The sequence below is a fragment of the Lytechinus pictus genome, chromosome 5 (genome assembly GCF_037042905.1).
Source record: "Lytechinus pictus isolate F3 Inbred chromosome 5, Lp3.0, whole genome shotgun sequence".
Taxonomy (NCBI): Eukaryota; Metazoa; Echinodermata; class Echinoidea; order Temnopleuroida; family Toxopneustidae; genus Lytechinus; species Lytechinus pictus.
This window is the reverse complement of record NC_087249.1, coordinates 30,487,643-30,546,449: the sequence shown is the minus strand read 5'-3', so window position 1 is coordinate 30,546,449 and position 58,807 is coordinate 30,487,643. Positions and strand designations below refer to the sequence as shown.

Genomic DNA, 58,807 nt, shown 5'->3' with positions numbered 1-58,807 from the left:
AGTTGGTAAAATCTTTCTCTTTTTAATTTAAAAAGTAAAACTGCCACAAACAATAAAAAATCCCAAATAATTTGTACATGTTTCAATGGAAGTGATTTAAAGGAAAAGTCATGCACCCCAACAAAAAGCTGCTTTGAATAGTAAGAGAAAATCAGACAAGCATAACGCTGAAAATTTCATCAAAATCCGATCTAAAAGAAGAAAGTAATGACGTTTAAAATTTTTGCTTAATTTCACAAAACCGTGGTTATATGCAAATCCTTGTCGGTATGCAAATTAGGGCGATGACATCACTAATTTTTTTTTTTTTTTTTATTATGTGAAATATGAAATATTTTTTTGAAAAAAAATCATTCCTCCCTGACCATGTGGGATTACATTGTTTTAACATTTTGTAGTTCAAACAAGAGGGTCCTACCGGTATTTGTTAAATTCGTAAAAATTGAAATGTTGTATAATTCAAACAGTAAAAATGCAAAAGCAATAGTGAGTGCCATCATCGACTCTCTAATTTTCATATCACTGAATTGTCATTATAACTGGGGGCCGTTTCATAAAGCTGTTCACAAGTTAAGAGCGACTTAAAGAACGACTGGTGAACACTTCTTACGCGATAAACCATCGCCAATGTATATACAATTTACCACAAGAAAGGATCTCAAATCGTTCTTAAAGTCGCTCTTAACTTACGAACAGCTTTATAAAACACCCATCTGTTTTGTGAAAAATAAGCGAAACTTTAAAATGTTATCATAAACTATTTTACATCCGATTTTGATGTAGTTTCCAGCGTTATTCTTGTTTGATTTTTCTCTATGTTTATTCAATTAAACTCTTTTTTTCTGGGGTGGATATGACCTTTAAATCAATGATTTGAAAAAAATGATCACAGTGATTTAAATCGCGATTAAAATCAACGTGATTTAAATCAGCCAATCCTGCTGAATGAACTGAATATGAAAATAATTAGCTTTGTCAACACATGCAATGTCGATGCCAAAGATGTGAAAGTTGCATATTGGTATGCCCGGGAGCTATATGCCTTGATGCTTTACTCATTAGTGCAAACTGCTTACATGTACTATGCCCCATTGCTTTGAAGGATACTTATTTTGTTTCAAAATATTAATTTGTTGGATTTGAATTGTGGAAAGTAGGTAATTTTTTTTTGTTGTCTGTTAAATATGTGCTTACCAGTTATATTGGCTGTAGTGCACTAGCGTACCTACGGGGGGGGGGGGGGGCAATCTGCCCCCCCCCCCTGACGAGCCACAACCCATACAAAAGACATATCCCTGCCCCCCCCTGACGAGCTTGAAAGACCTTTATTGCCCCCCCCCCCTGACAAACTTGAAGGCCTTTTTCTTTTTTTTTTGCATGTCAATATTTTTTCTGGTACGAAAACCTTTATTTTCGATTGAGGACCTTTTCTTTCTTTTTTTTTTTTGCTTGTCAAATTTTTTGGCGGGCAAATTTTCCCCTCCTGTGGAAAATCCTAGGTACGCCACTGCTGTAGTGTATGCTACTTCTTCTAAAAAAAAATGCATTTCATAGGCGGATCCAGGGTGGGCCCGAGGTGTCCGGTGTGATGATGAACAGTGTATATTTCAGGGGCCGTGGAAATGGTTTTCAAAGTAGGGGGGGGGGGGCTGATGACGCAAAAAATCACAATCATATGGTCATTTTTACGATTATGTACACGGCTTTGAAAGTGGGGTCACCCCCCCCCCCCCCCCCCCGCTTCCGCGGCCCCTGTATTTCATGTGCAATGGGGATGTCTGAATCTCATCTGTAAATGAAATATATATAATTTATCTTTATTTGATATTAGCCATAAAACAAAACATCAAAACATTCACAATAGGCTTAATGAAGAAGGAAACATTGAAGTCGAAAGAATAGAATTATAAAGAAAATGTGAAACTAAATGCTAATGGCAGGGCAAACAAAACTTAATTTATTAAGATGTAAGAAGAAGGAACGGAAAAGAAGAAAAGAGACAAAGAGAAAGAGAAAGAAAAGATAACAAGAAGGAAAGGAAGGGGAAGAAATAAAGAGGGTATAAGAAAGGAGAACAAGTCATATCTTATCTGAGTACTCAGAAAAATGTTGATTTGAATCAATAGGGAAAGATCAGACAAGCACAATGCTGAAAATTTCATCAAAATCGGATGTAAAATAAGAAAGTTATGACATTTCCAAGTTTCGCTTATTTTTAACAAAATAGTTATATGAACGAGCCAGTTACATCCAAATGAGAGAGTCGATGATTTCACTTACTCAATATTTCTTTCGTTTTTTATTGTTTGAATTACACAATATTTCAATTTTTACGAATTTGATGATTAGGACCTCTTTGCCTGAAGCATAACATGTTAAACGTGTTCAGGGAGGAATGAAACTTCATTTCACCATGACAATGACAAGAAAATAAAAATATTTCACATTTCATATAATAAAATACAAAAGAAATAGTGAGTGAGTGATGTCATCAGTTCCCTCATTTGCATACCGACCGAGATGTGCATATCAAACTGTTTTGTGAAATGAAGCGAAACTTTTAAATGTCATAACTTTCTTATTTTACATCCGATTTTGATGAAATTTTCAGTGTTATGCTTGTTGAATTTTTCTCTTTTTATTCAAATCAAGTTTTGTTGGGGTGGACTTGTCCTTTAATCAATCAGTTCCATTATATTGTAGAAATGATAAAGATACACGTAGGATGATAAATAACATTAAAAAAAACAGGACATTGGAGGAAAGGAAGAAGAATGAGAGAGCAAATGAAATAAAAATGAAAATAAAATTAGAAAAAATAAGAAAGGAGGAGGAAGGGAAAGAATGAAAGAAAGAAAGAGAGAGAGAGAGAGAAAGAGATAAAAATGAAAAAAAAGGAAGGAAAAAATGAATGAATGAAAGAAAGAAAAAGGAAGAAAGGAAAGGAAAGAAAGGAAGATATAAAGAGAAAAAGAAGAGAGAAAAAAGAAAGAAAACAAAAGAGAAGAAAAGAGGAAAAGAAAAAAAAATCAAGAAGAATGAAAAGAGGAAAAAAGAAAAAAAGGAAAGAAAGGAAGAGAAAGAAAGAAAAAGACAAGGTTTATTCCATGTCACTTATAAAAGACCTGGGGGGGGGTGATCAGGGCATCTTCTACTCATTCATATACTGTATTAGTTCCATACACGTTCCTTGCTGTAACAAAAAATGTTTCAAAATATGCCCTATATGCTATTATAACCATGAGCTATTACAGACTTTGGTATCATCATGGACCTATCATCCAAACCATTCCATCTCCTGACTACTCAAGTACATTCATATATGTATCTATGCATGTATATGGATCCTATGTGTATGTAGCAAGCCCCAAAAGTGAAAGAGGAGTATACCCTATTTGTTTACATTCCACAAGATAAGAAATGGCAAAAAGAAGCTGCTGAAAACTGCTTATCTAATAAAAGAGAGCCAATGGAGTAAATTATAAAGTCAAAAAGGGGCCTAAGCTTTCGATCCTAGCAGAATCTTCGTCGAAGATTCTGCTAGGATCGAAAGCTTAGGCCCCTTTTTGACTTTATAAGATAAGAAATGGTCAGAACAGCTGGATCCTAATCCCTCTCTTGCCCCTACTTCCACAAATCTGCTGTCAATCATGGTATCTACTGGCAACGGAGGGTTTCAGCAAGCTCCGCCTTGTGTACACGTTTCGTGTACATTGGTCAAACAAGTTGTAGACCCAGATCTGCAGGCTCTAGTAGACCTAGTCTGCTATGCAGACTCCTTGAATCAGCTGTGATACACACACTGCAGATGTGGGTCTACAGTTGTAGACTAGTATACCTTAGTCTGCTATGCAGACTCTGAATGGCTCGTGAAGTGGGATCTGCAGCTGGTTTGCGAAACCAGCCTGAAAGGGCGAGCGAAGCGAGCCATTTCAGAGTCTGCTTCTTCTTTGGAAATCTTGTTCCCACGGTCAAAATAAGTCCCACCCACCCAAAATTTCAGAGAGCTTTCATTGGATAACTTCATCTGTCTGTAAACCAAATTTTATGACCACTGAGGAGTATAGATAATCCCCTACTTTAACAACAGAGCCATGAGCAGGGTTATTATGTAATACCCTCGCTCAGGCCATCAGACAGTGTTTACATTATGACATTCCACTGAGCAGCTGCATGTATGGCCAAAACCTTGCTCCATGGCCCAAAATAGTGGATGGTTTTATCATAGCTCTATATATATATTCAATTCAATTCAATCTTTATTTCGCAAATAGGATAAAAATACAAGGAAACATCAAATAATGTGATTAGATAATAAAAATAAATTGCGTGGCTTCCCATGAAGGTAATAAGAAACATGTGAGGCTCGCCAAAACATAGTAAAAACAAAACAACATTAATACAAAACAGAATATCATATCATTATAGTTAATAGTGTATATAAAAAGGAGAAAAAAAACACGAGTTGAGGGGGGTAGATACGTTACAAGTATGCATTGATATCATGTGTGAGAATTAATAATAATTTACTAGAAAATTTGAATACTGTTTTCTAAAAGAATATATAAATTGTGAATTAGTTATTATTTGGGGAATCTCATTCCATTGTTTGGGACCTACATAACTCAGCTTCGTGACTATAGACCTAATAGATCATAAATGAAATTTATTGGAAGAACGGGTATTATGGTTATGAACTTGATTATTGCATTGAAAAAGATCTGAAAACTACATGGGTAACAACTACCTCTTCTTGAACTTATAGATACATATTGTGAGATCTCGCTTATTAAATAAAGGTGCGGATGGTGCTATTAGAATAGGTAATTATTCTTAAACATTTCTTTTGAATATTGAGTCCAATTCATATGAGGTTACATTGGTATTGCAATATTTTAAATAAGAGAAAATCATGGAATGGTATAAAGTTATCAGATTTTTATGAAGCAAACTAAGCTTAAGTTTGTAAATTAAACCAGTATTCCTTAAAACATTTATCATATGGTACTTAAAACCCAAAATATCAAACTCAAAAACACCATTCTCATAAAATTCAGAACTTAAATATTAAATATGATAGTTTACAAAATGAAAATCTTAAATTTCACGATTGTAAGTTTGTAAACTATCATACTTTTAATCAAACAGGATAGCTATGTTTTATTTTGTTCCTGTTTGGAATTAACTTCTAACCATAGTTTCTTGATTGGACCTTGTATTTGTAGTCACTTCTCCATGCTACTGTATTCAACCTGTTTTACTGTTATGTTAGCTCAGTTTGATATTAATTAGCCTTAATTAGCCTTGTGTAAGTTGTCATGCCCAGCAACATTTGTTCACCTTTGTATTAAAAGTGTTTTTATGCCAGCCATAATGTATGTGATAATCAGGTACTTTCAAACTCAAAAGTATGCTGAATGAAAATGTTGGCAATTTTTTTATATAAACCTCGGATCTATTTGATTTAAATCAGATTTTTAAAAATTTCAATCTGATTTTTTCTAACAAATTTTTTTTAACAAAGTGCAAACACCCAAAATATAACCCTTCACACTGACATCAATTTTAAAATTATGCATTTCACCACCAAAATTATTCTTAACTATTTCATAATCAAATCCAGTCAAAATATAATTTATAGAAAATATTAAAGCCATAAAGAAGCTGACATTTTCTGCTGTGTCTAAAGTACATGTAGAGAGCTTCTACTTATTGGTTCAAAGGAACTGTCTTGGTACAGCTAATGCTGCAAACATGCAAAGTTGGTGCTCATTTTCAAAGCTCTTGGTATTTAATGAGGATCAGTTTATTTGGAAGAATTCCATGACTCAGAGATTGAAGTTCTCCAAAGAGATATATTTTTTAAATTTTATTTTCAGGTCAAGGATTGAAGATCATACATGTTAAAGAAAACTGCATTTATCTTTTGTTTGTTTTAACCCCAAGTTGCATGTTCTTTGAGCCACAGTTGGAACGACTGTTTCAAAGCATTGGCTTTCAAAGCTTTGACCGACTGCATTTATTTTTGTTTGTATCAACCTTAAAGGAATGGACCGGGCTGAAAATATTCAGATCTAAATAAATAGAGTAAAATGATGAAAATTTCACCAAAATTGGATGACAAATAACAAAGTTATTGTATTTTAAAGTTTATCAGTATTTTGTGAAAACAGTTATATTTACATCGTCATGAATGTTCATTTGGTGGGTTAATGATGTCACATCCCCTCTTTCCTTTTTCTTATAACATGAAATCATAATTGTTTCATTTTTTTTTATACATGTGTAAATAATGTGTCTCGATTATGATGAAATAAGTTGCGGCAATAAATAACTAATGTACTTAATTAGTTGCCAATTCAATTGTTTTTAGTTCTTGGTAAATTCCTTTTTAATAAACCTAATTTCACATAATCATAATCAAAAGAACAAGTGGAGATATGCCATCATAAGCCCAACTAACGGATATTCATGAAGACATGCCTAGAAATGTTTTACCGGAATAATCGAAAAGAAATCTTTAAAATTCAATAACTTTGTTATTTGTTATCCGATTTTGATCAAATTTCAGTATTTTACTCTGTGAATTTTACTTTATTTATTGATACATGTATCATAATTTCTCCAGCCTGGACAATTCCTTTAAGTTCTTCTTTGAGCCATAGTTGGAACTATTTGACTGTTTCAAAGCATTGGCTTGCAAAGTTTTGACAAACTTGCAAGTTGATTTAAATGATTTCGTTTACAATAAACTGGAAAACTAGTATTTTAGCAGCAGTTTTGCTAAAATAAGAAAACGGGTTCCCTTATACTACTGTGTCGGCCTATTTATTTGAATACAGGAACATGTAAAGGAATAGAAATGTTAAAATATCGGTGTATTGGGTAAGCAGGGACGTTGCCGATTTTTACTTTTATTGTACTCAATTCAAAATATTCACTTAAAAATGTACAAACATAAATCATTTTGGCAAAGGGCACTAAAATGTATAGTTGTTATGATTTAGTCATGTTAGTGCCCTTTGCCAAGAACATTCATACATATTTTAAAATAAATGTACATGTACTTAATTACTGAACCTTTTTCAGTGAACTGGCTGAATGAAGCACAATCCTACTCAGAATGTCTGAACAGGCTTTTTCTAGTATAGGATCCATGGTTATAACCCATCCTGGCAAAAATCTATCATGTTGAGATTCAGCCTAATAAGTTCAGAGTTCCTTTACTTTCTTGAAAACTGCCCTCTAAAACACTTTTGAATTTTGACATAAAGAAACAAGAAATTTGTTTTACTATTAACAAAGTCTACTCATACATACAAGTTGAGTAGGGGTCGCATATAATGTAGGCTACATGTTCATCTTTGGTTTTGCAAGATTGACTTGATTTCATTGATTTGGTTTCAATTGTTCTGAGTAGATATGAAGGATTTATTCCTGTTCTCATGATATAAAGTTGGTAAAATCTTTCTCTTTTTAATTTAAAAAGTAAAACTGCCACAAACAATAAAAAATCCCAAATAATTTGTACATGTTTCAATGGAAGTGATTTAAAGGAAAAGTCATGCACCCCAACAAAAAGCTGCTTTGAATAGTAAGAGAAAATCAGACAAGCATAACGCTGAAAATTTCATCAAAATCCGATCTAAAAGAAGAAAGTAATGACGTTTAAAATTTTTGCTTAATTTCACAAAACCGTGGTTATATGCAAATCCTTGTCGGTATGCAAATTAGGGCGATGACATCACTAATTTTTTTTTTTTTTTTATTATGTGAAATATGAAATATTTTTTTGAAAAAAAATCATTCCTCCCTGACCATGTGGGATTACATTGTTTTAACATTTTGTAGTTCAAACAAGAGGGTCCTACCGGTATTTGTTAAATTCGTAAAAATTGAAATGTTGTATAATTCAAACAGTAAAAATGCAAAAGCAATAGTGAGTGCCATCATCGACTCTCTAATTTTCATATCACTGAATTGTCATTATAACTGGGGGCCGTTTCATAAAGCTGTTCACAAGTTAAGAGCGACTTAAAGAACGACTGGTGAACACTTCTTACGCGATAAACCATCGCCAATGTATATACAATTTACCACAAGAAAGGATCTCAAATCGTTCTTAAAGTCGCTCTTAACTTACGAACAGCTTTATAAAACACCCATCTGTTTTGTGAAAAATAAGCGAAACTTTAAAATGTTATCATAAACTATTTTACATCCGATTTTGATGTAGTTTCCAGCGTTATTCTTGTTTGATTTTTCTCTATGTTTATTCAATTAAACTCTTTTTTTCTGGGGTGGATATGACCTTTAAATCAATGATTTGAAAAAAATGATCACAGTGATTTAAATCGCGATTAAAATCAACGTGATTTAAATCAGCCAATCCTGCTGAATGAACTGAATATGAAAATAATTAGCTTTGTCAACACATGCAATGTCGATGCCAAAGATGTGAAAGTTGCATATTGGTATGCCCGGGAGCTATATGCCTTGATGCTTTACTCATTAGTGCAAACTGCTTACATGTACTATGCCCCATTGCTTTGAAGGATACTTATTTTGTTTCAAAATATTAATTTGTTGGATTTGAATTGTGGAAAGTAGGTAATTTTTTTTTGTTGTCTGTTAAATATGTGCTTACCAGTTATATTGGCTGTAGTGCACTAGCGTACCTACGGGGGGGGGGGCAATCTGCCCCCCCCCCCTGACGAGCCACAACCCATACAAAAGACATATCCCTGCCCCCCCCCTGACGAGCTTGAAAGACCTTTATTGCCCCCCCCCTGACAAACTTGAAGGCCTTTTTCTTTTTTTTTGCATGTCAATATTTTTTCTGGTACGAAAACCTTTATTTTCGATTGAGGACCTTTTCTTTCTTTTTTTTTTTTGCTTGTCAAATTTTTTGGCGGGCAAATTTTCCCCTCCTGTGGAAAATCCTAGGTACGCCACTGCTGTAGTGTATGCTACTTCTTCTAAAAAAAAAATGCATTTCATAGGCGGATCCAGGGTGGGCCCGAGGTGTCCGGTGTGATGATGAACAGTGTATATTTCAGGGGCCGTGGAAATGGTTTTCAAAGTAGGGGGGGAGGGGGCTGATGACGCAAAAAATCACAATCATATGGTCATTTTTACGATTATGTACACGGCTTTGAAAGTGGGGTCACCCCCCCCCCCCCCCCCGCTTCCGCGGCCCCTGTATTTCATGTGCAATGGGGATGTCTGAATCTCATCTGTAAATGAAATATATATAATTTATCTTTATTTGATATTAGCCATAAAACAAAACATCAAAACATTCACAATAGGCTTAATGAAGAAGGAAACATTGAAGTCGAAAGAATAGAATTATAAAGAAAATGTGAAACTAAATGCTAATGGCAGGGCAAACAAAACTTAATTTATTAAGATGTAAGAAGAAGGAACGGAAAAGAAGAAAAGAGACAAAGAGAAAGAGAAAGAAAAGATAACAAGAAGGAAAGGAAGGGGAAGAAATAAAGAGGGTATAAGAAAGGAGAACAAGTCATATCTTATCTGAGTACTCAGAAAAATGTTGATTTGAATCAATAGGGAAAGATCAGACAAGCACAATGCTGAAAATTTCATCAAAATCGGATGTAAAATAAGAAAGTTATGACATTTCCAAGTTTCGCTTATTTTTAACAAAATAGTTATATGAACGAGCCAGTTACATCCAAATGAGAGAGTCGATGATTTCACTTACTCAATATTTCTTTCGTTTTTTATTGTTTGAATTACACAATATTTCAATTTTTACGAATTTGATGATTAGGACCTCTTTGCCTGAAGCATAACATGTTAAACGTGTTCAGGGAGGAATGAAACTTCATTTCACCATGACAATGACAAGAAAATAAAAATATTTCACATTTCATATAATAAAATACAAAAGAAATAGTGAGTGAGTGATGTCATCAGTTCCCTCATTTGCATACCGACCGAGATGTGCATATCAAACTGTTTTGTGAAATGAAGCGAAACTTTTAAATGTCATAACTTTCTTATTTTACATCCGATTTTGATGAAATTTTCAGTGTTATGCTTGTTGAATTTTTCTCTTTTTATTCAAATCAAGTTTTGTTGGGGTGGACTTGTCCTTTAATCAATCAGTTCCATTATATTGTAGAAATGATAAAGATACACGTAGGATGATAAATAACATTAAAAAAAACAGGACATTGGAGGAAAGGAAGAAGAATGAGAGAGCAAATGAAATAAAAATGAAAATAAAATTAGAAAAAATAAGAAAGGAGGAGGAAGGGAAAGAATGAAAGAAAGAAAGAGAGAGAGAGAGAGAAAGAGATAAAAATGAAAAAAAAGGAAGGAAAAAATGAATGAATGAAAGAAAGAAAAAGGAAGAAAGGAAAGGAAAGAAAGGAAGATATAAAGAGAAAAAGAAGAGAGAAAAAAGAAAGAAAACAAAAGAGAAGAAAAGAGGAAAAGAAAAAAAAATCAAGAAGAATGAAAAGAGGAAAAAAGAAAAAAAGGAAAGAAAGGAAGAGAAAGAAAGAAAAAGACAAGGTTTATTCCATGTCACTTATAAAAGACCTGGGGGGGGGTGATCAGGGCATCTTCTACTCATTCATATACTGTATTAGTTCCATACACGTTCCTTGCTGTAACAAAAAATGTTTCAAAATATGCCCTATATGCTATTATAACCATGAGCTATTACAGACTTTGGTATCATCATGGACCTATCATCCAAACCATTCCATCTCCTGACTACTCAAGTACATTCATATATGTATCTATGCATGTATATGGATCCTATGTGTATGTAGCAAGCCCCAAAAGTGAAAGAGGAGTATACCCTATTTGTTTACATTCCACAAGATAAGAAATGGCAAAAAGAAGCTGCTGAAAACTGCTTATCTAATAAAAGAGAGCCAATGGAGTAAATTATAAAGTCAAAAAGGGGCCTAAGCTTTCGATCCTAGCAGAATCTTCGTCGAAGATTCTGCTAGGATCGAAAGCTTAGGCCCCTTTTTGACTTTATAAGATAAGAAATGGTCAGAACAGCTGGATCCTAATCCCTCTCTTGCCCCTACTTCCACAAATCTGCTGTCAATCATGGTATCTACTGGCAACGGAGGGTTTCAGCAAGCTCCGCCTTGTGTAGACGTTTCGTGTACATTGGTCAAACAAGTTGTAGACCCAGATCTGCAGGCTCTAGTAGACCTAGTCTGCTATGCAGACTCCTTGAATCAGCTGTGATACACACACTGCAGATGTGGGTCTACAGTTGTAGACTAGTATACCTGGCAACTGAGCGCGCTTCGCGCGCTCACTAAGTGACTCAAAATTTTTGCTGGTGCCCCCCCCCCAATACCGTGACCCACAGTACGCCACTGCTCCTAAGTACCCATTCACCTGGGGCAGTAATCTAAATATAACCCAGGTAGTATATTGTTTTATGTCCTCATGAAAGAAAAATATAATTTGAAATAAAACTTTTGGGAAAAATGACATTTTAGCCATAGTATGTATTGGAGTACATGGAAGAGTAGTCCTTGCCTTACATCACTATGACATCCCATATGCGGCCAATTTGAAGTCTCCATGGGTATAGTGATTACCAATATTTACAACATTAAAAATTTCATAACTTTCTTGTTTTTTGTCCAATATTGTTCAAACTTTCACCTATCAACTTGTCTGATTTTTCTTTTCCTTATAAAAACAAGTTTTTATTTGGGTTGGATTCCCCTTTAACATGGGGCAATCATGAAAAAGAAGCATATGTCACTACATAAAACAATAACAACTCAAAGTGCGAGGAAATATATTTGGTGTATATTGACTTGAAAACTTGAGGTTTTAATACAACAGGACAGTGCGAGCACCAGGAAATCAGATTCAGATTAACATTTATTTGGTATAAGATAAAAATCAAGTTACAATAATATATATAAACAACGTAGTACATAAAATACCAGGATTGCAAAAAAAAATTAAAAACTTGTAAACAAGCAACCCTCGACATACAAAATAATGAAATGCAATGAATATACAATTACATGAGATACAAAAAAAAAATAACATAAATAACGATAGAAATATAACAATAAATTCATACGAAAACTTAAGAATTAATTAACATTAAAGAAATAATCAGAATCATTCAGCATAATTTGAATATATCAATAAGTGGCAAGTATTGTGCTCTTTAATTTATTTTTGAATGAAATGTAATTCGAAGTACCCTTTAAATCACTGTTTAGAGAATTCCATTTTTTTTATCCCTGAAATCTAATTCATCTATTTTGTAAAAAAGAATTTGTAAATTTTGGAAGACGAAAGTCAACCCTTTTTCTTGTATTAATTGAGTGATAATCGGAGTTCAAATGAAAATTGTCATAAAAAGTATCTGGTAACATGGAATATTTCAATTTATACATAAATAAAGATGTGCCTTTGGAAAGAATATCTGCAAATTTAAGTAATTTCAAAGATTTAAACAATGGAGATGTGTGTGCCCTGAAGGTGGCGTTGCAGCATAAACGAACAGCCCGGAACAATGAAGACATAGCATAAAGTTATCATAACAATGTTTCTTCTGTAATATAACATAACATAAATATAATATAACATTATGATGAACAATAATTTCTTCTTTCCCACTACGTTTCTCTTCTTTTCTCCCTCTTTTTCTCCTTTTCCCGTTTTTTTTGGGGGGACAGCCGATAGGGGGGGGGGGGGCACGTGCCCCCCCATGCCCCCCGTAGTTACGCCACTGCTTGGGAGAAAACCACAAATCCCTGATAATAAAGTACATGGCCTATGGGAAAGTTGTCCTTGCCCCTTGTCATAATTTACTTCCTCAGTTGCCAATTTGAAATCTACATAGTATTAGTGATCTCAATTTTAAAGCAGCTATAACTTTCTTATTGCTTGTCCGATTTCGTTCAAACTTTCACCATTCTGTTTAATTTATTTTTCTCCTTCCCAACACAACATTTTATGGCCAAGGCTGGATTCCCCTTTAAGGCCTTAATATAAAACATTTCCTGTCCGTTATTACGTTCGCATTAGTGGATTGGTGAGATAGGTCTGCTCTCCATGAATTCCTAAAATCAGTCCGACCCTTTTTCTGATCTGAATATCAAAAATTTTCAGCTCGCGCTTTGCGCTCGTATCATTTGGTTTAGTGAAATATGTATGGTCCTAGTTAATTCCTGCAAACAAGCCTTAGTATGCCCCTCTTCAGGTCTGAATTTCCTAAATTTTCAGCTCGCGCTTCGCGCTCGCAATATTTGAGTAGTGAGATGCGTATTTTATTCATGATTACAATGACTACAAGTGCTTCATGTGTTTAGATTTGATTCTAACAAAATCAGCAAGCGCTTGGCACTCGCATTAGATGACAATTGTGAGATATATGTATACTCTTAATGGATTCGTAAGATATAGTCCTTAAAATCTCCGTTTGGGGTCAATATATACAAAAATTTCAGCTCGCGCTTCACGCTCGCATTGTTTAGCGACACAGGTACGCATCATGATTACAAAAAATTAGTTACAATGTCCCCTTTTAGGTCTGAATATTAAAAAATCTTAGCTCGCGCTACGCGCTCGCATTATTTGATCAGTGAGATACATATCCATTTAATGGCACTTTCCTTATAAAATGTCTCTATTCGGTCAGTATAATATACCTGGCAACTGAGCGCGCTTTGCGCGTTCACTAATTAAGTGACTCAAAATTTTTGATGGTGCCCTCCCCCCCCCCCCCCCCAATACCGTGACCCACGGTCAGTACTGCCCACGGTACGCCACTGCTCACAGTTATTATCTAGTTACATAGGCATCTCGTTTTGAAGATCACAAAACATATTGCCCATCATATGAAAAAATATAGCTCGCGCTTCGCGCTCGCATTATTTAAAAAGGGCTTATGATGTTATTAAATATTTACTTTATTTTATAAGAATAAAGCTAATTATTGCCTGTTAGGACTACCCTTTCAAAGAAACAAACAAAAATCAACTTTGAGCTGCCGATCGGGGAAAATATGGGTGAAAAAAATTTCGCCCCCCCCCCTATTGGCGAAAGTTGGATCCGCCAGGGGGGTGCAGGGGGCACTTGTACCCCAAAAAAGAAAAAAAAAACAGGGAAATGCAATTTTTCCAAAATGGGAAATTCGCTTTTTTCAAAAATTTTTTTTCGAAATAAAATACTCTTTTTAAAGTATACATTTTAGATTAGTTTTCAGGCTGGAATATTTCAAATTTTCAGCTCGCGCTTCGCACTCTCAATTATTCGATTGGTGAAATATGTATCATAAAGAGGTCACTAAATGCACTCTTTAACATGTTCCCTTTCTGGTCAGTATATTTAAGCTCGCGTTTTGCGCTCGTGTTAATTTTTCAGTTAGATGCACATCTTTAGCAGAAACCTGCTCGGATTTTTTTTTCTCATAAGTTTCTTAACATTTTTTTTATAAAGAAAACTTCTCTCAGCCATTCTGATTACCCGTGCAGACTATCTAACTGAACAACTTTGTGTCATTAGGCAGCTTAGTTAGCACAAATGAAATAGATTCTCCCCAGTGGCGTACCTAGGATTTTCCACAGGGGGGGGGGGGGCAAAATCGGCCGCCAAAAAATTTGACAAGCAAAAAAAAAAAAAAAAAAAAAAAAGGTCTTCAGTGAAAAAATGAAGGTTTTCGTACCAGAAAAAAATTGACAAGCAAAAAAAAAAAGGTCTTCAAGCTCATCAGGGGGGGGGGGGGCAATAAAGGTCTTCAAGCTCGTCAGGGGGAGCAAAAAATGTATTTTAAGCTCGTCAGGGGGGGGGCAGGTATATGTCTTTTGTATGGGTTGTGGCTCGTCAGGGGGAGCAGAGTGCCCCCCCCTGCCCCCCCCCCCCGTAGGTACGCTAGTGATTCTCCCTTTAAACTCCATTTGAAAAGCCCTTATTTTAGCTTGTGATTCACGCTCGCAACACCTCGCAATAATGCCATTTTAAGAATAATTGACCCCCAAAACGAGTTTTAGAACTTCAGCTTTAAATTTTTTTCCAACCCACGTTCATACTCTTAGTTCGCGAAAAATAAAGCCTTAATATACATCTTTCCATAATCAAAAGTCACTTCAAAAAGGCTTTTCTCTACTTAATTACTATAAAACACACAATGACTTCACGCAGATGATAATCTCAAGGTGAAAATATTACCAAAGTGCCCATTTTGACGTATGAGTTTCATTTTTGGCTTTGCCACCCAAACGAAAATTCGTTCGATCGCCCTTGCATTCCCATCCTCATAAAAATTGAACAGCAACGGTGTTCCCCCCCCCCCCCACTTGCCTCTGCCTCTGCTTTCCCGGTTTTCATTTTTCGGATTTACGAACCTTATTTTGTTTTCGGATTAACGAAACTTCGGAATAACGAACCTTATTTCGTTTTCGGATTAACGAACCTTCGGAACAACGAACCTTATTTCGTTTTCGGATTAACGAACCTCCAGAACAACGAACCTTATTTCGTTTTCGGATTAACGAAAGGCTCCGGAACCACGAACCTTATTTCGTTTTCGGATTATCGAACCTTCGGAACAACGAACCTTATTTCGTTTTCGGATTATCGAACGTTCGGAATAATGCCACAAATGTTCGGATTAACGAACCCCTTTTCGTTTTTCGGATTAACGAACATCGAGGTATAGGCAATTTACGTGTTTCGGAATTACGAACCTTCGGAATGAAGAACCTTTGGAATTACGAAGTGTAACCGGTTATGGGGGGGGGGTGTTTCTCCCTTTGATGTTTAATCAATTTCAAATCAAACTATTAAGACTTTTTCTCGAGCTCAAATGCCGAAATTATTTATTTTTTATTATGAATTTACGAGAAATATTGTGAATGCCCAAAAAGGGGGAAGCAGCATGGGTGCCGATCCCAGGGGTGGGGGATATACCCCCTAATATATTTCACATGGGGGCTGGCCTGTGTTATCATCCCCCCCCCCCCCCAATAAGTTAAGGTCGAACATCATATTTTAATACAATGAATCATATGACAAGTTTGATCAATACTAATACTATTATTATTATTATTATATTACTACTACTACCATACTAGTAGTAGTATCATTATTATTATCATCATCATAGTGATAATAATGATGATAATATGAATATCATCGTGATGGTAGCGATTCCCATAATAAGGGACTCATTCATGGGTAGGCCTATATCGATCACGGGGTGAGGGTGAGAGTGGGGATATATATCCACATTTCAGGTGGGGAATGGTGTGTTTTATCAATGGTAACATTGATTGTCGTATATTATACGCATGATGACAATTTTTTTGTCTCTGAAAATACTTGTATATTGTAAATTATATATATATGTATATTATTGTTATCGAATGAAACCATTCCTTTAAGATATCATTAGAAGCCGGTACATTGCATAGAGCCATGGAGAAATAAAAAAATCCAGGCTGAAAAAAAAATAACGTGTTAATGTAATTTTAATATACATGATATCATCTTTTTAAAATTTACCCCTCCCCACAACCAAGCGCTTGGGGTGTACGCAGTGGCGTACCTGGGATTTTTCACAGTGGGGGCAAAACCGTCCGCCAAAAAATTTGACAAGCCAAAAAAAAAAAAAAAAAGGTCTTCAAGCTCGTCAAGGGGGGCAATAAAGGTCTTCAAGCTCGTCAGGGGGGGGGGGCAGACTGCCCCCTCTGCCCCCCCCCCCCGTAGGTACGCTAGTGGGTGTACGTGCCCCGTTTATTTTACCACCCTTTTGAATGTCACTTCATTTTTTTGTCAGTATTCTTGATCCCGAATTGTGATGTTAAGTAAGCGGAGAAATTCTAAAAGAAATGAGAATCAAAATCTAAAAGAGAGTATAAAAAGGTAATAACCCTGAACCGACAAAAATATCTCAAAAATTTTAATTTTCAGGTCAATTAGGAAAAAAAAAACAGCTCGCGCTTCGTGCTCGCATTGATCTCGTCCATGTACGTAATACTTAGCCTCGTTGTAGAAATAAAGCTAACATTTTTAGAAAAGTGCAGTCTACCCCCGCTGGCATGCAGATGTGGGGCATAAGGACCATGAAAGAAAAAGAGTGAATTCGATATATATATATATATATTATGTCAAAATCTGTTTCAAAAATACATTAAAAGATTACATTCTTGGGTAAAAATATTTGCTCGCTCGCTTGCAGTTAAAAAAAAATTGCCTATATTGTCATGTCTGGCCCTCGAAATTTTTTTAAAACTCATCATGCAATTGCCCCCCTCAAAAACTTATTAAAAAAAAAATCCTCACAGAGAACAAAAGTTGGATCATTCATCCCCATGGCCGTACGCAGCGATGGGGGGGGGGGGGGGAGGGGCAGTTACCCCCCCCCAAAAAAAAAAATGAATAACATTTTTTACTGAAAAAATTAACAAAATTAACCATAAGTGCGCACGAAACCTTTCAATATCAACTTAGAAAATGCAAAAGCGTCACAATGGCAAGCTGGTCGCTTCGGCTCCCTCGCTTTTGACTGAGTTTCATTGAAAATATTTTACGCGTCCCCCCAGAAAAAAATTCTGCTTACGACCATGCATGGTCATCCCCCCCCCCCCCCCAAACATGTTTCAGAATGTTCCAGAATGAATTAAGCTAATTTTTGTCACAAACCGCTCCCCAAAATGTGAAATCTGACTCTAGTTTATAATATAGATTCGGGACACACGGATCTGACTCGATCCCACCTCCAAAACAAGGCCTTTATATTATTAGGCCAGGGCCCTGGGAACGATTTTTTTTACAGGGAGTGCTGATGTTAATTTGATAAGCTATATATATATATATATATATATATATATATATATATATATATATATATATATATAAAGTTAAAAAAGAAAAGTGGGGGAGGGGGGTCACTACAAACAAATATTGAAGGTCATTTTGGTCCCAAGAAATTTGACAGGCAAAAAAAAGTGTTTCACGACAAAATGAAGATAATTTTGGTTATATAGTTCTCCATTTTGGCACACCAGAATTCCAGGGGGTGCTGCCTATGTACAGCAGTACCCCCCCCCCCCCCCTTCCCAGAGCCATGATAGAAGCATGCCTATATACCAACCATGAATAGCTTCATGTACCAACCAAACTCTCGGGTGAGAAGTTTCTCATTTATGTTCGGCCATAAAGGGACGCATCATTGAGACCCGGGGGGGGGGGCTGGAAGTTTGGGTTGAGGCAATGGTTCCTTTCTTCTTTGAGCAAAGTCTTTTTCCTTTCTCCATTGAGAAAGTTTTTTTTTTTGCACCTTTCAGATAATTTGTCAGTGGACCAAGTTTTTTTTTTACTCTGATATGGTGAGTCAAATTTTTTTTTGCTCAACATAGCAAGACAAGTTTTTTCAACTTCCAGCCCCCCCCCCCCTGGATATCTAAAGGTGCGCCCCTATAAGCTTGGAAGTTCAAACGGATGTTTCATCATTTTGTTATGCGAAATGCAGTTAAGTATCACAAAATTCCTCCTAATTTTATATAGGCCCTATTCAATGAATTTTTCGAAATATAAAAACTTTTATATTTAGACCTAAAACGTGACATTTTATGCACTTTCGGTAATCATCAGCAGCGTATTTCACTCTATAGGCCTATGATATCTAACTTTAAAAAAAAGTGAGATAGAAGCGCGATATGAAATGAAAGCATGCATTGACGACCTTGGGCCAGTCTTACAAAGAGCTGTGATTGATCGGATCAATTGCAACTATGGAAAGCCAGCAAAGTCAACAGAGAAAATGCATGTTAATTGTTCAAAAACTTTTCTAGATTATATTACCATAAATTCATTGATTTCTTGACAATTTGGTGTGTTCATTCTGTATAAAAAATTATGACATTGAATGATGGATTTCCATAGACTTACGATTGATTGCATAAATCGTAACTCTTTGTAAGACGGGGCCCGGAATAAATGGGAACATACATGTAAATATATTTTGGTCATGAAGAGTTATCTCTCGAGTTGATCGTGCATCATATATAATGAGGAAATGATGATCACAAAATATTGCTTTTCATATCGGGGAAATGTTTCATGAAATACATTATTATCGATTTCCACTGGAAAATTTGCTCTGACCCAATCAAATGCGTCGATTTTAGTAGCTTATAACAATCGTCATTGATATTTGTAGCATTGGAATGCTTCCCGGATCCGGTTATAGCATTCGCACGCACGTACGTCACACGATCGAGCTCACTTGATCACAGTCTTCTCTCTCCTATTTGCTTGATTTCTGTAGTATTGGATGTAACAAACTACTGCAAGTGAGTATCAATCGCCAAAATTTATTCCTAAATTTTATTCCTACCAAATGTAAAATACTTAAAGTTATGTCAACCCACCAGAATTTTATTCATCTGGATCCTGGCTCTGTCGAGCCTGGAGAATTAACGGGCTTAGGCTTAGCACCCTAAGTTACTCAACTGGTTTAGGCAGTCTGAGGCACCATGATCTAAGGCGGCTGGGGCGGGGCTCCGGCCCGCGCGACGTTGACCAGGCAATCGACAGACCCGCGCTGTGCGGAGCTTAGCCTTAGTTAGATTTAGAGTTAGACTAGTCTCTAGAAGATGCATGCAGCATGGGTAGTGAAGTCAATGAGAAGTAGCCCATCAATAATCTGCCATTCTGTCATAAAGGTACCACTACCAGTTTACGAGTGAGATTTATTTCCTCGGTGATGATGATTCTGACAAGTCTACTGACTGCGTCTGTGACCACTCACTCTCAGTCTCAGTTACATCTCCATGTGTGGCAAAATAAGGGTGGCAATGTTTGCCTTATTTTTTCTTTTTCTATGGGACAAATGCTTGATTTTCTTACACTGTCAGTTTCCATTACAGCTATCAATCATATAACTTGGCTCTTATGTAAATTTAATTCTTTGAATTATTTTTTCTTAATTAAAAATAGAGATTGAAAAATGAAATTTTTCTTGCCATATTACTTTCCACCAATAGAGGGCGTACACAAAAATATGCCAAAAATTCAAGTTTTTGCGCGCTCTGGTGAATACAAAACTTATTCCCAAGTTACTAATGAGAATTAAATTGCAACTGTATGGAAATTAGTAATTTTGGTCACAAAAGTGATATTTTAATGATTTTTCAAAGTGTGTGCTCAATACAGCATTGGCATACCATAGGCATAGTCCTACCTGTAGATTCTCCACAGGCAGGATGGTAGCAGTGAACCAGGGGCCTGTTGCATGACGAGATGAGCGATACGTAGGAACGTCCTAGGACCATTCTTCCGAGATAGGAAGATTGGCGACAAATCAGCGCTTTCCGTTTCACGAAGGCAATTTTGTCTATCAAGTCCGCGACATCGTTCGATATCGATAGTATCGGAAAAATATTTAGTCTTCATCGTCACCTGAACCTTTTATTTCGGAATGACGACTTTTCATAAAATCATATATTTCAATAAAAGGGGATCAAATAATGTTTTATTTATTACTGATTGTAGAATTTATGTATGGAGCTTACTTTATGAGGTAAAAAGAGAAAAAAAATCAAGATTCACAAACATAACTGGATAAAATCAAAATTTTCAGTATTTCCCATATTTAGAACACGGTGTCCTTTTAGAGACACCTTTCATTGATATTTCAATGAAAGAGACCCTTGTCCGACATAAAATTGATTTAACTAAGCCATTTAACTAAGTAAATTCGACATTTGATTAGTTCAATATTCTGTATTTTTATAGAATACATATATATAATGATGATTTTGCAAATTATGCGTTAATATGTTATCTGTTGAGGTGAAAATAGGGTTTGAATGGAGTAAACAAAATCAACAGTGTCTGATTGCATGAGACTATAAAAAGGAAAATATGAGAGGCTGCGTGTGAAAAATCTAATTTATTTATTTTATTTGTCAGACATAACGCAAGAAATACAAATGTGAGTGTTTAGAGTATATAAACATACCTCATTTACATGATGAATAACCGAAGACAAGGAAAATATGAAAATTGCTGCAAACATGTCCAAGTGGATAAAGTAGTACTTTCCAATAATAATTAAAACATAGAAAAGGGTGTGCAATCCGAATGGAAAAATACTAATTACAGAAATAATGCTAAAAATTACAATGATCATAAAGGTCATCTTTAAAGTTGATCACTGGAAGCTAATATAAGAATATAAGGTGTAAGAATATAAAAAATATATATGTTCAACTTTTCAAAGTTGAGGAGTAGAGACTACATTATTGCTTAAACATTACATAGGGGCCGAAAGGGGCATACCCTACGATTTAAAATGCGCCTCTTCGTATGGAATTTCCATAATCTTTTCTTTAATGAACTTATCTTCACTTGTAATGATTGTGATGGATTTGTAAGATATAGGCCTAATCTGTATCTTAAATTCAATTAGCTATTTTGTTACTGCAGATTTTTTTTTTGTTTCATTTTTTTACATCTCAATTAGTTAGCCCAAATCCGACAATTAATTTTCATTGATTAAAATTAATCTCAGCAAAAAAATAATAATTATAATGAAAATGAAATAAAAATAAATAATTGATTTACCATGCGCCTCTTCGTATGGAATTTCCATAATCTTTTCTTTAATTAACTTATCTTCACTTGTAATGATTGTGATGGATTTGTAAGATATAGGCCTAATCTGTATCTTAAATTCAATTAGCTATTTTGTTACTGCAGATTTTTTGTTTTGTTTCACTTTTTTACATCACAATTAGTTAGCCCAAATCCGACAATTAATTTTCATTGATTAAAATTAATCTCAGCAAAAAATAATAATTATAATGAAAAAGAAATAAAAATAAATAATTGATTTACCATGCGCCTCTTCGTATGGAATTTCCATAATCTTTTCTTTGATAATCTGTCAAATCCGACAATTAATTTTCATTGATTAAAATTAATCTCAGCAAAAAAATAATAATTATAATGAAAATGAAATAAAAATAAATAATTGATTTACCATGTTTAACATTTAAGTTTTGTATCATGTTTTTTTTTGCCGAACGTTATAAATAAAGTTTTTTACCTTACATAATTTCTTTTAAAGAAAATGTTTTCATGTTGTTTAATTATGAGAAAGCATGAGGGGTCAGAGAGATAGTGCCGCCCATTTCGATATTTAAAAAAAAATTAATGGAAATAGTGTGGGGATAGGACGGAGGGAGAATAAAAGATAAAAGAAAACATATTAAAAAAATATTTGGGCCTACATTACCCCCGGAGAAGTTAAAATGACATCCGTTTTTGGTCGTCTTGCCGTGCAAAAAGACGACCTGAAATTGATGACAACTAGCCCCCATATACAAAAATAACTTGGCGCCACAGATAAAATGCATCAGTGTGCAACACCAAAAAATGTTTAAAGGTGATATGTCAGTGTGGCTTGCCGTAAACGCATTTTCTCTCAATGCCGACGGTGGCGGGCGGTGTGCAAAGAAGATCATGCCTACGTAGGACATGTCTGGAGGTGTCTTTCCAAGGACCATTCTTCGTATCGCCCAAATCGGCTTTGTGAAACAGTTGAGCGATATCTCGTTCTTACGTAGAATGGTTCTACGAAAGACCCTTTCATGCAACAGGCCCCAGTGTCTGTGACTATGACTGAGTGATTGAATGTTGTGTGGAAAGATTAAAGCATGATTCCCACTACTCTAGTCTTAGTCTTAATTAGAATAGATATAAGAAGTCAATTTTCATCAACTTGCCTCGCTGCCTCCTTAAACTTATTGAAGCATGAATGAAGCTGACAAGAAGATAGACCTGGAAGCTCGACTGCTAATTCAGGCAATACAGCATTCTTCCAGTATTTGTGGTAAGGTAAGGTGTGTTTGTCAACACAGACAGACACAGTCAGTGTCAGCCACAGACAGTTTCATTACAACTGTGTGTGACCACGATTAATCTGTTATTATTTTTTTTTACTGTATTTAATAATAAAAAAAGATAGTTTAGCCTTTAGGCCTAACAGTTAGATCTCGATCTACCTGTATTTTATTTTTTGCACCTAACTTTGGACGGGATAATGAGATCTCAGCTCAGTTTAGTCTGAAAATTAATTTGCACTAGATCTATTTTCTAGTAACTGTTACTAGATCTGGATCTGGGTCTAGGACTACAATGTAGGTCAGTGACAGTGAAAGTCTCAAAGAGCGATATAAGACTGGCGTTGGCCACTCATCCTCTACTATTAGTATTAGACTTAAAAATTCACTTGTTTTGGAGGAGTATTAAAAAAAACATTTTCTGATTTTTTCAGTCCTGTGAATGAAAATGATATTTTGATTCCTCTTGTAATCTCATGTATTTTGTATGTTTTCACATGCGAAATAATTATGAATTTGGGCGATTCCATGGTCAGTCGCATTACACTTTTAGATACATGTACATGTCTTTTCTAATACTTGGTGCTGTCAGTTTATAGGGGTGAGTCTTTCTGTCAGTGTCAAATTTATTATTAACCCAGGCAGAGAGCACCGGCCCACTTCACGGGACGTAGCCCAGAAGGTAACTATAATAGGCTGCCACAGGTAAAAAATACATGGGTACATGTACCTTCGGGGTTGGGGTACCAAAAACACCCAAAATTATAGAAAAAAAAGAAATCATGCACCCACGGCCACCTCAATTCTATTGATGACGGTCTAATTCCTGACATCAAGGCAGTAGCCAGACCCTAAAAAAAGGGGAAAAAGGCCGCGTTCGTTCACTCGCTTTCAAAATTACAAACAAAACTGGCTGATTAATATACCGAGTGCGCATGTGCGAATTTGGCCGAGTCTACCAGTATTATTTTGCTTGGAAATCTGTTTTCTTTGCGCATGCACCATCGGTACATGTATATCAGACATGGAAAAATTAGTGACTTATTACTTTTTAGTAGTTCTTTCAAATCAAAACACTTTTACCAATTTCAGTACCTGCAGATCATTGCTTACATAGCATAGAGAGGTCTCAATTTGAATTTGGGAAGCAACTTGGAGTTTCTCTTTAGTCTAACTCTTATTTGGTCCAACCATCACTTGATCAAGATGCAATTGGTCTTACTGTCATTTAATCTAATGCCCAGATGGTCTAGCTTTCACTTTGTCTGCTAATTATTGTGCACTTTGTCAGAATGAAAATTTGGTTCAAAAATAGTTCATCTGATAGTCTGAGTGGACAATAAATAAAAATTATTATCTACATGTCATAGAGTGTTTTACCGGTGCATTAAATACACATATTTGGGTCTGCATCAATAGCCTGTTCAATGTGAGAGTGAACTAGTATTCCTAAAAGGGCAAAAATCTGACTCTTGTACAAAACTTGCTGTTGAATATGAGACCGTATACAACAGTCCAGTGCGCGAAGGTGGGAAATATACAACGTGTACAACAAGCGATGTGCAGCATAGAGCCCAGTGATACTTGATGACGTCATTATTGAACTACATGTTACTTGTACTTTGCATGTCAATGATTAAATTTGATATTTTGAAGTGATGATGATGCCATGCTATAAAGTGACATGACTTGCTCAATCAATTATTTTATCTTTTTTTTTGGAGGGGGGGGGGGGTGGGATAGTTATTTTGGTAAAGCTTAAAGGTCAAGTCCACCCCAGATAAATGTTGATTTTAATAAAAAGATAAAAATCAAATGAGCATAATGCTGAAAATGTTATCAAAATTGGATGTAATGTAAAATAAGAAAGTTACCAGTATGACATTTTAAAGTTTCGCTTATTTATCACAAAACAGTGATATGCACTTCTCAGAGGCATGCAAATGAGACAGAGGCAGTTGATAATGTTCCTCACTATTTCTTTTGTTTTTTTATTTTTTTAATTATGCAATATTTCATTTTTTTTTCAGGTTTGACAATAAGGACTAACTTGACTGAACCATGTAGTATTAATGCTAATTCCACATTTTCAGGGAGGAATTAATTATTGTTTCACTTAGTTACATGTAACATTGAGGAGAAAATTTGAATATTTCATATAATAAAATACAAACAAATAGTGAGTGAATGATGTCTGTCATCATGTCATCAGTCTCCTCATTTGCATACTGACCAGGATATTAACTGGTTTGTTAAACTAAGTGAAAATTTGAAATATAACTTTCTTACTTGAACCGATTTTGATTAAAATTTTCAGTGTTATGCTTATTTGATTTTTCTCTTTTTTATACACATCAACTTTTGTTGGGTTGGTCCTTTAACCTTAAAGGACTAAAGGACTGGGCTATTTGAGATGTCTTTAAGACTGGGGGGGGGGCGTGATGGCCCCCTTCTGATCTCGGACACCGTTCACGCGACCGCGCCAAAATTTTGCAGGCACATTCTTTACCACATGAACTACAAGCCAGTTATAAAAAAAATTATGTTAGTAATTATTTATTTGTTATGAATAAAATATGCAAATTTAGTCATGTAAAATATTTGCATATTTAACACCCAATTTCACTTCTTCTTTTTTTTCCAGATGTCATTTTTGTAAAGAAAAATTGTGTAAGCCAATTTTTTCCTTTATTTCTCATGTTTTTCTTTTTTTCATCTTTTGTTTTTCTTTGTTTTTTTTTAATGGAAATTATTTCAGACCATTTAACAACTAAATTAACAACTAAATTAATTAAGCAGACCAATTAAAATGAAAATAAATCACCCTTTTAAGAATTTCATCTCCCACAGACTTTGTATACAAAGTATAAAAATGAGCCATTTTCGGCATGACATTGTCTCATCAAAAGTTATGTGATATTGCGATGCTGTACCTGTATATTGCAAATTTAGTCTCAAAAGTTGCGCGAGACTTCAAAGAAAAAGGTCATACAATTTCGCGGCGCCATCTTTTTCTGTTTCGGGAATTTTGCGCGAAGCGTTTGGGGGCCATCATGGCCCCCCTTCAGTCCTTGTAGGGTTAACTAGTTGGCTATTTACATGCAGGCCTACATGTAGACCAAATTGGAGGATAAGCCCATGATGAAACCAAAGGAAAATATAGGAATTGAATATGGACCGAGTGCCAATTTAAATATATCTGTATTTTTTTTTATTCAAGTAAACATTACACAGACCTGTCAGTCAAGAATGGGTGTGTCTGTACTGTACTCTGGTACTGTACATACATGTACATACTCTACTGTATACACTACATGTTCAAGCTGCATAAAAAGGGGAAACCCCAAATGCATTACGTTATGCATTGCATAGCAACTGCACCATAGTGAGGACAAAGACTTGTACTTGTATGAATAGGATTCGTTTTGAGCCAGTGAGCTTCATTATCATATTATCAATGATTGCTTTGCTTACAAACCATGTATGTCTGTTTCAATATATTTATGATGTTAACATTCAATTGAAAATGCATTGTGTGATCTTTCAAGTCTCTTTTTTAATAGGTACCGGTACATGTATACTACTCTGCACATGTTTAAATTTGAAGAGTATATATTCTGAATTTGATTATAATGATAAGAGCCCTGTACCTTGAACACTCCTGTTGTTGGCCAAAAGTCAAGTACATATACATATATGGCTACTTTCTTTGGCAAAGTCAGTGTTCACCAAGTCTACTGTACTTGTTGCCTTGTCATGTTGTAGGCAAACATTTCCTTGTTGTTTTTTACTGTAATAAAACATGGGCATGTACTGTACATGTTCACCTCATGCATGAATTTGTGAACATGTGGAATTGTCATTGTTGGAATGTATTATGACTCATTGAAGAGCTTCATTCTTGCCAAATCTTACAAAATTTGAAAAATATAAAATACACAAGAAATAGCACTGGCAGCATCAGCTTTCTTATCTGTATACGTGGCACGTACGTGCATAGCGCCAACTTAATGTGTTCCGCCATCTTGCTTGTTGGTTGCCGATAAAATGCGCATTTTCAGATTTTTTAACGCTCAGTTATTATCCATGACTGAAACATTGACCAATCAAAAACTAGGATTCTACAAGAAATATGAATATTCATATACGAAAGTATAAACATAGATAATTCAGTTTTATGTGAAATTTAAACCCAATACTTCAAAATATGGTTAGTTTTATGTCTCTAAAATGACCCTTAAAACCAGAATTTTATTAGTAAAAAATAAAGGTTTTCCCAAGTTGCCATGGTAACGCGGTCTGAGATATAAAAGCTTAGCAAACACTTCATTTCAGTGATCGAGGATGTATTTGTTTACGGTATACGTCTACATAAATTATAACATTTTTTTCCAGACCATGGATGAACTTTCAAAAAGAGACATTTTAGGCAAGTTTTTACGATTTCCGGCAATTTTCTGACACAGGCACTTTGAAGAGGTAATTTTTACAGAATTAGAAGAAGACATCATGGATTTTCCTAATTATCACGACGGATATGCAACTTACTTGTAAACAAATCAAACAAAGTCTATGATACATTTTCGATAATGCAAAAAGAGACATTCAAGTCTCTGATTGAGAGCCGCAGATTGAACATTCGCACGGCGCAATGGTAGCGTTTTCGCCCAATTCGTCGGGGCGAAAACTCCAAGAGAGCCGTACCACTCACCAGTCCCGAACGCTGCGCTGTATGTTTGATGATTTATCTGGTGCCATTTCGTGCTTATAAATTTGTTTTTTCTACAATGCCACTATCTCATTAAAATTGTCTGTCATGATAACATTGGAAATATTATCGTTTAATGGCCCAAAGGATCGACTGTAATAAAAGATACTTTGAAATATTGTCAGAGAGTGATTAGTTAGGTGATGTTTATGGTCAGAATTTAGTCATGGCTTCGGGTGAACTTACGCGAACGCGGTCACTTGCTCACGGGGCGAGTCGGCCTGGCCCTTTGGTGGAAGGCCGTTAGGCAACGTGCACTGCAGCTAGAGCAGAGTTGGGGAGTTATAGGTATAAAAATACTTTGAAATAAGTAATCTGCAAATATTTTTGTCTTATCCCTTTGGATTACTTAGATAAGAAATTCAAATTCTCAAAGTTTAAATCAAATTTTAGACAGTGACAACAAAGAGTGGTGCTGTATGGGGGGGGGGGGGTGGGTCCCCAATTCACGAACAAGAAAAAAAAAGAAAAGGTAAGAGAATCTTGCGAAATTGTTCAATTGGATTTTTGTAACCAAAAGTCAAAATTATGCTTATGTCGCTTGCTTGCAACTATATATTTTATAAATTTTGCCTGATACGCCATATCGTAGTACCCTCAATTATTTTCACTTGTTACGCCACTGACATGACTGATATAACATCTAGGCCTACTAGTTTATGATAACATTATTTGGTTGCGGGATCAAAGCATCAGCTATATAGCTAAACATTTATACTTTATGCCTGTTCAACTTCCAATACAGGTTTAGGCCTGTATTTATGAGATGTTAAGATCTATGGGTGCCTTTATTATTTTCATTTTCAATTAAAACAATTATTAATTATGTATTAATTTAGTATTAACCTCGATGATACATTTTATTGTATTAAATCGTACAATTTCTGTTGTATTAAGCCCCTTATTAAGCCCTTTTAAAAACATGCTCAGTAGCAGACCCCCCCCCCATATATAAAGACAATAGAAGTGTATATAGAATTAATTGAACCCCCCCCCCCTTATTGAGGACAAAATGAAAAAAAAAAATACTCAAAATAATCGACCGCCCCCCCCCCCCCCTTTGACGAGGCAGCTGTCGGTGGCCTGATGTCTTCATTGACTTCTTTTTGCTTGTACAAATAATATTAAAGAAATAGGGGCTACTCTAAGTGTCCCCTGTGAAAATTTACTTGGATCTGCAAGTGCATGAGGCTGCGCCCCCTCCAACGTCATAGCTACCCCATATCTTTAGGTTCTAGCTCTCATATTTTTCAGCTCCCTGGTTTTTTGGAAGAAAAAAAAACGAGGCGAAAGAAAAGAGTGAAATAAATGAAATACGATTAATCAAAATTTGAGTTGTTTGAAAGAATTATACTTATCAGAGAAACTAAATTAAATTCTACAACCATGAAGAATAACAGCAATCTTAATAAATTCTGTTTTTTTTTCAAAATCAGAACCAATCAACCTTTTTCTGATTATTCTGTCACTTTCCATATTTTGGAGAAAAAAATAAAAGTGTTCATCGACGCCCTGTACTGCATGATGAAACTGTATCCCCACTCGGCCCTCGTAACCCCCCCCCCCTCTCCCTCTCCCCCTCCCCCACCACAATGCCCCTTGCTCATTTCTCTTATCTCACCTTGACCTTAATTAATTAATCTTAACTATTTGGCGGTACAGTCAAACGTGACTGGTCGCCATCATAGTTTCATCCCCAACAAACAAGGAACAAACAATAACAATTCTGTTTTTCGACCCAACATCATTCCTTTCAATACGCGTAAGGCTATACGTGGGCATGCACAAACAACGTGGGTTAACAAAAACTGACCCGCGTTTGGACTAAAATTGTGATTAAAATAAAAATGTTATAAATATGAAAAAAATATGTGTATAATGAAGGATATCTGATAAACGGAAAAACATCAATCGCTAATTCATAAAAATGCTGGAAAAGATATGACAGAGGTTTTTAACAACGGTAATCAAGGGGAATTAGTGTATGGGTGAATGGCGTTCGAGCTTTAGCCGGAGAGGGCGCGGGCCAAATCTGCCTGAATCTGGCAATATGGCGTCGTCCATTAAGCTGACGTTAGCCAGCGGCGACTGCACGTACGTGGTGGGGGGGGGGGGGTACTCGACCTAAAAAGTAGTAGGTACATGTATGTGCCGTTGGCGAGACAAAAAAAACGGCGGCCTTGGAGCGGGCTTATTGTAAGAAGGAGGGTCCTTGGACCGCTTCAGAACTACAAATGTTTGTGAAAACAGTGGTCCATGGAACGGGTCGCCTGCACTGCGTGTGCATGCGTATGCATCCCTATCATGCCTATGGAACGGGCATACGTGCATGCAGCTAGCTCGGCGGCATGGGCACCGGGTGCGCTAGCGCAGAGGTGATATTCGGACAGCGCTCTGCTGCCGCTTTTCACCAAAATTGCGGCTCATTGTAGCATATCGATGCAGCCGGAACGGCGTAACGTAAAATATGAGAAACTTTGGAGCGGATTTCTTCCTTTTTTTCACGATAAACAAAAATGCTATGCTTTGGAGCGGCTCTCTTTGTTCTTTTTCTCAATAAGACAAAAATGCTATGCCTTGGAACGGAAATTTGAGTGTAAAAATGGGGGTCCCTCCGCGGCACATACCCACTATGAATTATACTGAGTGCCCCCCCCCCCCCCCCCCCGGGTTTGTATTGTATATAATCATGTATGTCACACTTGTGTATGTTATGTAATTTGCAAGTCTTTGAAATAGTAAGGTTATCGATAACCTCTTTATCGCTAGTCTTGTCGATAATCGCTTGTTTTTGTCTCACCTGCATAGGAGAGTGAGACTATAGTGAGACTTTCCTGGCTTGACCAATTATTCTATTTTCCGCGTTACAGGCGGGCGTTTTATGTGCTCAACCCAGCGACACCTTTTGTTTTCCGCTACAAGTATTTGTAATGTATTTGATGATCTATAGAGAACTTTTAAAGAAAATGTTTATGGAATTGATATTGTGGTATGTGAAATACATGTACATGGGAGAGCTAATATGTCATGAAATTGGAACTTTATTTGTGAACTTGTGAAGATCATAGTGCATGCTATGCTTGGTTCTTTCTCTTTTTATCATACGTACAGTGTAGCACTGCTATGCTCGATTGTTTCTATCTGTTCTTTGCCAAGATTTTTCTTTAACCTTTCATAAAACATATTCGGGTGAACTTCCCATCTCTCAGAAAAGGGTTGAGTTAGAAAGTTCTGCAAATTGGACAGGATTGCAGAGTACTCATACCACATGTGTATACTGTACATACTAGTATTGTTCTGCACTACATTGATGGACAAGTACATAAAAGTAATAGACAATTGACCAAAACATTGAAAACAAAATGTTTATCCAATCCATGTTTGCAACAGTGGAGAGTGTAGTGAAGTTGTGCGCATACATGTAGACAAGTGGACAAGTGGATACCATGCATGACCAAAAAAACATGTAAAAAGGATCTTTTTTTCAAGATACGGCACGTTATGTACGTAACGTAATAAGGGTGTCAAAAACACTGAAATAATGAAAAAAAGGGTAGGCCTATATATTTTGCTAGGAAAACTACATGTACATGTTTACGGTCCAATTTGAGCGAGTAAAGGTAAAGCAGACGTTCGTGATCATATTTGTAACATACAATTATTAAAGACATTGTTGTACTTGTTAATATGGGGTCAATTCAGGGAATACTTGTCCAAGGAAACGTTTTGTTTCCAATATTTGTTAAGGGTAGGGTTTCACAAGCCAATACTTAAGGGGTGCATTTTCAGAACATGGAAAATACTTGTTTAGGGTGTTTTTTGAAACCCCATGGTCACGCATGGTACCCACTCGTCAATGGAAGTGCCCCCCCCCCCCACCCGGGAGATCACAGACCTGCCAACCAGTACATTTTAGCCGTATTTAGTACGTTTTTGCAACCAAAATACGGCAGTACGTTTTTTCTTTGAAAAATACGTTTTTTGTAAAAAAAAAAATAAATAAATAAATAATGGTTATTAGATCAATGTTATTTCAGGTAACTTTTTTTTTTTCAATCATTTTGTTCAAACCAGGATGAAGATATACACATGTTTTAGTGTTTGTTTTTTCATCTGCAAGAGCAGTGCGCATTTTAGCTTGCATGCAGTTTAGCGCCGCGATGAGCGAGTGCGCCAAGCATTTTATTATGAAATACACTTTTTTGGGGAAAAATACATTTTTTTAAATCACAGAATACAGTTTTTCATTCCCAGAGGTTGGCAGGTCTGAGATCAGTGCTTCTCAAACACTGGGCTCTCTCAGGTGGGCCGCGGGAAGCTCCAGACCTGTCCAAACATGGTATGTCCGATCAGTCTACGTGGGTCAAACAAAACTGTAGAGAGATGGGAAATAAAATATCTTGTATCTTGTACTACATGTACATGTATGTATCTTGTATAGTTGCAAAGCATGCACATGCACACGTTTTCAACCTAATGTGCATGCATATTGTGTACATGTTGTCGCCTATTTACTGGACATTTGCAAATGCAGATTAGTTATCAAAACTGTTTGTTTGGAATGTGCTTCAGAAATTTGTGTTCAAATTTCACGAAACATTTATGTTCTCTTAAAATTTTGGTGGTGGGCCTCGAAAAAAATCTGAGTGTCAAAGTGGTCCTCGAGTAAAAAAAGGTTGAGAAGCGCTGATGTAAATGAAAATTTCTCCAAAATATGATTGCCAAGCTGTAGTTTGAATGCTAATAAATGGCTCTCAATTTTATATTGTGTGTGGATCATGTACATGTGAACAAGGAAGTTGTGTTTTTGCTTTTAGACAAGTTCCTACAATAATTCAATTCAATTCAATTCAATTCAAGGTTTATTAAAAACATGAGTCGCAGCCAAATGGCTGAATTGGTCATGTATACAAAGTAAAAACAATTAAAAGACTCATTACATATTTCAAACATTAAAAAGCAGTACACCTTTGTAAAAACTGACATGAGAAATATGTGTATAGGCAAGAATACTTAGGAAATGAAAATTTACATACATGTACATAAGATAATGAGGAAAAGGTAAATTAAAAATAATAAAAACAAAATAAGTAAGCTATAAAAGATCAATAAAAATATATGTATATTAAATAAGAGTTGATTTCCTCATTCATGAAAAAACTTGATATTGCAGTAGGCTGGTATTTCTTTCAAATGAGCAATGGGTTTATTGATTGGGCATGTCTTTATTCAGGAGATCTATGAAATATGGTATGGGGCTATTGCGAAATCGATTTGTCTTACATTTGTATTGCTGATACTAGGAGTATGTCAGAGATTGATGGTTAAGTTTTTTGGAGGAGGTAACCAGGTACTGAATGTTGGATGTTTGGTTAAAGACATTGCGAAATCCAGGCTGAGTTTCTCCCTTCTGTATTCCAGAGTAGGAATTTCACATGATAGGCAAGCACTGGCATAATCTGTGTAGTTTGGGCCCAACATGATTCTACAAGCTCTTTTTTGAATTTGCTCTAAACTTCTTACATGTTTCTTTGTAAGCCCACCATTAAAAACTGGGGTGCAATTTTCCATAACAGGACGAATGTAGCCCATGTATACCAATTTCAGATCCGATAGAGACAGCCCATATCTTCTGAAAATTATGTGCTATATACTAGCCAAGTAATAAACTTAGTGCGAAATACATCACCTCCAGCATATATTGTAATTCATAAACAAGAATTATTGTAAAGGAAATGAGGCCATCATTTTGGCAAAATGCCTTTATTGAATGTGGGTCACTGGTAAACGTAATAGGTGAATTGAATTTTAGATATGAGAACAATCCGGGGGGGGGGGGGGGGGGCTCTCGAATTATATTTTGATGGGTGTGTACCTCATGAAACCCTGAAATGGGGTCTAAGGAACTGACTACAGGGGTAAACTACAGGGTTTGGGGATATAAAGATATATATAGGGGTAGTGTGAAAAACGGTCAACAGAACGGGATCGTGGTACTTCATGTTCATGTAGGTGCGGTGCAATGTACGCTGGCGATGTGCATCTGAGCGCTAGCTATGCATGGTGCCTGTGCTTGCGGCGTGGTATCAGAATATATGCTGCCATGCGTGCGAGCAGCTTTGTGGTGCTCGCGCTTGACAATTCAGGCATGGCTGGGGAACGTTGATGTTTCGTATCAGGGATATTGTGAGGTGGGGCGGGGCTGGGCGGCTTCTGAACATAACTTTTGTAATTCGGAGTATCTAGGTAACTAAATATTAGGTCTGAAAAGGGTGTCTTCAAAGCAGCACATCCTCGTACCACCAATGTACATGTATGTGAGTGCCCCCCCCCCCCTCGGGAGTACAATGTACATTATCATTATACTATACAACTCATGTAAAGATTTTTGTCATAAGTGATTGGTTGAAAGCCATTCATATAATTTTGTCCATTGCATGGTTTAGCTCTCTCCCTCAATGTGTACTAGTACTGAGTGTATGTGTGTGTTTGTGCGCATCATCAAGGGTGACTTGCATGCGAGCAAAGCTTACATACAGATTCATGAAACAAAACATGTCACAAAATAATCAAAACAATAAACTGCTTGATCGTGTCATAGGGAAAATATGCGTGTTACATGTATCAGAGCAAAGGAGTTGCTGGACAATTCCAGCTGCTTTTATTTACTTACATGTATTAGTCTATCAAATAAACATTATCTAGGAGAGTCATTGTATTTAAAGCAAATGATGCATTTCTTCATTTGTCCATTATGCGACCTATCGACTCTCGATGAGGATGTGTTCAACCCATTGCACTCAGCCTAATGGCTCTATGCAGTGGATTGAACAGAGTCTCAACTCAAGTGAGCATACAATATGTACACGATCAACTCTGAATGTGCATGCATCATTTGTATACTAGTCCTTTTTTCTACATGTACAGTCACTTTATTACAATAATTGCTTTTCCAATCATGCATTTTACATAATTTTTGCAAATGTAATTGAAAAGTAATGTCCTACATACATGTATTGCACTTGCTTTAAAATTTGGTCCAGTAGGCCTCGAAGAGCGGCTGCTGGCTGACATAAATATAAAGGAATTTTGATGTGTGGAGGCCTCCTTAATAATTTAACTCACTACATGTAGCTTGAATACAGTACATGTACATTGCCTAATAAAATGGATCGATTAAAGAGTTCAAAATACATGTATTTGGATTAACCACTAAATACAGTCTTTATACACATCAATGTGTACTTTTTAAACAAAAATCATGTATGTCCATTTACGTATTCATTGCCTTCATCGCATAATAATGAAGATGAAAATATGCATCTGCAGGTATAAAGAGCTGTTTTGAAATTTAAAGCATAAATTTGTATTGTATTTTTAGCCATTAAAATTTTTTTTTAATGATCCTTTATCCCCATCCAGATCTCAAAGAAGGTAAACACATTGACATCATGGTTTGTCAAAGGCTACTAAAAGTGCTTGGCTTCGCTACGTTAATGTGCTTGGTGCATGCCGATTGGAAGGCCATACGTACTGTCACAAAAGTAGAAACTTTTTGTAGTGATGGTAAGTAATAAATTATGTGCAGTTATCCACATGATTCAGTGTTTTTGTTTTATGATTTTATTGACTTTAACATACTGATGATTTTACATCAGAGATGCCAAGTTCAAAAAAATGTTATGCGTGAGATTTTCATGACTCGGCGTCTCTGTGCGCGTGCGGCCAGTACTTACACTTGTACGTTTCGAAAAGGCGGGCGCGCGAGATATGGGCTTCATCATGATATCGATCCATACTACAAAACCATGTGATGCACGCACGCGATTCATCGTATCACGTACTAGCTGTGCGCTGACTGCACTCTTGATTCGTCTCACGTGCCGGGGTAGAAGAGAAGGCTGTCGGCTAGTGCGTATAATCTAGCGAATAATGCTACTTTTTCTCTTTTTTTTTCTGTCGGGTCCTGATGCGTGAGAAAAATGGGTGCCATGCATGAGATCGTGAGACGGACCCTGGATGCGTGAGTCTCACGCACAATGCGTGAGACTTGGTAGCTCTGTTACATGTTTGACTTCTTTTTAATTTTTAATTTATGAATGCAATACATGGATAAAGATCATAAAATGTTAATTTGAATGAGACTATATAATGAAGCATCTTATGCATCTTAAATGCATATATATATATATGGGCAATTCCATAGGTTGGTGGACATGAGCTCAATGTGTCTTTGTACATATAGCCCATCTGAACCGTAACGTGAGTAACCACTTCATCTGCACCCCGAGTAAAAACCATGTGTTCTTTATTTTTTGAATTATGTACAATTTTGTCTCCCTAATATACTTCTTTGAAATGGATATAATCAACTTTCATAAAAGCCTTGTATGAGGACACTTTTCACTTATGTCCACTTTTCATTTTATGCATGTCCAAATCATGTAACATGAGTAACCGTCACATTTCAAAGATTTGCTAGGAGCATAATGAAATTTCCCAATTTTTGTTTTTATACAAAGGATAGTCAGACTGCGTACTATGTTGTGATAAAGAGATGTTTAGTTCCTATCAATAATAATGGAGTTACAGCTCCAAGTATGAGTCAAGATGTCTCCAAATGTAATGTGGGTAACCGTGGATTTATATATATTTTTTTTTGGGTGGTAAAATCTAGAAAACATAAAGGTGGCTATAAAATAGGATAGTCAATTTTCGATGTGGTTAATGCCTCCCGTAGCTCTATGGACTACCAATGATATGGGATCATAATTAGCTTAAACTTTCACATGATAAAACTCTTTCAAGTTTATCAAAATTGAAGCATTCTTTGTGATTGTCATCAAAATTTTAATGTACCGGTACCCTGTGTAAATAAAACTACAAATAAAAATAAAAAATACAAATAAAAAAAGTTAAAAACAGCTTCTAGTTCTACTTCTTTTTATGCAAGCGTTAACTTTAATATCTGATGCTACATGTACATGGACAAGGCTAGAAATATTTACCAGGTGTCACTGATGAAATACATGTAGTCTATAAATAGTCATGCACATTTGCTGTACTACATGCATCTGATTTTTTTTTATTTGTATGATATTTTACTTGCATATGTCTTTTAATATTAAAGTAGTCATAATATAAGTTTTTATTGTCTCGCCCACCAGAGGTGAAGGCGAGACTTAGGGATCCAAATGTCGTCCGTCGTCCGTCCGTCACAAACCTGTAATGACACATAACTCCACAACCGTAAGTCGCTTTTCAACCAAACTTGGATGGTACATGTAGATGGACTTGGGGGACCTGCATGTTTTGCTGCAGTCTGAGGTCACATGGTAAGGTCAAAGGTCATTTTCAGGTCAACGTTAAAGTTTACATGCAAGACTCTCTTGTGACACCTAACTCCGCAACCGTATGTCGCTTTTCAACCAAACTTGGATGGTAAATGGACTTGGGAGACCTGCATGTTATGCTGCAGTCGGAGGTCACATGATAAGGTCAAAGGTCATTTTCAGGTCAACGTTATAGTTTACATGCAAGACTCTCTTATGACACCTAACTCCGCAACCGTAAGTCACTTTTCAACCAAACTTGGATGGTAGATGGACTTGGGGGACCTGCATGTTATGCTGCAGTCAGAGGTCACATGGTTAGGTCAAAGGTAATTTTCAGGTCAATGTTAAAGTTTACGTGCAAGACTCTCTTATGACACCTCACTCCGCAACCGTAAGTCGCTTTTCAACAAAACTTGGATGGTAGATGTACTTAGGCGACCTGCATGTTATGCTGCAGTCAGAGGTCACATGGTTAGGTCAAAGGTAATTTTCAGGTCAATGTTAAAGTTTACGTGCAAGACTCTCTTATGACACCTCACTCCGCAACCGTAAGTCGCTTTTCAACAAAACTTGGATGGTAGATGTACTGAGGCGACCTGCATGTTATGCTGCAGTCGGAGGTCACATGGTAAGGTCAAAGGTCATTTTCAGGTCAACATTAAAGTTTACGTGCAAGGCTCTTATGACAAGTGTTATTCCATCCCAGTCATTTCACAATGAAGTTTCGATAAAGTTCTCTTGCTTGCCCTCGCAAATCACGATATTTCTGGTTATTTTCATAAGTGGGCGAGACACAAAATTGCTTTTGCCTTGTTTTAATGATATTTTGGAGAAAACTAATAATGACAAGGCTGTAAGTTTTTGAAGGGGGGGGGGATTACGGTATGATAATAATGATGAAACGTTTTTGTATAGCACAAAATGCATAGGCAAAATTGTATGTTTGTAAGCTCTTTTAACAAGTGGAGATGGATAAGAGAACTCTGGGTTCCTAATTGTGTACAAAATGCTATTAAATAAATGCAAGCTTTCATAACTTGGTCTAAATAAACATGTGTAAATCATCAGTGAGTAACGGCATTTACTATAGTTGGTTAAGTATGTACATGTATAACCTGTTCTGTAATGAGCCCATTCAGTGAAATTCCACATACATGTACATGTATCTCTGTAAAAACAAAATTTTATGATTTCAATATTAATTGATATTACAGTAAATAGATATATTACATGGACTCTACCGAATAACAATGATTGTAACACAAACCTTCAGCAAGTCTTCAAGCTGCTTTACAGAAGTGATACCAGGATCCTCATTGGGAGCACAGAATGTCTGTATTTCCTTGATCAGAATCTGGTAAGTTTGGCACCCCCCCCCCCCCACACACACACAAATAGGAAACTGGAGGTACAAGATTGTTTATTTGACTCTCTGTAAACATTAATATGGAATTTTGGTTTCCACTCAGATAAATAAAATAACACAAAATAACACAAGAATGTAAACAAGAACTGTATATTGTATGATCACAAATATAATAGTGAAAAACACAAAAATACTGATGATGCAGTATTGACAATTGGCATCAATATATACCGGTGCTGAGAAAGCCCCGCTACCTCCCCTCCTTGGTTAAGTAGAAATATTACAATTACCGGGTAATTGTAGCCTGTGATTATCGTTGACATATTTATTTTATACAGTGTAAATACCACTTGAATAACAATCATGTCCATCTTTATCATCATTCAAAAGAAAATTCAATACTTGCAAAATGAAAATTAATACATCTGTCATCTATCCAATCTCATTTTTATTTCCCTGTCTTTTCTCTTTTTTTTCTCTCTTTCTCTTTCTACTTTACCTTAGACATCTTTAACAGTTTAATTTGTTTTCATAACTAATTACATGGGAATACCCTGGATAAGCCCTCTGGCATTTGGTGTTTCCACCATATTCAATTTTTATGTAGTTTTTCACTTTAACTTTTTCTCTCTCAATTTTTAATACACTGTATGTTTTCATATTTTCTTTTACAGTACATTCTTGTTTGTGATTTGATGATTACGTTAGTTTATAATTTGAATATGTACATACAGGTAAATGAAATGAAACGAAATATTCCATAGATTCCTGCCAGCTGAGAAATGAGTTAGACACACTAGCATGTGGGTGTTTATGTGCCCAATACTCATTCATCGTGACCCATGAATGCATGCCTTTTATATGTACTTTGGGAATGATCATCTTTACTGTTTATTTCTTATTTTTTGCTGATTTATTCTATACATGTACTTAACTTCATGGGTCAGTATTCTGAACTCAGGTTTGAAATCAAACTCTGGTCAAAGTTGTGATAAACTGTAAAGAGCCAATTGTAATAGAAATCTCAAACAGGAAAAAAATCAGTGTGACAGCACATTCGGTGCTCGGTTCATTCATACATTTATGTAAATGTCTGGGAATAATGAATAAAATAATTTTCTTCACCATTTAAGCTTTGAAAAAAATCGCAATAAAATATCAGGTACAATTTTAATGAAATTTTGTACATTTTCAGCTTATGAATTCTAATTTTTAGTACAGAGTTAGAACATGGGCTATAAAATTAAACCAGGCTTCAGAATATGGTCCATAGTGTATGATATACTATATTTTTAATATCATTAACAAATGTCTACATGTGTTTTCTCCTCAGGGATACATTCATTCCATCTCAATTCCTGCAAAGGATCTAATAGATTGTAACACTACTTTTGGAGATCAGGTTTGTTTTTTACCCCCTCTGCTTTAAAGGGATTTGGTACCAATGAGGGAACTTTTACTTTAATAGAGGGCTACTCAAGGCTGAAATTACATGTAATTTGATTTTAAGAGATAAAGTAAAATCAGACAATCATAACACTGAAAATTTCGTCAAAATTGGACAAGGTTTTAAAAAATATGACGTTTTAAAGCTCTGCATTATTTGGGTAAAACAGTTAAATGCATGTCCTTTTATGAATATGAAACGGGTATTAAGCTGATGTTGTCATATCCCCACTTATTTGATTATATGAAATTTTATTCATTCAAATTTTGTCCACCAAGAAAGAAAGAAAATGGATTGATAACTGATATTAATGCATAGTAAGATATTCATCGCTGCAACTTACAAGGGAGACATACATGAATCATGTACTTATGTATGAAAATATCAAATAAAGTTCTATGATTTCATGCAATAACATAAAAAAGGGAAAGTGGGACATGACATCAGCCAAACTAGTCAATATTCATGACAGTGTGCATACATGTTTATCTCTTTTCACTATTAAAATATCCACAAATCAGCATGGTTAATGCTTTCCTATTTAAACTGACGGTGGATCTGAGAACATTGAATTCTAATTGAGCATACACATCAGCCGTTAATTCTATTTTGTGTGAACTGTGCCTGTCATGAAAACCATTAAAGCAAGGGTGCTGCATGTGCTGAATAAGTTCATGTATTTGATCAATGTTACCATTTGTTTTTTTCATTATTCTCTGTCTGGGAATAAACCTGGGTTTTTGTATACCTAAAGATTTGGTCACCAATCACCCCAAATCACATAAACAACCTCACATACCCCAAGCATCCTTTTTATTATACGCCCATCCGACGGGACGTATGGTGGTATCACGCTCGGTGTCCCTCTGTCTGTCCGTTAACTTTTCTTTGTAAACGCGATAACTTCAGTTTAACTTAAGCTAGGCTCCTACAATTTGGTGTGTATGATACTAGCATAGATCCCAGGAAGCCTATTGATTTTGAGGTCAAAAGGTCAAGGTCATAGGGACATGTTTTCATCTTACCCTTGGTTATGAAAACTTTTGTAGTTTATGCATTCATTTTCATAAATGACGATTTAAAATGGAAAGCGCTTCCACTTTTCTTGCTTAAACAATAAGTTCTCCAGTTCCTGCGTTAGACGCGGGCATATTATGTGCTCGCCCCAGCGACACTCTTGTTTAAAGTGAAGAAAGCCATGATGTAGTCAAAGTACTCATAATAACAGAACTATATCATTTCGTTTCCAAATAAGTTTTTTTTTTCAATGAAAAATTCACAATCAATGCAACATTGACTTTCAAATCATGAAAAAAATAATAATTTGATTTTATTGGTAAAAAGTTTCAGAAAATATCAGAAAATTTGGAATGGGAAAAAAAAAAATTCAGTATTAAAGGGTTGGGAGAAATAATAATTTGTCCAGACAATATTAAAGGGTTTATTCAATTAAAGGACTTCCATGATTTATCATGGATGCAATCCATATGATGTCGATGAAAATGACGACAAGTTGACTGAAATAGGGGATATCCGATGACCTTGAAGACCGATCACGTAGTTGGTAAAATGATGTATGTTGACAATTATCGAAGATGTATGAAGTCTGTCAAAAAGTGGCGTCACCGACGATTAGATGCTTTTTACTTGACGCACGATATTGAGAAGAACACAAGGTTGATAACTCAGGAAATATTATCATGGCTCAGGGCTGACAATAACTGAAGGCTTCTATCAACGTAGCCCCAGAATAGAATGGCTGTCCATGGGTAACAGCTCCCTGACCAAAGGACCCACCATTGTGGGTAGGAAAACTCCTAAAAAATTAATAAAAACTGAGGGTCATTTCTTCTTTGCTCCTCAGAGCACAACCTCTCTTAAAGGGAAAGTGATCCTACTCTCTGTGCACAGCATTTAGGTGCACTGTACAATCAATAGACCTTGGGCGGGTCTTGGAACGTTAAATGTATATTCCACCTGTTACGAGAACCTGGTACCTACAACAAAAGGACCTGCAAGAGCTGAATTCATTATAGCCTTTCTTGGGCATATGTTGGTCCTGAAAAGGACCACCCAATCTAGAGATTGGGTGGTCCTTTTCAGGACCAACATATGCCCAAGAAAGAATACATGGTGTACCGTGAAACCTACTACACTATTCTTCTTCGCCATGGAAACCTTCAGAAATTATATCATTATAGCCCTTCCTAGTATTTTATTATACAACTCAATCAGCAATACTGCCATCACAAGGCCAAAAATGAGTAATTTTTAATTACTTTTTACATTTTGATTTTCTTCTCTAATTAAACAAAACTTTCAGAATTACATGATTTATCAATTTTTTTGTTAACACTTGTCCATGTAAATTAAACAAATTTTAGAATTTTGCTTTAGTGCCAAAATAGAAATGAATTGCTTGTGACATTCTCAAATCTGCTGTCTCAAAGGTCAGAGTGTTATTTTATGAAGTAATTTTTCCTCAAGCTTGGACCTCAGAATTGATACCTAATACTGTATACACTTAAATGTTCATGGAGAGTAAAGTATATTTATAATTTGAATACCACTAATTGAACATTAAGGATGTTTGTAAATGATGAAATCACAATGCACTGTTTAGTGGCTGATTTTAAAATGCTGTAATTTCTTCTGATTTTTTAAAAAATTTCTCTGCTATGCTTGTTTGATTTTTTTTCTTTGCAAATCTTGTTTTGTGAGATGGGCTTTACCTGTAAGAGCAGTGTGAGCCACAAGTAAAAATTAAAATGTGAAATTCATTCAGTGTCGTTTCATTTCCATACTTCTGAATTCTGCATCTAGACATACATTACATGTACTGTTGTGAAATCTTGCAAATGGTGAAACTTTGGATTATACTGTTGATGTACCCTTGGGTTTGACACATGGGGTTCTAGGTTGTGGGGAAAAGTGATTGGCCCGTATTCTCAAAAGAGGTTTCATTTGCACTATTGTACAAAATCATGTACAGTACTATGCAGATTTTTGGACATAATTCTGTTTTATTGCATACACTAAGAAAAGTCAAATAACATATGCATGCTTTTGGCAAAGGGACCACGATTGAAGCACAATAATATGAGAAATCTGCATGGTTTTGGACATTGGGAAAATTTAACCTCTTTTGAGAATACAAACAATAGAATGTGAAATTGATGTAGGATGGTTGCTGGAAGACAGGCTTTCTCAGCAGTTTTGTTAATCTCACCTGTACAGGCTGAATTCCAGTGCAAGAACTACATCACATACGCACATCCCATTGGCTCATCATACCGTGTGTGCGGGACCTACAATAAAATCGATCCAAAATGTTGGATATGTGACGAAACGGTAAGATTGTCAAGCCTTATATGTATAAAATGCTGTCATTACGAGATTCTTTCTAAAGTATTTAAACCCTGAAAAAGATTGGGTTGGGGGCTAAAAGGCCACCCTTGATATTGTTTGTAATAAATCTGCAATGTGAAGGTTGGTGTCACGTCATTGCATGGCTTTTTCCTTTGAAGTCTTGCATAACTTATGAGACAAAATTTAATGCATAGATTTGCGTGATTAATTATGAAAAATAAATGTGAATGAATTTGGAACAATCAAATATTCAAATTTTAGATTAATTCATGGCCATGGGTGACAGGCATGTTAATTGTTTTCGCAATTGTGAGATCAACAGCTGAAATCTACCCTTCCCTTCCTGTCAGTCTTTCCAACCTCCAAAATACCCTAATCTTTGTAGGGTTAACGATACATATTACATAAACTGTGGTCATCGTATGATTGCCGTGGCTCTCAGGGGTGATCGGACATAGATAACCAGGAGTTAAAATTTTCCGATGTCTCCACTGATATTTTTAATTGCCCACCCATCCTTGACACATTGTTTAAGTATCGTCCGATGTCTGGCCGTGAATCAACTGGTATGCCTAGCATCGGAGGTCAAGTCCTTGAGAGCAGACATCGTTCAGACTTCAGCCAATTGTAGACCAATGTCTGTTCGGACATTAGTCACTAACCGACCGATGTCCAACGGGTATGCATTTATGTATGATCGATGTGTGGCCAATGTGATTGACATTGGCCAGACATCAGTCGGTGATCACAGATGCATCAAGGGCCCTTTATAAACAGCATTATTTGCATGTACAACTTTCAGCATGTTTGTACACTACACAACAAAACACAAGAAGATGCCAAGAGGGAAAGTACACCGGCCGACAATCACCCAGGCATCGTATGATGTCCGGTTCATCATCTGGCTATCGCACGAGCACCTTGGGGATAATTGTGGATTAATGTCAGATATCCAGTTGATGTCCTGCTGTTAATCGCTGCCTCCCTGGACCCCCCAAAAATTCAGGTGTATGGACGGCCTCCGCACAATGGCATTTGTGTTTGCGATGTGTTAAGGATTATTTTTGGTGAGGACCGTTGTTAAAAGAAATTGCTCACCCCACTGTCTACCGCGGATGTCCTGCCACCTCAAATTGACTACTGTGACAAAAATTCATTACATCACAATGATTGTATTATGATGTCATGAGTATGTCCATACAGTGCAATGTTTTTTTTTAAAGAGGTTATTTTGCGCTAACTAATAAAGAATCTGTTGGTACAACAGCCTTTTTTAATCCTAATTTAAAAAAAAAAATTGTTATATGGTCATTGGCAGAATACTTAAAAAAAAGTGTTTTATATCCCATTGATTCTGTACACAAAATGTTTTATGTTGCCCAGTGCACACTACATGTAGGTGATTTCAAGTTCGGTGTTCAGTGTTGATGTTGGTGTTGAGAGCGTGAAAAGGCTGCTGAACCGAGCTCCAACATCGAGCTGGGTTCAGAGGAACAATAACGATTGCATTATCGATAGCCCATGATGTCACGTATCTGCGCAGCTCTGCTGATCATCTCAACTTCACGCAACACGACAGTAGAATCGGGGAGAAATTGCAGCAAAATCGTATCGTACAGAATGCAAAGGCTAAAATCACTGCAAGAATCCGAAAGATGTATAAAATGTATAAAGTCCTGATTCTACGAGGATGTTTAATCTTGTTCGCCGCTTGTTCGTGAGCTTCAGAACATCAACACCAACACCGAACTTGAAATCACAATTTTCTGAATCCCTGGGGGTTGGTGTTGGTGAATGGGGAAATTACATGTAGATCGTCAACACCAGCTGTAATGCTCGGTTCAGGAGACAACATTCAACACCAACGCTCAACAATGACAGTCGAAAATACATCATATTTTCTGAGGCCAATTCCAACACCAGCGGATTTCAAGTACGGTATTGTGGCTGGTACTGGTGTTGTCACAACACCAGATTTCAACAACGTACTTGAAATCGCCCAATACGCGACACAATTTCAACAAATTTCAGAGTGTGCACCAACCTGCAATGCGTTGCAACTGCAATCCAATTTGTTACAGAAGAATCACAGACCAAATCTCAGACATTTGACATGTCAAATTCTCCTGCGGTTTTGATAGTTTGAGCCCATCAGATTTGCCCTAGACAATAAAGTCACAACCAGCTGTGCTGCTGCTGCTTATATGTCATATATGCATAAAAGAGGAGGAGCCATGGAGATGCTGCTCGTTGCAGGGCTGTTAGTGCAATTGCATAGGGTGCGCTGGGCTTTGAAGATTTGTTTATTGTAGGTTTGCCTCATTAAACCCTGACCAGACCGGGCTTTTTGGGGTATTAAATGACTGGGGGGGGGGGGAGGTTGAATCATCCCCCCTTGAGATATCAGCTCCGCCGTTCGCATTAACACCGTGGTAATTAGCATGATAATAGTGTGGGATGCAATCTACAAGGCTGTATGGTTATTTTTTTTCCGATATCAGATTTTTTTAATACATGTATGAATTTATTTTGCTTATTTATGTGTTAATCATACTTTTTGCTCTAATTCACTATAAAAAGCTCATAGAGTGCTATTTTTCATGTAAATATCCTTTACACCGTTTTTAACAATTACAAATGAAGAAATCCTGGTTTGAAGATGAATTTCTTATGCATTTTATTGTTTTATGAATTTCTAATGTATTTATGTTTGTCTTTGTTTTGCGACCTTTTGCTTTTCTTTGTTTTTTTTTCCACCAAATTTATAGCAGAACCTTTTTGGAGCATGATTATGCTTGAATCAATTTTATATGATGAAAGTAAAGATAATCATATCTCTATGAATAAGGTGAGAAAATTCAATTTACATCTACTCTACACAAACATGTTTTGGAGCAATTTCCGATCTGACATGCACTTTATAGGTAATGTTGCGTAATTTTCGAACCGCATACTGGAGCATAGTGATTTTGGTCTCAAAAGATGCGCAAGATTTCAAAGTGAAAATGTCAGCGAGCGGCGCGGTTGAAAAATTTCGCGCAGCTGATATCGAGGGGGGTTGAATCACCCCCCCCCCCCCCCCCCCCCGGTGGCTTTAGGGTTAAATGGGAAGTTCCCCCTGACAAAAAGTTTGTTGCAAAATTATAACAAAAAATGATAAAATATTTTGTCGGAGAAAACTCCATCAAAGAATAGAAAAAAATAGAATTAAAAAAGTTATTAGAATTTTAATTATTAGATTTGTGATATCATATGCGAGCATCTTTCCTACATATTGAATAGTTACAAAATCAATGAAATGTCATTTTCTCAAAAAATTGAATATAGTTTTCACTATTAATAGACAAAGGATTTCACACCCGTTCTTAAAAAAGAAAAAAATAAGTCATCATGAACCATTAAAAATGTAAAATTTATGCATTTTATATTTGGGGCAGACCCGTGCTCGTTTATGGCGTCACATATCCAAAACTTAGAATTCTTGATACAATAATTCCTCTTGCAGCTCCAAAAAGCTAAACTGGAATGAAATTTGCAATATGTCTTGAAAATTTGGTGTCATAGGCCCGTATTCTGAAGTCGGGTTTAACTTAAACTCAGGCTTAAAGCTGTGGCTTAAGTATGGACAGCCAATTGTTACATAAATCAAACAGTAGGGATATAATATTTTAGCTCATTTGGCTCTCAAATCATTCATAATTGTCTAGGAAGTATATATACATTATTGTCTTCACCATCGATGAATCAGGAAAGAGCACAGCAAACATAAGAAACGTACAACTTAATAAAAAAAATTGATACTTTTGGCTGTCCATACTTAAACCACAACTTTAAACCTGAATTTAACTTAAACCAGACTTCAGAATATGGGCCATAGCAAAGATCTCTATTTTACAATAAAAGGAGAGTGCGATGTGCAAGTAAAAATGTGGATACATCTTAAAGAACAAGAGATCCGGTTGGAGGCTGCAGATTTCTAATATGGGAAGCGCAGCCTCTTTGAATCCTGGTACACCTGTTTTGTATACAACTTCGCCAGGCAGGTGGTTCCATATTCAGATTTTCTTTGGGAAGAAGGAGTATTTGTAGGAAACAACTGACGATTTCGGCACAGCAAATTTCAATGTATGGTCCTTCCTTGCAAGATATGTTGCCGGAGTGACTATAGCTGGCATTGGCATGTTGACCAGTCTGTAGTGAATCTTGAAAAGAAGAGAGCATTGGTCCAGGAGTTGCCGATGATGTATTGTGTCCCATCCGTGAGCAGACAACAGGTGCGAGGATGACGTAGACCACCTGTAGTCATGGGCAAACCGAGCTGCTGTTCTTTGTACTTGTTCAAGGTTTCTGATGGCAGTCAAGGTGTAGGAATTCCATGCCTCTGATTCAAGCTGGGGTCGAACCAGAGCTGTGTAAGCTCTCGACTTCACTTTTCTTGAGCATGGCGAAACAGTTCGGCGGATAAGTCCTAAGGTCTTGCTGGCCTTTAGCCTGATATTTTGGCAATGTGTATTCCAGTGAAGATCTGGTGTTACAGTTACTCCCAGGTACTTATACTCCGAGACTCTTTGGACAATATCATCCTGGATGTGATATTGGTAGATCCTTGGACTGCGTTTCCAATTAAAGACATCACACCCCATATTTTACGGTTAAAGTGCATGAGCCAATTCTAATAACTACCTTAACTTTTAATGGATTTTCTTCAAACCTTCAATTTTAACACAAACTTTTTTTCAGGGTGAACTTACCCTTTATTAAGTTTGTATAGCCTGTATTCTTGACTGTTTACAAATTATTATTGTAATTTTTTACTCCAGATGCCAAATTGTGAAAAGGAGACGGTAGTTAATTTTATGCCAAGATATCCAACATCAAACTTCACAGTAACTGTGGCAAGTAAGTAATTGATATTTTATTTCTGTTAATGCATTAACCTATATAGTCCAGGCTATATTGAAATTGGATACTGCAAGTTGGGGGGAGGGGGCCAAAATGGGCCCCTCTGAGATCTTGGCTGTTGATCGCGAGATTGCAGCGAAAATTGACACGCACATCACCCATGATGTAATCTCCATTATCCATAAATCAATTGTCAATTTGACCAAAATTATTCAAATTTATTTTCAATTAATTATTTTTTTTTTTTTGTAAAATAACCATTGCTGGTCTTCTTTATTCATCAAACAAAATATATTCACAGTGCTAACATTTGCCTCCATTTCTGGAGGGAAATACATGGTTTTCTGGATTTCACATTTTCTTCTATCTGTAAACGATATCTTAATAGGTAAAACAAAATATTAAGCAGCCTTTGAATCGTTATTTTCCTTTTAGATTCTTTTCCAGCAAAACATTTATAAATGGTATATAAAGCATAATTCAAAATTATATCTACATCATTTTTTTCTTTTGATCTAAATGAAATTCCTGATAATATATGACATGGCTGGAAATGAAAATTTGGCAAAATATATTTCTGTACATTTTCTTCAACTTTTTTCCAAAATATTATCATTATGTTACAAGAGAAAAACATATGACTGCAATCACCTTTTTGATCACAGTAAAAACATTGGTCATTTTCTTTTAATTTCCATCTAAAAAGGTTAGCTGGTGTTGCCAAAATATTATACATGAACTTAAAATTAAAATTGACCAGTACATTGTCCTTAACTAACTTTAACTTAAATAACCAAACATCTGTCCAAATTGGTAAACAGTCAAATACTAAGGTATTACACCAAAATTCCTCTGCTCTAGATTCTTCAGTTTTTACTTGGATCAATTCATAATATTTTTTCCCAACTGTCAATTTACTTAATGAAATAATACTATCAACCAATCTAATATCATTATATACATTAACATTGGATCTAAATTCCGAATACTTCTTTTGTAATAATTTGTATTAGAAAAAAGAGACATGTTGCCACATAACTCAATAGCCTGTCGTATACGAGCATACTGACTGTACCACCTTCTGTCCTTAACTACTATTTTAGCGCTAATCTTATCTATAGGTAGAAAACCCTTATCATCCATTAACCCTAAATCTCCCGGGGTATTTTGATTCTTGTCATTCCCGGGGGGGGGGGGGGGGGGGGGGCCATTATGGCCCCCCCTTAAGATCTCGGCTGCCGATCGCGCGAGCGATGCAAAAATTTGCACGCTGGTAGTGTACGATGTAATCTACAAGGCTGTATGGTAAAATTTTCCAAAATATTTTCCAAAATAGATTTTATTTTATATGAATTAATTATGCTAATTTATGCATAAATCATACTTTTTGCTCTAATTCACTAAATAAAGCTCCTAGAATGCAAATTTTTGGTAAAAATATTCTTTGTAGCATTCTTAACAATCACAATTAAAAAGAACTTCGGTTTGGAAATCAATTTCTTATGTATTTTATTGTTTTATGAATTTCTTATGTATTTCTTTGTTTTTTTACTTTTTGTTTTTTATTGTTTTTTCAATGGAAATTGTTCCAGACTTAATTCTGATCATAAACAAGTCAAAATTAATTAAGTTTAATCAGTAAAAGTAGAAATAATGATACATTTATAAATTTTGGTTAAATACACAATTTGCATTGGATTTGTACATGAAATCACGTTTATGAGCAATTTTGGGTCTGACATGCACTTACATAATGTTGCGTAATGTCGGAACCGCGTTCCCGGGCGTCACAAATTTGGTCTCAAAATTTGTGCGAGACTTGAAAGTAAAAAGTCAGTAAGCGGCGAGGTCAAAAAAATTTGCGCAGCGGATATATCGCGAAAATTGTCGAGGGGGGCCATTATGGCCCCCCCCCCCGGGAGAATTAGGGTTAAATCCCCCACAAACAAAATATCAGAGTTTATCCAATTCATATAAAATAACATTTTCCCTTTGTATAAGATATCTTTATTTAGCGAAATCATTTCTTTTTGATAATTATCCTGTATATCTGCTTGAATATTTCTTGAATAGTTATACCTTTTTGATAAGAAAAACGTTGATAGCAAGTTATAATAGAAATAAGGCATCCTGTTTTCCAAAAAATATTTGTTTTTAATATTATATTTACAATTCATAATAACTTTTATACCACCCAGTTGCTGAAACCAGTAATCAAACATACATTTACATCCAGGGTTTAACTCATCACTCAAATATTTACAAAGCCAAAATAAATTCAACGAATTAATTATGCTTAATGCATATAATCATAATTTGGCTTTCAGTCCTTAAATATAGCCCCAAAACTGCTAGATTTTGGTCTGCACACACTTGAGATTATAATCAAATGCACTGTTCGTCCCAGAAAAAACAAAACCATAATTCGATGTAGTATTTTGCTATCATGATCGTAAATTTCCTTCATGAAATGTACATGAATGGAAAGATGTGCTTCTCTTCATTCATTTGAGCTAAGACCAACGTTGACAACGCATGCATGACTGAGACTGAGTTAGAATAATGGAAAGTGGTGCTAACAAATTTTCATTCGCACGAGGTAATAATGATTTTTGAGTGACTTTTTATGTCCCCGCAGACGAAGTCCGGAGGGGGCATTAAGCATTGCCCCTGTCAGTCCGTCTGCCCCCCACTTGGTTTCTGCGCAATAACTCGAGAAATATTTAATGGATTTTATAAATTTTTGGTGTGTAGGTAGATGACACCAAAATATAGGCTAAGTTTGAATTCGAAGTCCGCAGGTCAAAGGTCACAGCTTGTTAAATATGCAAGTTGGTTTCCGCATTATATTATTATTTGTTTTGTGTCACCTGTGCCTGGGAGGTGAAAAGCGAACTGAATCACTATGACCCGCAGGTCTCTCCTCCCGACATAACTGATTGGGGGAGTGCAGGTGGACCACTTCACCGGGGGTTCCCCCCACTCATATGAATAGTGCAATGAGTTCTTAACGTGCAAACGTGGTGACTTATGAGGCGCTGATTGTACCAATATTATTTAGAACAATTATTTGTTATATAATCATTATTTATTAAATAATAACAATTATTTATATATAATTTACATTTTATTTGTAAATAATTATTATTATATAAAATAACATTTCTAATTATTTATATATAATTCCAAGTCATACTTCATTATTTGTAAATAATAATAGTTCGACATTCCATTATTTATAAATAAGATTATTTGTTTTTCATTATTTATAAATAATGAATTTTTTTTTCATTATTTACAAATGATTATTTGTTTTTCATTATTTATAAATAAAGATTATTTGTTTTTCATTATTTATAAAAAATGATTATTTGTTTTGCAATTCGTTTTTCCATTATTTATAAATAATATCTTATCCCCCAATTATTTATAAATAATGACATTGCATACTTCTTTATTTATAAATAATTTCAATTCAATTTTCAATTTTTTATAAATAATGATTTTCGGTATTCCATTATGTATAAATAAGTTTGTCGAGTTTTCTATTATTTGTAAATAATAATCATTTATTAACAATGCCAGTGCACATTTCTTTATTTATAAATAATTTTTTTGAGCTTCCCATTATTTATAAATAATGATTATTTGTTAAATAATGAAAACGTCTACTTCATTATTTATAAATATTCTTTTCGAGTGCGCCATTATTCTCATTATTTATAGATAATCATTATTTATTAATGATTACATTTCTTTATTTATAAATAATTTTCCATAGTTGGCCATTATTTATAAACAATGTTCGAGTTTTCCATTATTTATAAATAACGATTATTTGTTAAATAATGAAATATGTACCTCATTATTTATAAATAATGAAAATTCATCATGTTTCATTATTTATAAATTACAATTTTGTTTCAATATCCCATTATTTATAAATAATCATTATTTATAAACAATTTTTACAGTTTGCCATTATATACAAATAATCATTATTTATATACAAATAACCATTATTTATAAATAATGGAAAACCCGACTATATCATGCAAATGTAGGACCGCCCATAATATGAATATTCATAATAGTGTGATCTCCTTTTTTCGTGATTTTTCTTCACAAATTTTTGTCCATTTCCTCTTCATAAGGACATTTCTTGAAGCAATTTTCTAGGGATATGGTCTGATGGTAATATTCTTCATTTTTGTCTCACCTGCATAGCAGAGTGAGACTATAGGCGCCGCTTTTCCGACGGCGGCGGCGGCGTCAACACCAAATCTTAACCTGAGGTTAAGTTTTTGAAATGACAGCATAACTTAATATGTATATGGACCTAGTTCATGAAACTTGGCCATAAGGTTAATCAAGTATTACTGAACATCCTGCATGAGTTTCACGTCACATGACCAAGGTCAATGGTCATTTAGGGTCAATGAACTTAGACCATGTTGGGGGAATCAACATCAAAATCTTAACCTAAGGTTAAGTTTTTGACATGTCATCATAACTTAGAAAATATATGGACCTAGTTCATGAAACTTATACATAAGGTTAATCAAGTATCACTGAACATCCTGCATGAGTTTCACGTCACATGACCAAGGTCAATGGTCATTTAGGGTCAATGAACTTTGGCCGAATTGGGGGTATCTGTAGATTTACCATCATAACTTTAAAAGTTTATGGATCTGATTCATGAAACTTGGACATAATAGTAATCAAGTATTACTGAACATCCTGTGCAAGTTTCAGGTCACATGATCAAGGTCAAAGGTCATTTAGGGTCAATGAACTTTGGTCAAATTGGGGTATTTGTTGAATTACCGCCATAACTTTGAAAGTGTGTTGGTCTAGTTCATAAAACTTGGACATAAGAGTAATCAAGTATCACTGAACATCCTTTGCGCATTTTAGGTCACATGACCAAGGTCAAAGGTCAATGAACTTTGGCTTAATGGGGGTATCTGTTGAATTACCATCATAACTTGGAAAGTTGATGGATCTTTCTCTTGAAACTTGGACATAAGAGTAATCAAGTATCACTGAACATCCTGTACGAGTTTCAGGTCACATGATCAAGGTCAAAGGTCATGTAAGGTCAATGAACTTTGGCCACGTTGGGGGTATTTGTTGAATTACCATCATATCTCTATAAGTGTATGGGTCTAGTTCATAAAACGTAGAAATAAGAGTAACCAAGTATCACTGAACATCTTGTGCGAGTTATAGTAGTTTTCAAAATCAGCACTGCTGCTATATTGAATCGCGTGATGCAGGTGAGACGGCCAGAGGCATTCATCTTGTTTATATACATGTATAACTTCATCTTAGTTGAAATATCAAAAAGTGTAATTTTATACGATTTTTCCTACAGTTCACAATCCCCATAGGCGCACGTGTATTTCACCTTTTCTCTGATCGTAGGAACAACCGGTGAATCGACGGATTGCTCTTCATCGAAATACTACGTTGGTTGATCCCCAGAACTGGCGGGCGGAATTTAGCCCGAATCCTCGATGGAAGTGGATCAAGTGCATATGAGCTGAGAGAGTGAAATATCAGTGTACGTGCATCAGGCGCTTCTACTTTCTATAAATATTTTTTGTTGCTGTTTTTGTTAATTTAATTTTTCTTGGTGTAGAGTTAAGTTTCAGTTCTAATAATGCACTTCAAATACTTTTTGGTGTGTCTGTTTTAGGCGCTTAGTGCGATTTCACCCTGTGCCCCCCCCCCCCCCCCCCCGGCCCCAAAATGCTCAAAGCAACGACAATACGGGGGGGCATGCCCCCTAAATTTTTTATTGAAAATTATCGCAAAATTCACCAAAAGTGTGCACGAACACCTTCATATTTCACTTTTAAAACTAAAAAAAGTGCCCAAATGACAAGCTTGGTCGCTTCGCTGTGTCGCTTTCAACTTGAGAACATTTGCGGGCGTCTGCTCCCCCTCCCCCCCGAAAGAAATTCTGCGTGCAGCCATGCTCAAAAGAGCGGGCACATTTATTTATATATACTTTTCATTATTTTTATCTCATCATGGCCTTATACGCAGGATTTTTTTCCGGGGGGGGGGGGGGGGGGAGCAGGACGCGCGTAAACTAGAAGTGAGACAGCGACGCGACCAAGCCCAAATGACAAGCTTGGTCGCTTCGCTGTCTCGCTATCAACTTGAGAACGTTTACGAGCGTCTGCTCCCCCCCCCCCCCTCCCCGATAGAAATTCTGCGTACGGCCATGCATTGCACAATGATTTATATATATTTTTCATTTTCATTATTTTCATTTCATTATCATCTTGGTCTTACATAGACGCGAGTAAACATTCTAAAAAAATCTTGAAAGCGAGACAGCGAAGCAACCAAGCTTGTCATTTGGGCTTGGTCGCATCGCTGTCTTGCTTTCAAGATTTTTTTAGAAAGTTTACACGCGTCCTGCTCCCCCCCAGAAAAAAATTCTGCGTAAGGCCATGATGATAATGAGATAAAAAATAATGAAAATGAAAAGTATATATAAATCAATGTGCCATGCTCTTTTGCGCATGGCCGTACACAGAATTTCTTTCGGGGGGGGGGGGGGGGGGGAGCAGACGCGCCTAAACATTCTCAAGTTGAAACGACACAGCGAATCGAAGCGACCAAGCTTGTCATTTGGGCACTTTATGGAGTTTAAAAGAGAAATATGAAGCCATTCGTGCATACTTTTGGTGAATTTTGTGATAATTTAAACAAAAAAAATAAGTTTTCAAAAATTTGGGGGGCATGCCCCTCGTATTGTCGTTGCTTTGAGCATTTTGGGGCCGGGGGGGGGGGCGGGCGCAGGGTGAAATCGCACCACGCGCCTCAAACAGACACACCAAAAAGTATTTGAAGTGCATTATTAGAACTGAAACTTAACTCTACATCAGGAAAAATTAACTTCACAAAAACAGCAACAAAAATATTTATAGAAAGTAGAAGGGCCTGATACAAGTACTCTCTCAGCTCATATGCAATTGATCCACTTCCATGGAGGATTCGGGCTAAATTCCGCCCGCCAGTTCTGGGGACCAACCAACGTAGTATTTCGATGAAGAGCAATCCGTAGATTCACCAGTTACGATCAGAGAGAAAAAGTTAAATACACGTGCGCCTATGGGGACTGTGACCTGCAGGAAAAATCATATAAAATTACACTTTTTATATTTCTATGAAAACGAAGTTACATGTATATAGAAATTGAAGAATATTACCATCAGACCATATCCCTAGAAAATTGCTTCAAGAAATTTAATTATGAAGAGGAAATGGACAAAAATGAATATTCATATTATTGGCAGTCCCACATTTGCATGTTATAGTCGAGTTTTCCATTATTTATAAATAATGGTTATTTGTATATAAATAATGATTATTTGTATATAATGGCGAACTGTGAAAATTGTTTATAAATAAGGAAACACGATGAATTTTCATTATTTATAAATAATGGAAAACTCGAACATTATTTATAAATAATGGCCTACTATGGAAAATTATTTATAAATAAAGAAATGTAATCATGAATAATTAATGATTATTTATAAATAATGAGAATAATGGCGCACTCGAAAAAAATATTTATAAATAATGAAGTAGACGTTTTCATTATTGAACAAAAAATCATTATTTATAAATAATGGGATACTCCAAAAAATATTTATAAATGTTGTGCACTGGCATTGTTAATAAATAATATTATTTACAAATAATAGAAAACTCAACAAACTTATTTTCAAATAATGGAAAACCGAAAATAATTATTTATAAAAAATTGAAAATTGAATCTAAATTATTTATAAATAAAGAAATATGCAATGTCATTATTTATAAATAATGAAAAATGATTTGCAATTATTTATAAATAATGAAGTATGTAGTGTCATTATTTATGAATAATGAAAAACAAATAATCATTATTTATAAATAATGAAAAAAAAAAATCTTTATATATAAATAATGAAAAACAAATAATCATTATTTATAAATAATGAAAAACAAATAATCATTATTTATAAATAATGGAATATCGAACTATTATTATTTACAAATAATGAAGTATGACTTGGAATTATATATAAATAATTAGAAATGTTATTTTATATAATAGTAATTATTTACAAATAAAAATGTAAATTATATATAAATAATTGTTATTATTTAGTAAATAATGATTATATAACAAATAATTGTTCTATATAATATTGGTACATTCGGCGCCTCATAGTGACTCTCCTCTACACGGGGCCTCCATTTAACGTCCTATCCGAGGGACAGGTTTTTCCATTGTAACATAGCCTGCATCTATGAAACATGGGAGAGACGTTACAACGCACTGGCTTCAGTCATCCGCACGCCGGGGTGGATTCGAACCTACGATCTTTGGTAATGATAACTTATGAAATATTCAACAGATTTTTAAAAATTTGAGTGTGTAGGTAGATGGCACCAAAATACAGGCTTAGCCCAAATTCGGAGTCTGCTTGTTGTTTTGAAGCCTTATACAACCAATCAGAACTATAGATTTCATGCTACTCCAAAATTTTATAAATCTCATCTTGTACATTGGTTGGAAATAGTGTGATTTTGACCCGATTATAAAAAGGTGCCGCATAGTAAGAGTGACATTGTGAGAAAGTACAGAAATTCAGCTTTGTGGCGATATAGATATCTTCGAGGCTCGAATTAAAAAGTTAAGTTGCACAATTTGCAAATGAAAATCCAGTTTTGATGCACATTTTCAGGCCTGAAATTCACTTATTTATCAAAATATTTTTACAAAATAAATGACCAATATGAAAGAGAAACATTGACTCTTGTCCAATTATGCAAAGATATTTAATTTGACTTGAGGATAAAGTAGGTAAATTCTCATTAGAAAAAAATATCTTGATTCACAATATTTTACAGGGAGGAGGATTCAGCAATGAGAGGATTTGAATGAATCTGGCCTATTTGCTCATTAGCATAGGGACTACGGAAATTTCTGTGATAGGGACCTGCGGTCTGACTGCCGTTAAAAAAACGCCTATGATTTGCACTGACAGCAGTGAAATACTGTCTGTGTATGCCCACTACAATAGATTATGTGTAGATACTGTTGGGGAGGCAGCTGTGTGTATTTGATATTGGGTCTCCCATATTGTGATAAATCCGTTATCCGGATCAGTGCTGGTCCCAACGTGTCCGAATAAGAGAGGTCGGACTGTAATTTGAAATTCAAAATGGCTGCCATATCCCCTAAAATCATTATGTATATTGTAAATTGGGACAGATATTTTTGACAAATTTTGGCTTTGCTTGACTATTAATTGCACATAATTGTGCTTTAAGAGTGAGATATTGTCTGAAAATATGATTTCTAACGAAATTATATTATATCTTGTGTCATTAAGGTGATAAATGCTGCATTTTGAAATTTAAAAGTTTGACTTGTATTTTTTCTTTTAGTGTAAAATTGAAATCATCAAGGTACCTCTTCAGAACACATTTCTTCATTGATTTTTTCCTCGCTTGCATAGCAGAGCGAGATTATGTGCCGCTTTTCCAATGGCGGCGGCGGTGTTTTCAACATTGAAATGTCACCATAACTTAGAAAGTATATGGACCCAGTTGATGAAACTTGGGCTTCAGGGTAATCAAGCATTTTACTGAACATCGTGCTGGAGTTTCAGGTCACACGACCAAGGTCAAAGGTCATTTTATCGTCTCACCTGCATAGCAGAGTGAGACTATAGGCGCCGCTTTTCCGACGGCGGCGGCGTCAACACCAAATCTTAACCGAAGGTTAAGTTTTTGAAATGACAGCATAACTTAGTTCATGAAACTTGGCCATAAGGTTAATCAAGTATTACTGAACATCCTGCCTGAGTTTCATGTCACATGACCAAGGTCAAAGGTCATTTAGGGTCAATGAACTTAGACCATGTTGGGGGAATCAACATCAAAATCTTAACCTAAGGTTAAGTTTTTGAAATGTCATTATAACTTAAAAAAATATACGGACCTAGTTCATGAAACTGGGACATAAGGTTAATCAAGTATAACTGAACATCCTACATGAGTTTCACGTCACATGACCAAGGTCAAAGGTCATTTAGGGTCAATGAACTTTGGCCAAATTGGGGGTATCTGTGAATTACCATAACTTTGATAATTTATGGATCTGATTCATGAAACTTAGACATAATAGTAATCAAGTATCACTGAACATCCTGTGCAAGTTTCAGGTCACATGATTAAGGTCAAAGGTCATTAAGGGTCAATGAACTTGGCCAAATTGGGGGTATTTGTTGAATTACCCTCATAACTTTGAAAGTATATTGGTCTAGTTCATAAAACTTGGACATAAGAGTTATCAAGTATCACTAAACATCCTGTGCGCATTTCAGGTCACATGACCAAGGTCAAAGGTCAATGAACTTTGGCCATAATGGGGGTATCTGTTGAATTACCATCATAACTTTGAAAGTTTATGGATCTGACTCATGAAACTTGGACATAAGAGTAAGTATCACTGAACATCCTGTGCGAGTTTCAGGTCACATGATCAAGGTCAAAGGTCATGTAAGGTCAATGAACTTTGGCCATGTTGGGGGTATTTGTTGAATTACCATTATATCTCTGTAAGTGTATTGGTCTAGTTCATAAAACGTAAACATAAGAGTAACCAAGTATCACTGAACATCTTGTGCGAGTTTCAGGTCACATGACCAAGGT

General features: G+C 35.7%; 1 protein-coding gene across 1 annotated transcript; it reads left to right on the top strand.

Annotated features, from left to right (window-relative positions):
* The first annotated feature begins 19,021 nt into the window (after nt 1-19,021).
* On the top strand, nt 19,022-48,460 carry LOC129262125 (uncharacterized). The gene is made up of 6 exons (XM_064100226.1): nt 19,022-19,328; nt 35,074-35,217; nt 38,201-38,343; nt 39,686-39,754; nt 43,037-43,150; nt 47,989-48,460. Exons 2-6 carry the CDS (start codon nt 35,103-35,105, stop codon nt 48,073-48,075), a joined length of 528 nt encoding a protein of 175 aa, XP_063956296.1. The 5' UTR covers nt 19,022-19,328; nt 35,074-35,102; the 3' UTR covers nt 48,076-48,460.
* Nucleotides 48,461-58,807: the final 10,347 nt, after the last annotated feature.

Bases quoted from the DNA above. Each gene is read 5' to 3' on its own strand.
- LOC129262125 (XM_064100226.1), top strand. From the start codon at position 35,103: ATGGTTTGTCAAAGGCTACTAAAAGTGCTTGGCTTCGCTACGTTAATG. The intron at 35,218-38,200 runs GTAAGTAATAAA...TTGATATTACAG, and splicing joins AGAAACTTTTTGTAGTGATG to TAAATAGATATATTACATGG. The intron at 43,151-47,988 runs GTAAGATTGTCA...TTTTTACTCCAG, and splicing joins GTTGGATATGTGACGAAACG to ATGCCAAATTGTGAAAAGGA.